The 72089-nt window shown below is 25.5% G+C and overlaps 1 non-coding gene across 1 annotated transcript; it reads right to left on the minus strand.

Moving 5' to 3' along the window:
- Positions 1 to 21761: 21761 nt before the first annotated feature.
- Trnar-acg (transfer RNA arginine (anticodon ACG)) lies at positions 21762 to 21834 on the minus strand. The gene has a single exon. It is a non-coding gene; the product is annotated as a tRNA-Arg (tRNA).
- Positions 21835 to 72089: the final 50255 nt, after the last annotated feature.

A 72089-nucleotide genomic window follows, 5' to 3' on the forward strand; every position in this document is an offset into this window, starting at 1 on the left:
TAATTTCATACTCTGATACTCTTCTATGATCAATCGATAAAATTACTTATCGGTGCATCGCTATAAAAAGCTCCAGAATTTTTCGAAGTATTAATCGATTTAATCATTGTTTTTTTGTTAATCGATGACAATTTCTGGCATCACAGGATCGCTGGCAACTTAAATATAATTTATGAACGATTGAACGGCGGTTGTACTACTTAATTACTTACTATCGTTTTTACACTCATCACACCAAAATCCACAATTATAATATTAAATTGTACGATTTATCCAATTGATTTTGTCAAACTACACTTGTTTTAACTTGTCACTAAGACATAAATCCTGTATAAATTCGCAATATAACTAGCGTTTCCACTTGTTTTTCCAATGTTTGATATTTTACATTGTTGAAGTTTCCATCATTCATCAATATTAAAAATGGGGGGGGGGGGGGGCGGTATTAGTCTCCCAGTACTCAATAACAACAGCATTTTATTGAGAACATAAAAAAATACGTGTGCGTATGTTTATCAAAAAATATTTTAAAATTTGCAAAAAAAATTTATATTGTAACCTGTAAGAACGAAAAATCGCTCAATTTTTTTCGTTTTTTTTATTTTTCTATAATGTACGCGAATTGAAAAGGAAAAAAAAAGCGTGTTTATTTTTTTTTTGTTATATTTTCGAGTTTTCGATTTCAATTCCATTTATTTTGAGGTCAATATCATTTTTTACGTGTTAATTTTTTTTAGACACACAAAATATTATTATTTTTATTGTGGTATGAAATTTATTTTACTTGGTAAACAAAACATTGTGTGACATGTTCTGATACATAAATTGTTATATATGTGCATATATTGTATATGCATTTATCACTCATTCATGTACACGCAAATATTCGCACATAATCCACCAACACACATGACGTATTTTTCTTACTTCTTTTTCTCTACTCACGTGGTTTGAATCTTGCATAACGTTTAACAGAGGAATTAAAATTCGAATAAATTCCTCCCTTGAATTGAGTAAAAATTTATTCAAGTACAATTTTAAATTATTTTTTGTGAAATAAATTAAATTTGAAATCTAATTTAGCTGAAGAATGTCATTTATAAAATTAAGATTTTATTTTCTAGTGCAACTGTCAATATACATACATATACACAGATTTGTACGTAGTCTCACTTTTTTCTCTAACCTTACAAATTTTACAATTTCAAAATCATTTCTTCTACAAAATTTTCTTTAAATTGTTAGACTTACCCGACCTTTTTGTACAGGACGTCTTATTTCTTATATATTTTTCAATTTACACAAAAACAAAATTTGATATCTTTATAAAGTCAAGATTTCAAGAAGAAAAAGAGACAAAATTTATAGAAAATTCTGAAGAACTTGATTCATTTTTTATGATTTTTAATAGATTCAAAAAATTTAAAAAAGGTCGCGGTCAAAAGTTTGATGAATTTTTTTTTTTGGAAAAACTGAAAATTTAATTTCCGCACTATCTTCTTTATAATGATAGAATCGCAACACCCACCCACTCATTCACAATATACAAAAATTAAATGTGTATGTTTTCTTTTGCCCCTCTCCGAATTGTCTGAAATGTCCTTTTTATACCCAAAGAAAAAGGTCTTATAATACACTTACCAAATTGTATAAATGGTTGCGTGTTTCATTTTTTTAAGGATTGTTAATTTTTATAGTATGATCTTTCAAGAAAAAACACGACAAAGATTTTAATTTGTTAATTGAACAAAAATGACAAAAATAAAAATAAAATAAAAATATATTTTTGGACTTTTTATTTGAAATAAATTTTTCTTTTTGTTCAAATTCCATTATGAATGTATTGTGACTCGTGCATCTTATAATTAGAATTAAGTCCGGTAAATTTTATAAGAGTGTTATTTTTGTAGAAAAGCTTTAGAAATTATTCCATTAACTTGACAGGAAATATCATTAACTACCACAAATAATAATTTACTTTAACAATCAGCTCAAGTTTCATATTTACAAAGTGTGATATTCCAGTGTAATATTCAAAAACATAAGGGTTTGAATTTAAAAATTTGATTATGAATACACAATGTATGCAGATAAATGATAAAATTGATAATAGGTTGATTGTGAATGATTATTAAAAATTTGTGTGACAATTCTCAAAACACAATTTTCACATTCGCTAAATTTATTTACATTCGTGGTAACCGTAACTCAAAATATAAAATTAAACCAACTTTTCGGTGTGTCGGAAATCACTATAGCGTTCAATCCTTATTGGCTCCTTATTGTCAAAAATCTGCACAGCGGGGAGCCCAACTTCCCCAGCCTATGCAGGTGGTACTTCACTGGGCAGTGCCCCGTGAAGAAATTCGCAATAGTGCGAACCCGGCTCCGTCTTATCCCCAGCAACTCTGCGGCGAATCCGCTGGAGCACGCCGAAAGAAACACTTTCGCATGACGGCACCCTTTCGTGTCCCACCAGTGACGGCCGCATTTCGCCGCGAGCAGGCAGGCAAGCCTGGCTCCCACGGCGGAAGAAGGCAGACCGCAGAAAGGCAGCGGCTGCACAAAGTCAGCCCCAGATCCCCTCCGCGCCAGCTCATCGGCAACTTCGTTGCCCGGATGGCCACTATGGCCCGGCATCCAAATGAGCGTCATTCTGTTCTCCGATGCCAATTCCATAAGTGCAGCAAGATAGCTCCAGACCCGCTTGGATGTAACCTGAGCTGAACAAAGCGCCAGTGCAGCCCTGCTATCTGAGAACACATAGTTGTTGCGGTTTCTATATCCCCTTTCTAAATTGATTCTCAGACAGATCTCTATTGCATGTATTTCGGCCTGGGACACTGTGCAATACGGGTCGAGGGTTGAATATACACGCGTGTCCGGGCGGACACCGTATACGCCCGAACCCACACCCGACTCCGTTTTGGACCCGTCCGCATACCACACGCTCGATCCCGACCTAAGTACCGGACCACCCCGATCCCACGTCCATCGATCGGGAAACAGAACCCTGTACCTGTGGTCGAAGTTGTACCGCGGCAGACAGGTATCCGACATGGTTATTCTTAGAATCAGATCGCTCTCAATGAAGTCTCTGTGAGTTCTGTGGGCCAATTTTATCCCTGCCCCGTCCTCGCCAGAGAGAAGTCGGTAAGTCACTAGCCGACCTTCCTTCAATATATGGAGGTGCAGTGGCGACAATCCGATCATCACCTCCAATGCAGCGGTGAGAGCCGTCCGCATTGCCCCGGTCACTCCCAGGCAGGCCAGCCTCTGTAGCTTTTCCAGCTTGGCCCGCACACCCGTCCGCTGAGCCTTGTGGCACCTTACAATCGACGCATAGGTGACGATGGGCCTAGCAAGGGCCGTATATAGCCACAATGCTATTCTGGGACTAATTCCCCAGGTCCCCCCGATGAAGCTCCTACATGTCCACAAGGCCGCCGTAGCTCTCCCGATAACTCTATCTATATGGGTATTCCAATAGAGACGATCATCCAGGGTTACCCCCAGATACTTCACCTCCCTAGAGTAACCAATACGTTCACCAAACAGAATAGGGCTCGTTAATCTATCCCTGCTTCTGCGTCTGGTGAAGGCGACTAAAGTGCTCTTGCTTGGATTTATATTTAACTCAACGCGGTCCACAGGAGGGAGGAAAGAACCCCGCCCTGCGGACATCCTTTTGCAGCGGAGATGAAGAGTATATCGTCAGGTGGACTTAATAATCCTATCCTGTAGCATCCGATTAACCCATCTGCTAGTCGTCGCGTCAATCCCTCGTTTGTGCAACGACTCACAGATGACATGATATGGGGTGTTGTCAAAAGCTCCCTCTATATCAAGGAAGCAGCCAACTGCCACCTTCCGCACCTCCAGTGAGTTTTCGAGAACCCCCACCAGACTCTGCAGAGCGAGTACAGTAGACCTTCCCGACTGATAAGCATACTGAGATTCATGCAAGGGATTACTTCCCAGTGCATCGTCCCGTATAAATCTATCAATCACTTTTTCCATTGCTTTCAATAGAAAAGAAGTAAGGCTGATTGGACGGAAAGACCTTGGGTGGTTGCTTGGTCGCTTACCCACCTTCGGAATATACGTCACTTTAGCCACCCTCCATGCCTGAGGGATGTAATCCCACGCATAGCTGGCACGAAAAATTTCCAACAGTGCTCTGGCGATATTTTGGAAACCCCTCTGCAAAAATGCAGGTCTCAAGGTCGCCATCCAGTACCACGACGTCGCAACCGTCCCAAGGCTTTATCTTCCTGCAGACACTGGTTATCCACTCCCTGGTGTTTTGATTGTTGCATGTTACGGATATCCATCCGTCCCTTTGCAACGCTGCAGTGAATTGTGGATGAGAGTCCACAACTCTATCCATTTCATCCATGATGGCTACTTTGATTTTCCCCATCTGAGCTTCGGAGAGCCTTTCCTCTGGATGCAGTCTATGAGTGATGGCCACCTTGACCTGTGCTACTGCATCCCGATAAGAAGTCATTTTCGGGTTTTGTTGAGGAATGTTCCTAGGGACCTTTTCCTCAACATTGCCCTTCATCGACCTCTTTTTTGAGGTCCCTGCATCAGGGGTGTTGCTTTCCGACCTTTCCCTCTTCTGGGGATGGTCGGCCACAACACTCGATCCGCAGGCCTTCAGCTTTTCCAGCCTTTCCTTCTCATATCTGCGAGCTTCCTCTTGGGACATACCATCCCTGATATAAGCCGCGATACGCCGCTTGGATGCACCAGAGAAATATTGTTTTTTTCCCCTGATGTCCAACCTTTTCGGGTCCTCCTCAGTTTGTTGGATAATAGGTCCAAGAGGATCCTGATTATCCGTCTCCATCGGAGGGGCCGCCTTTTCCTCTACTGGTGTGAGAAGGAGTTCCTCCTCTGCGTCAGTCGAGAGAAGCTCTGGTTCCGAAGACCCTTGAGCACTAACTGGGTTTATGTTGTCCTTAGTATTGTTGTTGACAATTACAACGTCACTGTTGTTATTGTTGTTGTTGTTGTTGTTGCTGCAGTTGTTGTGTTTGTCACAGTTGTTGTTCTTGTTGTTGCTGTTTTTTCTGTTATTGTTTATGTTTTCCACTTTTTTTGGTCCCATGAGTAGCGCGGGAAAGTAAAGTCACCCATGGCAGAGCCCGGCATACCATGGGAAGGCTCGTTTAAACTGGAGGGCGCCTGGTATCTCCCCTTTAGCCACGCAGTCATCGGCATATGCTATTTCACCTTGACTTGGGACGCCTGTCGTCAGCTGACGTATAGATATAGGGCTGAAACTCACAAAGTAAGAGGCTCGCCGCGAGACATGACCACGACACGAACGTAACTTTGATCGTTTCAATCACCCCGTTATCCTCCACCATTACCGGGGCCCACCACTAGGAGGTGACAGTGCGGTTTTGGGCCCCAAACACTGAGTGTCACTTAATATTTTTAATAGAATATTTATTCACATTTATGTATATATACATACATATGTACATACATTAATATATTCTTGTAATTTTTTTTTTTTTTGGCGATTTAATTTACATAAATAAAAAATTTTTGAATTATAATAAAAAAAAATCAAGAGAAAAATAAAAAATTGGAAATAAACAAATAACCAAAATAACTAAAATTCTACTGCGTAAAAAGTGAAGTTTAAAGCCTAAGTTCCATTTTAAAATTCTAATTTAATTTTGTATGTTTGTATGTACATATATAATTATTCTTCTTACATATTCAGGCTTAGTACATATATGAACACAAAATTGTATTACGATAATGTGTTTTATATACATACATATTTACATATATAGGCATATATTATGTACATATGTAAATTATTGTATAATTCAGTCGCATATGTACGTAAGCTTAGAATTTATACATTCAAAATAAAAAAAAAACACATTCAACTATACGCTTATTATTCATAATAAATGAAAATATATGTATAATATGATTAAATGAACAAACACATATCGACACACATACATACATATAGAAAAAAAATTTGATAGTTCTTATACATTTTGAGTATATTTAAGCTTTTTTCTTTCCCTAAAAAAAAATTTTTTTTTGTCGCTTATTGCGATAGTCAAATAGTTTAAAGACCAGGTGAAATAAAGGTCGGTGGCTTCTATCAAGGCCGGCTAGTTTTTGTTTTCTGTTTTCATTCTTATTGTTTTTTTTTTACTTATTATTTTTTTTTTTTTGTTGATGTTGACAGTGTTGGTACATTTCTAATAATAATAATAATAATAATGATGACGATAACATTAATTATTTGATAGGGATGGTGATTTTTTTTCAGTAATTTGAAAAATTTTTAAACTTTTGGTTTTTTTTTTATTGCTAGCTTGAAATCTTAATTATTTAATTTTCAAATTCATTATTATTATGGGGTACTTTATAATATTTGTTTGTATTGGAATTACGTACTTGCATATTTTTATGAATGTATGTATGGTATGTATGTATAAAGCACTTATGATAATATTTGTTTTAAATTTGTTTGTGCTTTTGTGTGTTTATTTGAAATTTTATTGATTATTTTATTCTTAATTTAATTTATTAATTTTTGGAATTTCTTAAAATATGTTTAAAATAACAACAAGTTTTTTGTTTTTATAACTTAGATCGCGGAATTTCGGAGTTTCCGGGAGAATTTATTTTTTTTTTGTTGTGTTGTGTTTTTAAGGTTTTATTTCATTTTAATTTTTTATTATTTATTTATTCATTTATGTATGTTTGTATTTATTGCTTTTCTTATTTTATTTTATGAGAATTTATATATGAGAATAAAATGATTTATTGATAATATAATCAATCAAAAGTTTTTGTTATTTTATTTTTTTTTCTGATATACATACATACTTATATACATACATATACGTATATAAATAAATTGAGAAGATTAATGTTTATTGATGATGTAGAAAGAAATGAGAGAAGAAGTGGTCATTTTATTTTTTAAGTGAAATTTTTGTAACATTGTTCTTTCAACTGAGAAACACTTAAAATAAGAATGTTGTATAAAATTCTAGGGCATTTATGCACTTATTTCATGTAAAATTTCATGTGTACAAAAGTATGGTATGCATTCTGTAATTTAATTTGTCAAATACTCAAATTTATAATGATAAATTGTACCCATTTTTGTTTCTTAATAATTTTATTTGAACGAATATTTCACACTCTGTTGTCACATAAATTTTGAAAAATATCTTACATACTCCAAATAAAATAAAAAATGAACGTTCATATGTATGTTTGCAAATATATGTATGGAAATGCATAAATTACCCACATAGTTCTTATGTGGGTAGGTGTGCAAGTTGAAAGTAAGTTAGTCTCAAATCTTTGATTAACATTAATTCCTGAAAACGTTCTTATGTTGAAGATAATAATAATAGGTGAATTTGTTTTGAAATGCAAAAACTATTCTAAACATAAACTATTCAAGTGTAGCATGTCTTATAGAAACATTTCAAAAAAAAAAGCAAAACGTGTCCGAAGAAATTTAATTCATGAAATCTAAGAATTTTATTCGAAATTTTAATTATACATGAGGATTTGATTTGAAAAATGAATTACAAAATATCTTTAATAAAATATTTATAAAAAAATCAAAATAAAATTAAATTTATTCTGATTTTATAATTAAATACTATATATAGTTTTGAAGCAAATAAGAAATTTAGGCGGTAAATAATAATTTTGGCGCGTTCATTTCTTTCCTAGCAACAGTTTCCCTTCCCAAACAAAAGAAAAAAACAGGAATTTATTAAGACCTACAAGTAAATACATAAATATGTCGGAACACACATATGAATAAAACATCCCGTCACTAATCTTATAAATTATTCACTGATTCTTACGCAATTTAGGTATGAAATTTTTGAACTTTTGCTTTTGTTAGACACTTTACATATAAATACTTAATAGTGCAAAATAAAAGAGTTTGTCATATTATTGTGATTAGCACTTCAAAATTCTAGTGACAACGAAGTAATATGAATTTCCAAAATTTTTTTTTTTTTAATTTTTATTTAAACTAAAAATGTAATTTATTTAATAATAATTGAATTTTCTTTCTTTTTAATTCCAGGTAAGTTATGCGGTTCCGCTATAAGCTGTAACAGATATTCCAGTTATTGTAAGTTAGTCTATGTAATACGAAATCGTTATAAAACTTATTCTCTAAACTTTTGTAAAATTGAAATTTAAAAATTCCAATTAGAAAATGTTAATTGTTTAAAAAATTTTATAGAAAATTTAGAAGATTAATATTAATAACGCATATGGTGCCTCTTTCTCTCAAATTTTCAATAATTTAATTGCAAAACTTATCGTTTAAATCTCACTTATCGTTTAAAGCTAAAAAACACTCTTGAAATAAAAGCGTTAGAATTTGAAGAGACTTCTCTTCAAAATATGTACACATATATACCAAATGATATTATTCATGCAGAGCTACGTATTTCAATTATTATGGGCTAATTTTCAAATTAACACATAACCAATATAAAAGTAACTGTCTGAAACTCTGAAAGTTTCCTACTATCAAGAGAATATGGTGTAGTAATACGTAAAGGACGTACAGACGACATTGATTTCTGTATTAATATACATGTGCATACATAAGAGCTCCACCTCCTGTTTTCATACTTATCTCTTTTTTTTCTAACCTCACTTTAATTCTCACCATGTAACACTAGTTTTTAATTTTGTTTTATCTTTTTATTATTTTTCGTACAAAATTTCTTTCGAGCCACGAGGTCACAATAATTTCCACTTATTTTTGTTCATCTTATAAATATTTTTTCTTACAAATAAAAATTTCCCTTTTTCTCTCTTTAATTTTCCCTTTAAATGTCATTATTATTGCATGAGAAATTGGGAATATTCTCATTATACCTTAACTTACTTAATTTTCATTTTACTGTCGTCATCCTAATAAAAATAAAAACAAAAATAAACAATAAAATCTAACAATGTAATTTCGATAAATTCATCTTGATGGCGTAAACGTAGATAAACAATTGATAAATATATACCGTTATTTTAATAAACAATCAATCAACCGTTTATGTTGCCATTTTTTTTTTCACTTTTCTTATTTTCTACTTTTTTTTTGAGTTTTATTTTCTTTTCTTTTTCGATTTCAATCCATTTATGTTAAAGTAATTTTTATACACAAGCACGATATAAAAATTTTAGAGTTAGGAGGGAAAATTGTGGTTAAAAACGGAGAAAAATAATTGTGCATAAAGTGAAATTATTTTTTTTTGCATTTTTTTTCTTGTAAATCTGAAATTGACCTAAATTTCCCGCATCACTATTCATTTATGTAGTTAAAGAAAATAAAAATGAAAATTTTTTTTATTTATGATTTGGATTTTCTTATACTAGCGGGAATAACGACCAAATATAAAAACTATTATTATCAGAGAGAGGCGCTCGAAACAAAGATGGTCTAATCCACAAATTGTTGATTTCGAAAATAATTGCTGAAAACTTTAGGAAAAAGATAAAATTTTCTATTCAAATTGTCAAAACACTTCCAATTATTTCTTTGATTTTAAAATCAGTTTAGACAATTTTTTGAAAAATTAAGTGCTCACTAACTGAAAAATGAACAAAAATACTCTCTAACTAAAAAAAATTCCCCCACACACACAAAAATTTAGGCCAAAAATCTAAAAATAAGTTTTTCACCACAATTTAAAAATTCATTTATATCAAAATATCATATTTGGTGTTGGACCATTTTATTTTTGATCGCCTTAAATATATATTGCAAAAAAAAAATACTCGTTTTCTATGATGACTAGTATAACAGTATGTTATTAACTCAATGAAATAAACTTGAACTTTAAATTTCATGTTTACTTTAATATTTCAGAAAAAAGAGTAAACGAAGAGGAGAAAAGGAATGAAAATAGGTATAATAAGAGAAAATTGTTAGCGAGAAAAATGAAGGGGAAAATTCATAATGAAAATCATCTGTTCTATTGGTGTTATTAGGTTATGTTTTTTTCCACAATATAAATTTTTCAATCAGTAACGGAACAAACTAATATACTTACATACTTTTATAATATTCACACTGATCTCTATAAAAGTAAGTATGAACTTGAAACGTCAGTATTTTCATACATACACATGTACATATATTCGCATAACTTTTTACGCTACATATGCATATTCACATTTAATAATACAAAATAGTATGACATAAAAATAGTATAATAGTTGTTGGGTATAACATAAAAATATATGTATGTATATGCATTTAGTTTAAAATCAACAATGTATTCCAAAAGTGAAGAGGCAAAGAATTTTAAGTAAGGTTACAGATCTAAATTCGAAAATTAAAAATTTAAAAATAAAGCCTTAACTGACGTTTAATTGCGTGGCGAATTCTCTGACTTTGTTTTTAATGTGTATATTTATTAATTTCTCCACTTGACATATAAAACGAGAATCGTTTTTGAGTGAAATTTAATCAAGAAATGTTAAACTTAATTTTTGGCCCCTACACTTATAGTATTAGCTTCCCAGTGAAATGTTAACGTCCTAGAATGACAGCAAATGTTGAAACGAAGTGCTCTATATAGCCTCAAGTCCTCACCTCAGTATAGTGGAAAATGTGGTGAATTAAATTAGTACAATTACGCTCAAGTACAATTTTCGCTCAAATTTTTTTTTCTTCATTATGTAAAAAAACGAATGCATATGTTTATGTCATATTATGTGTTTTTCTTTAAACTTGATTTTTCATAACTGCGCTTATAAAAAACAAGTAAATAAAAAAAATTAAATAACCATAATATGTTTGTAGTTCAGCCACTTTCTCCCATTAGACTGTATTGGAGTGAGCTATGCGAAATTCAATGTTAAACGTTTAGTTTCATATTTTTTTTTTTGCAATATCTTTGTTAATACACATATTCCTTATTACAAACAAGCTTACTATAGGTAATTTTGAGTAAATGTAGTAAAAGTGTTTTTTTTCATTCGGCATTCCTTACATGTAGATAATGAATAAGCATGCAACGATGACTAGTATTAAATGAAGCTTATGTAAATGTAAAGAAAAGTAACTGAGTGATATAGATGAGACAAGAACGGAGTGGTGAAGTTTATATTACTTACATACCTCAAATAATAAAGAAAAATTTATGTTAAATTTCTGCAAATAAACTTGTTTGTGCTAGGTAGTACTATAATTTTAATTTTCTTTAAATATGCATGCAAATTTATGTGAATACCTACATATATGTAACTAAATTTCATACATATGTATGTATATGTATTATGTGTATTTAAATAATAATGTTAGTATTACAGGAAATTTTCGTATAACATAAGATAAAGAGATCACAGAGCGACCTATGAATGATTTCTGGTTCTTTAACTTGCCTAAGGCCTGCTATTTCGATTAAAAGTTTTAAGAATTTACGCACAATTTTAATTAATTTTTCCGAAAATAGTGACTTTTTTTCTCTCGCACAATTTAATGTCAAACTTTAATATTCTGGTCAAAAAATCTCTAAAATATGGCCAAATTAATTTTGAAGTGTGGCACCTTCTCGATTACTGTCTCGGTCGGAGCGAATTCGAGTGGAAAATATTCGATAAATATTTTTCTATAATTTTTTTTTTAATTCCACACACGAATAGATTCTGATAGACATAATATCATTGATTATACGTTTTTATAATAGTATACATATATTTTAACATATATTACATATGTATGTATGTATTCATTTATGAGCATGTGTGTGCGGTAATGATAATCGTTTATAAAACGGTTTTGTTTTTTTTTCTTTCTTTTAATATTTCATACACTAAACTATACAGCTATGAGTTTATAAAATTAAAAATATAAGACAAAATTACTTTCGAGCAAATTGTTAATAACTCTGTGTTATTAAATACAATTTGCATGTATGTACATACATATGTATGCATCTGCATATTTTGGGATTAATTTATTGTATTAGCTTGTAGGTTACCAAATTATACTTGCAATATAATATGTACATAGGTAATATCAAATAGTGAGACGCTCTCATTTGATGATTGCTGATATATAGTTTTTATTCACAAACTTGTTGCAGGGAATTTTGTTTCGATTTTCTTGTTGAGGCACATCGGTTTTAGGAAAAATTCAAGTAGATTATGAGTTATGAAATAGATAAAGCTTTTCATTAATCGTCATCACATTACGGATTATGAAATAAAAATGGGCTAGCATATTGCCTGTTTTCACTAGTTTTTAATTCCGATTGCTATAATCTTTTATACGTACCATATGTGTATAAGTTTATACAAACTTTTTTACATGAATACATAGGGTATTTATTTACAATGCTTCTTGCAATATTAAAAAATTTGTACACCCCTACGTCATCAATTTAATGATTATTAAATGTGCTACAAATTTACAAAGTAAATAGAAGTGTGAATAGAATAGCAGTATTGTATAACACTTTTATTGAATGTTTAACGGAATGTTTATGAAGTTTATATACATATTTTTCATCAACATTTTCCCCCTCCCCTCCTACATATTTCACATTTTCGGGAAAAATTTTGTTGCAAATTACTTTAATCTTAAAGACTGTAAAAAAATTCTCGCTTTATGTACTTATACAATATTTTTAATACTCAATTTGTGTAACCGCATAAAAAAATTTTTAAAATTTTTATGAAGTAAAAAATTTGTTATACACTCTTTAATTTCAATAAAAATTCTCGCGTAAATGATATTTCACTTCAATATTTTCACCTGGTTCTCTTGTCAAATTATACATGATAAACATTAAACTTTTTACAAGTACATACATGCATATATATGTATGTATATCGCTTGTCTAGAGCAGAATTATTTTAATTCACAATTCGCAAATTATTCAGGAGAGCTCAATCAAATATATACATGTGTAGACATAGGATTATTGGACGCAAAATGATTCTTAAGTAGAACTATTTATAGTACGAGGCATACACTCTATTTTTCAACGAAGTCTCATACATTCTCGCTTTCGAAGTCTCAGCACTCAACTAACATAGGATATTACTTAAAATTTTTTTTTTGAGAGAAATGAACTTAAAGTGGTTCTGCTCTTAAGTATTATAAATATAAGCATATACAAAACCTTTTTACTTATTTCTATTAAAAAATTTTCAAAACTTTTTAGAAAAAAAAAAACATTTATCCGTGTTTCTTAACGGTTTGATTCTTATAATGTAGGAGACTGAAATTTACAATAATTTCTTTAAATTTAAATAAAACAGGGTGAAAGACAAGAGTATTGAAAAATTAATATTTCAGTAACACCAGACCAGAAGCTAAACTCTAAAAAAAGCAGATGATTTAGATGATTGATGACATTTTTAATGCTTTTATTTGTGTAGATACTTTTTTGATCGAGTAGAACTTAATTTAAACACAAAAAACGCATCGGAGTTCTTTGTTGATCATCTTGTTTTACATACTTGTATGTTTGCATATGTCAAATTTTGGAGAATTTTATTTTTCCAACATTAAATTCCAGTAAACTTAAGCCTATTAAGTTGGATTATTTTGTATAAGAAAAGCATGAATATCAAAAAAAAATTCGATTCACTTGTTAATGAAAAATTTGAGGTTTTCAAAATTGATAACTTTTCAAAAGACCTCTGAACTTGTTAAAAAAAAATTAATAAATTCCGCTCTTTTTTTTTCTTTTCATATGAAAAAATTTATTTTTACTTTTATTATTTTTGTTTTCTTTTAATATTTTTTATAATTTCATTTAATTGAAAAATGAAAGTTAAAAAAAATTATTTTTTACTTATTTGACGTAAGACAATAAAAATATTGTACGTACAAACATACTTATATATCATCCATACATACATGTATATGCATGCATACGTAAAATAATTCAATGGGTAGAATAATAATTGTATGTTGTATAAATTATTTTCCAAAAAAAAAAAAAGAATAAAAAAAAACACAAATTAAATGATAAAAGAAATCGAAAAGAATTGCAATAATTTTTTTGACAAATGACAATATATACGCACACAACTTGTAGTATTGGTGATAAGAAAAGCCTGTTTTCATAATCTGTCAATAAATTTTGTGCTTACTAGCATGTATGCATACATTTTTTGTTTTTAATTAAAATAGAAACATGTAGTCGAAAATTTTTGTGTGAAACTCGGTGACTTTTTTTGTGTGAAATTAGCGTATTATAAATAGTGAAAAGAATACCAGTGAAATTAAAAATTACATATGTACGTATACATATTTTAATTTTTATAGACTTTACTACGGTTATTAAATATGATTATTTTAAGAAACACGAGGGATTTTATAAGAGAATGAATTATTTGATTCCTCAATTAACTTTCGCTGAGTATATATGTATGTATGTATTTGAAAAGTCGCCATAAGGATAATTATTCTGTGATTAAATATATTTGAAATGACTATATACATATTTTGATAAATGACTATATATGTATTTGTTTAAAAAAAATAAGCATGATGTCTGGAGATCAGTTCAACCGCTGTACTGCAACTGCATTACAAACTGTAGTGGGATATCTTAAAACCCTAAGAACCTTATTTTGAATTTCCTTTCCAATTCCAATTCCAATTTCTACTACTTAGATCCTGAAAGACATAAATATTAAAAAAATAAAGTAATGATATAAAGAATAATATGTATACATATGTACTTACAAAAATATTTCAATTTTTCTATATTCTATATTCTAAATATTCAAACTATATTCTATAAGCGGACACATCCAACTAAAATTTTTTTCTACTTTTCGCACTCTAAACCGTAATTTTGTCTTACACGAAAAATTTTCATGTCATTTTAATGTCAATTGCCTTCTATTAAACGAAATTTGTAATTGAAAATTTTATTTTAACTTATTTAGTTACAAAAAAGTGATTTATGTTATGGCAGTTCTGACTGTATTACAAAAATCTTTGTTCAAAAAATTTTTTAAAATTTTAAAAAATTTATAATTAAAAAAAAAATTTGGTACAACTGATCTTCCATGTTCTCCGATTAAAAATATTAAATTTCTTACTCTGTCAATAAAAATCTTTGATAGACGTCTGGATAATATATGTAATGTACACGTCTATAACATTTTAAATTTTTGTATTAATGCCTAATTTAACTCTACTGTAACAAAATTTTAAATAAAAGTATCAAAGGCTGACTACTGCTAATTGTACCTATAAGAATTTAAATTGTAAACTTTAGAATCGATTAATCGAATCATCGTAGATTAAGGGTTACCATTCCATTTACAATCTAAAATAATATATGGGACAAGTTCATTTTGAAAAGTTCATTTTAAATGAATTCATTTCAAAATACTTTTTATAATTTCAATTTAATTTATTTTTAATTGAGTTATTAAATTATTTTTATTTTTGTTAACAATATCTAATTAGCATTCCGTATTATATCGTTTCAATGGACATCCTGCTATTCAGTTTTTGTATATTTTTTTTTTTTAAATATAATCAAAAATTACTAAATTAAAATTTCTTTCACGTTGATTAACCTCCAAAAACAAAAAAAAAACAAAAAAAACTTTATTATCATTTTATATTTCATTTAAATTTAATTTCACTACCATTATAATTGCTACTTGACATACATAATATTGCAAGTAAATAATGAACGTACATACTTAAGTCACAAAAAATTTATCTACATTACATACATACATGCGTACATGGATATTAAATGGATATTGTTAACCCAAAAATTTAAATTTTTTTTTTGTGCTCTTCCAAAAAATTCTTCACCATACACTTATTTTAAATTTAAAACATTTTGATAAATTCGCATTTTGCACAATATTAATTTTAGCACAATTTTATTATAATTTTATTATACGTTACTCACTAATCACTATATACTTATATCATTCTTATCAATTCAATTAAAGTATTTTACTACATATACACATAACGCACTACCTTTACTCATCATCGCCTTTTTTATATACTTAAGTAATTTAAATTATATACGGGCTTCTGTACAATTACGTTTTATATGTCATTATTATTCCACGCTTCTTATTCACATGAATGCCAAATAAATGATACTAAATTGTCAAAAATAAAACTATTTAAATAAGTATGTATATAATGTAGGTACATACTTTAAAATTAAAATATAATTTTGTTAATATCATAAAATTCCTACTGTCAAACCCTTTCGTTCTCTCTTCCTAAGAGTGTTTTCTCTTCTATATTATAAAAAACAAAACAAAAACTATAATCAATTGATTAAAGTTTGTCCCTCAGACACCATATTCATACATACACACATATGTACATGTAATATTATTATAATTTGACAAAACACTTACAAAATACAATATTGGTGGGAAACGCTGTGCGCACTACATAACTAGTTGTATACTTGTATATAATAGCAAGTAGCAGCCTTCACTTTCATGAAACATGACTCGAATTAAAAATTACCCAAAAAAAAAAAAAATAAAATTTACAAAGATAAAACAAAAATATTCACAACATAAACTAAAAAACAAAAAAAAAAGAAAATTCACAAATTTGCGCCGAATTTATTCAATAAAAAAAAACAATGCAATAATCAAAAAATAAAATTCAAAATAAAAATTGCGAAACTATCAAAATAAAATTGTTGTAGTCTGCTCTCCTAAAAATGCTTTGTATTCCGTACGCAGTTCTTTGCGCTTTAATCAATTTCCTGTACGATTTCTTCTGTAACTTTTATTTATGGGACTTTTAGAGCTTAAAAATGTGTTCTTTTAGATTTTTGGAATTTAAAATTATTCTTTAATACTTGCATATTAAATTGAAAAAAATTCTAATTTTTAACTCCCGCATGATTAAATCAATGATAATAAACAAATTTGTATACACGCATATGGGTACTTACAAGGCATTCTGTGTAAGGCGGTTAAATAATTGTTTCAAATTTTTTATAGTAAATACTTGTACATACAATTTTTGAAACATTCAAAATGACAGAAACAATGTGAATTTTGCATTCACATTTCGTCTTCATCCTTACGTACATCTAAAATTTTAGCAGGCCTCTGATGGTAATTTTGTAACAAAATACTTAATGCTCATTTCAAAAATTAACATATAAATAACATAAAAATTTAGTTACTCTAAAAGTATTTTACTCTAGCAATGTGCAGCCATTTTGGCCCAAATTACGTGTATTACCTACGTTGATTGAAACTGTTTGGGGAACTTATTGTACTGCATATGGAAATCTGGAAGTTAAATCTTTGAAAAGTAAGTTGGAAAAATTACTTAAAAATGAGTGGTTTTCTGAAGACCAAAATGTTATTCTGCAAGTCACTTAAAAAATCTGCTTGTGTACAAAAAAAAATCAAAATAATCGCTCGAAAAATTTCACTCAAAAATATTTCTAAAGAGTTTCCACTTCTGATGACATCACTGCAAGTCACTCCAAAACTCAATAAAAAAGAGTACAAAATTATATTATTTGTGTCATTGAAATTGGATGACATAAAAAATTGGTTTTTCGGAATTGTTTGATTTCTTTTCAAGTTTTACTCTCTCTCTCTTATAAATGCAATTAAAATTTTAGTCGAACTTTCTTTTATAATCTAATAACGATCAGTATAACCTGTAATTGTGGCCTATGATTATCGCCATATATATATTGCTAGTGAAGTCTCGAATCTAACAACCAATACCCTATCTATATTAATGTTTCTTAAACATTAAATTCAATTTGTTTAATTTAATTATAACAAAATAAAGAATTATAACAATAATATTTGTGCTTAATGTCAAACTACACTCTCTGTTAAACAAACATTCAACATAAAAGCTTTAATATGTTGATAGTTGTTGTCATACAATGTTGCCCTACAATTTTCAATTATCTTTTTTTCCTGTCTTTCTTTTCGTTGTACATCTTTTTTTTTCTATTTTATTTCTTATTGTCTGCAAGTTAGATTAAAATTAATTTTATTTTTATTAGAATTTTAGAATATTTTGGCTTTGTAAATGTTTTTTTTTTTTTCTGCCAGGTACATTTAAACTCAACTCAATTTATTTAAGTATTTCACATTGACAAACGCATAATGAATGTTCGTTTTTAATGATAATGTTGCCGTGTTCATGTTACAAGGCAACTAACTACACAATATACTTACATATATTAATGTCAATGAATTAATAATAAAAAGCTAATTTAAATATCCAGACATTGAAAGTAATTTTTAGTAGCAGGAATTGATAAATTTTTGTCAAATTTAATTTTGAACTAAATTTAAAGTAAAGACATACAAAAATTGAAATTTATTGTGAGTTTAAGTAGAAAATTAAAGAAAAAATAATAAAAAAATTCAGCTATTAAAAAAAATTTAAGGTCATTTTTTTGTTGAATTTTTATTACGCCATCTATTTTTAGTCATAACTCATCATAAGTGTTTTAAACTACAATTTAGTTTGTTCTATATGTATAAGTAGAAATATAACAGAGATTTTGACTTGCCTTAGGTTATAAATTCCGTTATATAATACAATAAGTTCAATATTTTTTCAAAGTCATAATATCAACCTCAAATGTACGATATGCCAGCCACAGAACGTGTCATTTTAATTCAATTAAATCAAATTGAAAAGTGTCGCTTATAAATTAAAATCTTGAACTTTATATAGTAAGTTAGGTACTACTTGTTCTAACATCAATTAGAAAATATTTAAAATATATTGAAATTATGGTATGTGTATATACAAGTTGAGCATGATGATCAAATTCTATCATACCATACTCTTCTGAGGCAAATATCCTAAATTATATGCAATTGAATTATATTTACTTTACTCTTCCCCTTTTCATAACAAAAAGAATCAAATTAAGGTCATGGTTAATGTATATTTAAATATTATGTGTACGTATTTTCTGAGTACACACTCAATACACACATACATTCATTCCTTAATTTTCTTGCAATAAAACATTTATTTGTCACATGAAAGAAACAATAATAAATTATGAAAAAAGTGTCAATTACTTTTTACATTTTCAGTCCGATCTCTCTCTGTCCGCTGGCATGTTCAACGCCTCATATCCTTAAGAAGAAAATGTGGAGATTTCCATACATATTTGTACGTAATCTTAATCAGATCAAAATCACCATTCAAAAGATTGCGACTATACATATCCATATATGCATGTATGACATATGTATGTACGTTGAATCAATTTTTCAGATAAATCGTTAGAAGTTACAAAAACGTTATGACTCTGACGACCATGCGAATCATTTACAAATGCAGTGTATACATATGCAATAAAAACACACATTTTTAAAAATTGCTCTAAAAAAATTGCAGTAGCCCCAAAAAAATACAAAATAATTCAAAAAATTGATAATTATTTGCTGTTGTTGCAATTAAAACTGGAATTCATGACGCTACTGTCAAATACTTTTTTGATTTATCTATGACACTTTTAAACTATTTGTAAATGACATTCGTAAAAACTGTCTTTATGCAAAATTTGTTCTCTAAATTTTGATATCAAATACGAGGTTTTTAATATCATGGAGAATTTAAATTAAAAATCAAATTCATACATACACATTTTACATAATATCCTGCCTTACCTTTAAGGTATTCTGAAATCAACTGAAGAAATCGATTCTACATTCCATTTATACTCGATTTTTTACGGAATGAACACGTGCCTACACATACGCCTATACAATTAATGTATGTATAACAAGGACTTTGACCTAATTTTTTTGAAATTATTGTGTAGTGTGTGCAATTTTGTACGTAATACTTACGAACATACATCCATGTTTGTTTTATTCAATTTATATCATATACACACATGCACACATACTTATCCACAAATAATAATAATGACATTTTAATAATTTTCATTTACAAAATTCACAATTGCCCCTTTTTTTTGTTTTCTAACAACAACAATAAAATTAATAAAAATAAAAGCATAAAAAATATTAAGTGATTATAGCAATGACGACGATGCGTTCGAAAAAAAAAAACAAAAAAAAACAGAAGAAAAAAAACGCGTAGTCAAACTCAAATAAATCGAAAATTTTCGCACTACTCGCAATCGCAAAACTTCTATGATTGTTTTTTTTCTTCCTTTTTTCTCTCAATCCCTTTCTCTTTTACACATTTTAGTGTGTGGTGTGTGCACTGATAAAATTTTATAGTTGATTCGAAATTTATGATAATTTTTCGCGAACATTTATTTTTTTTATTCTTGTTTTTATTTTTTTTTTTGTATTTAACCTTTAGTATTTCGCTGTACATAATGTTTTGTATAAAAATTATATTGTATTTGATTATGTTGTACAACATTGAACATACACACATTAAGTTTCGCGTTTGATATTATAATTTGTGTGAGTGTGCGTGTGTGCGAAAATAAATTTATTATAAATAAAAAGGTATTTAGTACGGGGTTTTGTTTACGCAATCATTGATTCATTTTTTTTTATCACACATCGTACATTCGCACATACGTTACGTTACTCGCAACCTGATAAACTGTAATACATAATATGCGTATGAATGTATGTTTATCTTTATGCGTGTATAGTTTGCCATTGCCATATTGTTTTCTACATGTTATACGATTTGTGTGTACAATTAAAGTAGGTCAGTTTCATTAGAATTTTTTTTTTGTGGGTTATTTAGTTAAATGAGGTTGCTTTGTTTTTTTTTGTTTTTTGTGTTTTTTCGCAGTATTTTCGAAAATTAGGTCTATTTCATGTCCTCATTTTTTTTTTATTTTTAATTTGATTATTATTTTCATTATTTTTTTGATTTTTTTTTTATAATAAATATTTTTGACAATTGTTCTATTGTTGTTATATTTTTGTGGTTTGTAGAATTGTGTATTTCTTTTCGTACAGGGAAGAACATATTTGTACCTACACACTATTCATGTATATAAGAAGGGTTTGTGTATTGGGTTTCATAATTTTGATTTGTGGTTATGTAAAAAAGTTTTATATTATCAGGTGTGATTCATTTTATTATGCAATATAACATTTTATGAGTGAGATTTCATTCTGGAAATTGTAACAAAGTAGTTTCAAGGTTTATGTTAAGTATGGGTGTATCTATAGTGCATTTACAGTGCAGCTCAAACTACAATGAAGCGAAATTCTTCTTAAAACTAATTGTTTTCTTGCATTGAGCGTCATAAATTTTTTTTTATTCATGCTTCATAAATAGAATATGCTCTCTAACAAGAAAAGAAGAGATCGCAAGTTTTATTCCAAAATCGTTATTCCTGTTATGAAGCTCCGAGAGCACGTTTACATACATACATTTTTGCACCAATCGTATTCTCGCTTTTAGAAATGTTTTCTTTTTACATTCCATTCTTTTATAAACCTAGAGAAGATAGCATTCTCAAGCAAATTAAAAAAAAATTAACAAAAAATTAACAAAAAACAAAAGCTTATGGCCTGGAAGACTCCTTTTTAAATAATTAGAGTTATTTTTTGACAATCTCAAAGCATAAAAAGTACATACGAACACACAAGAAAAATTTTGCAAATACGTCAAAATTAACACAAATTTTCAAAACGGTAAATACGAACACAATAATTTTTTAGTTAAGAAAAAAACTTTTGAAAATAAAAAATTTTAATTTATAAAAAATTTTTACAAAAAAAAAAGTATTTATCAATTTCGACCCTGCCAGGAGTCGAACCTGGAATCTTCTGATCCGTAGTCAGACGCGTTATCCATTGCGCCACAGGGCCACATATTTTATCATTTCTTTTTGTCTATTTTCTTGTAAACATTTTAATTTCGCTTTTTTTTTTATCCAACACGCATTATTTTACAAATATTTTAATTTTCAACATTTTTACGAATTTATTTTAAAATAAATTTAAATTTTAAAACATAAAAAAAAATATTTAAAATTTTTTAGATCAAGTTTTTTTTTGCTATTATTTTTAGATCATTAATAAAAAACACTAGAGAGATTCGATTCTTAAGTCGTTTATAAGTAATTTGTGTGTGTGTGTTTAGTAAAACTATAATTGGGAGAACATAATAAATTTAAAATCAAGTTATTTTATACATTCATGATAAGAATCTCAGTATAAAATCACAATAGAGATACATACTTATAAGTATAAAATGACGCGATATTATTCACAATAATCACAATGTGGTGGTAGCAAAAAAAAAGGTTTTACCTATTTTACTATTAATCTTATTAGGTCTAGTTTTTTTTTGTCATTTGATACTAATTTTTCAATAAAGAAATTAAATAATTAAATCAAGCCGAAATTTTATCAATAAAACAATGGAAATTAACATTTTTATGCTTAGTTAGTGTTTTATAGAATTCAATAAACTGATGTTTTCCGTTTTAAGATTTCATCAGTTATTAGGTAACACGACTGAAATATATTTGAGCTAAATACATTCGATTCAAATTTTTTTTCAAATCGTTTTTTAAAATTTTAATAGTTACTATGCGATTAAATTAATCATAACCATGTAGGCTATGATTAATTTAATGACTTCAATCAACTTTAACCATGAAATGATCAGGATTTTTTGACATTATTTAGTGAGTTTTGGGGTCTTTGATTACCACTCCAAACACTGCCGTTTGTTAAATCTCATCGGATAGCAACACAACCCGCTTATTTTCAAAAAAATGTCACGACACAAAAATTTCTCTCTTAAATGTGCTCATAATCGGATAGCGGCAACTCGTTTAATTTCATAACTTCTTTAGAAGAATCATAAATTCTTGTTTTTAGAAATACTCAATTTCATTTAAAGTACATACATATGTCATTTTCCAAAATCACATTTACCAAAAAATTTTGCTAAAATAAAAATTACATAATTTAAATATTTGCTAATAGATGGAACTTCAAAATTAATTTAATGTCATTCAATGTTAAATTAAAAAAAACCACGTCTATTTTCACAAATTCTGTGATATTGAACGAATCATGTATATTTTTGCAATTTGTGATATTTTTTAATGTGATATTAACCGGGTTCTTCTGTAGTTTAAGTACAATCAAACTGAATTTTTAAGAATTCAAAGAAACAAAATTTATATAGATAAATTTAAAAATTAACACAAAGAATCATTCAAGGGCTAAATTCTTAATTTAATAAAAATATTTTTTAATACATTTATTTTGAATGTCTACAATTTTTCGCTAAATTTAAGTACAATTTATAGGAAAATTTTCAAAATATTGCTATAACCATAAAATCCTTAAAAATTGACGTACATACACAAATTTTTCTAGTTACGTTAATGTAAATTCTAAGTACTTATACCTATAGCAAGTACTTACATCACCATATTTCTGAAATTATTATACTTTTTTTTTAATAAATATGTAACTAGGTACACAAACAAATCTTACTCTCTCTATTATGCCTACACACTTACATAAATAAATATATTATTATTTAAAAAATTTTCCTTTCTCTAATTATTATGGTAGGTTAAGTTTATGTTAAAACTCATTAAATCCGTCATTGATCTCATTAACTATAAAATGGAAATAGGTCTACTATAGTATAACAATGAGCACACAAAAACAAAAAAAAAAACACACTGTTTATATAATATAAAAATTTCTATAAAAAGGATATTAAGTGAAAAAGAAAGGATATTTTTATTTTCCAAGTTATTAAATCATATCTCAATTTGTATACAATAATAATTAAAATATTCAAAAGTATGGAAAAAAAAAACTTAATGAAAATCTAATTATATAATTGAAATTAAGTGTTTCCGCGGGAAGATAGAGGGGGAAGCGGGGGTACTTAAAAGGAGGAGGCAATTGAAAAAATGTGGAACGTAATATGAAAAATCCTTTAGTCGATTGTTTTATTTTTTCTTTCTTGTTTTCATTTTTCTTCTTAGAATTCATATACAAAATTTTTTATTACAGCCCCATACACCATAACCATCTTCCTTTTCCTATTCCTATTTCCATTTCCGTCATGCGATTTTTAGATTTTTTTTTCTGTCTTATTTTTCCTCTTTTTATATTATTCCTAATTCCTAGATATACTAATTAGATTTAATGCGCTAGAAAGAGAAAAGGGATATTCATTATTAAAATTTTATTTTTATTTTTGAAAACTTTCATTTTACATACATACATACACATAATATGTATGTTTAGTTGTGTTTGTACATTATTAATATAATTATGTATTAAAAGAAAAAAAATATAAAAGGAAAACAAAAAAAAAAAAATGAATTAATTTTTGCCCCCGTGATATTTCAGGAGGGATGAGGTCAATGAACTCTAAAAAAAATTTTTTCGTCAATCATAAAAAATAAAAAAAAATTAAAAAAAAAAGCACTAAAACAAGACAAGAATCGTTGTTTTTGTTTTTTTTTGCTTTTTCTTTCTTTCTCATACACATTTCTTTTTCGTTTGTTCCCCACCTTCTCTTCTCAATTCGATGTTTTCTCTTTCTTACATTCTGTTCTGTTATTTTTGAGCTTTTTTTTTTGTTGTTGTATTTTTTGATTTTGAGAATAACAGCACTCAAAGGTCACAAAAACAATTGATAACTTTTCGTGCTTTTTTTTTTGTTTCTTACAATTATTTTTTCTTGTTTGTTGCTGTTTCTGTTTCTGTTGTTATTGATGTTGTAGTTGTTATTTTTGTTGTTGCCTTATTTTTTCGAGGCTAGAAACACCAAATAATAATTTTTGTAATAATTTTTTTTTAAAACTTCTTTTTCATTTTATTTTATTTTTAATGATTAAAATATGTAAATAAAGTATGTACATATGTACATACATACATATGAATGTAAATATAACACAATCCTTAAGGATTAAATGCCAACTTGAACTTAACAATAGGATGAATAGCATTGCCCAGAAAAAAGCAAAATAATCGCCGCGAATTTAAAGGTTTGAATCATTGGTTTGTTACTCTAAAGCTGATCAGTACTTTGGCGCTTGTATATTTCCTTCTGTTGAATACAATATGAAGGCAGGTGGCTTTATTTCTATGACCTTCACTCCTCAACTTAAGAATTAATTAAAAATTAATAATTAATATCAACGTGACATTTTCCAAATATTTGGAATAAAATTTTTATTTGTTCTCTATTAAAGCTACTGTAGCTCATTTCAATTCTCTTTTACAATTTCATTAGCATATTTACCCCTTCTATAAACGTTTTACTTATTTACATTTACTTTAACTTTGTCTGTCTTCTATTTATTTTGAAAAATATTGAAAATTTTCCCTTTTTCTCCCATTTTTCCCTCAATTCCAATTAAAATTTTCAAATTCAATTCATTTTTCTTTACAATCAATTTGCGAATATCAAGAAACGAAAAGTAAAAGAAAAAAAAATGAGAAATGAAATCATTAAAAAAGCTTAAAACAATTAACATCCTCCCTGAAAGAAAAAAATGACATTTTGCATCCCACGAGTATTTTTTTTTTAAATTTTATTCTAATAAAAAAAAAAAAATTTAATAAAAACAACATCATAAAAGGCGAAATAGAAAAAAAAAAACATTTTCTTCATTTTTTACCATTTCCACATAGTACAGGCTTGGTTCAATTTATCCCACCTGAAATAAGATTCACAAAAGTAATTAAACGGAACTATTTTTGCTCCATAAGAGACCACGGGAGTAAGATCCTTCTGACGTCGACTCATAGGAACCTTTGTGATTTCCATCCTCATCTACATTAGCACTATATCTGGAACCCTGGCAAATTGCAATATAGCAGCCACCTTAAGCCTCAAGACTTCCACCGAGGTCACAAAACTCCTTCTGAAGCATCTCAGTAAATAGGCAAGCTGCTGCCTCAAATTTACACGACAAGTGCTCCACTGTTTCATGCTCTTCCAGACAGAGATGGCAGACGTTGCCAACCACCTTCCACATCCTTTTAAGATAAGCACAAAAACACGATAGATCAAAACAAACGCCTAGTGAGTTTGACTATAGTTTTAGCAAGTCATAACCAAATGCATTTTAGATTAGGTTAAGTTTCCTCACTTTTGATAAATCTAATGGCGATTGGAGCTTTTGTATAGGAAAAAAGTAAAAAAATTTGTTATATAAAGTCATCAACGCCCGGACGGCGCTTTTCCTTTACCCTATACAAATTTGACATTATGTCACTCGATGAACTTTATTAAATACTACTCTCTTTAAAAAATTTACATATTATGAATATACATACATACATAAAAGTACAAACCAGATGCTTAAAGCACAGAGAAATAAAAATAAAACAAAACAAAAAAACAAAAGAGAAAAGCTATACTGGCAACGAGATGAAATATTTTTTTATGCTTCTGCTGAATAATAATAGAAATATTTGGTTGATTTTCAAAAATATTGCGCATTTTCTTTAAATTTAATGGCATCATCCTTTTTGACACTACACAAACACAACACACATTTTACGCTTATTTAAAAATAGGGAAAGTATTTATTTTAAAAATTTTGTGTTACAGAAATATTATTATTACATTTTTTCACTACATTATTTATTCCAAAAAAAAATCTCGTTATGAATTGTGACGAGTGACAAAGCCAATCAAGTTTCCAAACAGTATGAGAATAACAAACCATTTACTTAGAATTTATAGAGAATTTTTTTTTTATTACAAATTTTTTTTTCTAAAATTTTCAATTTTACGCTTGCATGTTCACAATTATTTTCATATTACCTTAAATTTTAGTTCATGCATAAATTTGTGGAGTCGTTTTCGTTAGAATCTCCTACTGCCAAAATAGCATATGTACTTACTAATAAATTAATATTTATTACAAAATTTAAGCCTTTATTTGCTGTTTCTTTTAAAACAATTTTTTTTTTATTGTTAAAAACAAAAATTTTTACTGTTAATGTTTGTGTCTAAAAAAATTGCTTACATAAATTATAATTTTACCTGATAAACGGTTTGACATTAAAATTATGTTTGACAAAATTGTGACATAGTGCTTCGAACAACAAAAGCATTTCGAACTTTTGTAAGATAATTAAAATTGTTTTTGACAAATTTTCTGCTTTCTAATTGAAAATTTTATATTCGAGCAACTGTTTACTTGAAAACGATAAGTTTGTCATCAAAAAACGGTAAGTCTGGCCAGACGAATAGACCTATTAACTGGGAAAAAAAACATATTACTCTAGTCTTAACACCTCCGAAATTTTTATGGAGAATATTTACCAGACTAGACTTTAAAAATTTGATTTTCTTTAACCCGCTAAACCTACTCTAAATATTGCAGTCACCCCTCCAGCCCACCTCTTTCACTTTTAATATATTTAAATTTCAATGTCATTTAATTATTATTACATCAGCTTTCTTTAAGCAGATTATTTTATTATAAATAATAATAAGTTTTAATGTTAATTTAATAAACTTACATTAATTTTAACTCAATTAACACGTACGTATAATGTAGCGTACTTAACTTCCTACATTAGTTATAAATTTTCATTTTAACATTTTTAATAGAAAAATTATAATTATTGTAAATTTTTTTTTAAAGGCTTCAAATTGTTTCAATGTCATTTACCAAATTATCGAGTAGTAAAGTTTATAATCTATAGTTATAATTATCTAAATATAATGATTCACTTATTAAATTTTTTTGGATAAATAGTTTTCAAGTTCAAATTTTAAATTAAATAAAATTTTGGAGCAAAAAATAAAAAATAAATACTACGCTTTATATTTGCAATTATTTTAGAATAAATCGCGTAATTTTCCCGATATAATAACGATTTCGTACCGAGTTTTTCATTTGTGACTTCATTTCTGAAATTTTTATAACATCATTTACTAAGAAAAACTAGTATGTGTAAATACTGCTTACATATGTGTAAATACTGTTGTAAATACTTTAATATTTACGGTTCTATAAAAATCGGCGAAGAGAATAGTTAAGCTAATTGAATGAACATTAACACACAAAAATAGTGAAACATTTAAAAACATATTCGACGAATGGCTTCTTTGTCCGGACCAAAAATATTATTACTTCAAGCTATTCAAAATAACAGTATTGTAACCTAAATTGTTTGTTAAACTTGTAATTCAAAATTTTAATTTGACTGTTTTGACAACTCATTCGTATCAAATTTAAATTCGTCTGTCATAGTACCAAAAGTAAATATTTACCTCATAGTACCAAAATTTATATTTAAAATTGTTTTCATCTTCACCAATCATGAAAATGGCTTTGATTTCAAAAAATAGTCGAAAATGTTTTCGAAATTTTTCATTCGATCGTAATGTTATAAATAAAAATTCATCTTTTGTAGCCGGGAAATTCTAATAAGTGTTCGTACATACAAACTTACGTACATATGGATGTATAATTTATACACAAAATTAAATCGCTGAAAAGTGCTAAAACTTTTAATCACCATCACCTTAAAAATAAAAATAAATGTTAGTAAATACATAAAATTTGCACCTTTACTCTTGATATTCTTTTTGATATTTTTTTTACTAATATTTATTTTTGTTGTGTTTTTCTCTAACAAAGTTTCATTAACCTTGTTGTTTTTTTAATACATACATACATGTTTTTTTAATAACATTTCTTGCTATATTTAAATTATAACACAAGGTATGTACATACATATGTAAATATAAATACAAATTTTCATATTCTTACAGAGTCACAGATAATCAAATACATATACATATACATAAACACAACACACTATAAAATTATTGAATGTTATTTAACGCTTGCTAACTCGATTATGGAATATTTATTTAAAAAGCAATAAAACAGACAAAAAAAAGACTAAAATATTAGCAACTTTTTAAAAAATTAAGACGTCATTTAAGTAAATAAAAAAAAATTTGAAAAAAGCAAAACACAAAACACTTTAAAAGAAACATCTGAGCCTCAGCAATATTAGGCTGAACGTCAATTGAAATGAGATTTAGTGTAATAGAATCCGCTATTCTAACAAGTAGGAATATGTTAACTAGATTTTCGATTGTAGTAATAGATGTTTCCCAACTCTACTCAAATTATGACAGGTTGTAATAGAGTAAAGACTATTGAGAATCTGTAATTCAAACGAATAATAAGAGTCATTACAGAAAAATGTAAAAAATTTAAAACATTGGAAGTCTTTAATTTAATTCCTGGAACACTGGAGTTAAAAAAATCTCAGAATATTGAATAATGTTGCTATACAATATAATATTGCTACTGCATTACCTGACGAGAGAATGTACCTGACGAAAACAAATGCCAGAAAGCCCAAACGATATATAAAAAGTTCGAATTATTTCATCTTGGGGTAGAGATATGAAAATTCGACTGTTTCATGACTTAATATGAAAACAGAACAAGAGTGATTTTCTGCGGCGAAATGTCAAAATTCATATAGAATACACATGGAGGAAATCATATATGTGAAATACATGAATTTAATGGAGGACGTTAAAATAGCCAAAATTCGACGTATGTTTGACATTATATGCAAAATACTGAAAGTATAGCTGTTCCGCAGTTTTATATTAACAACACATATCGTTCGTCATTTTCGCTCTCTGCTTTAGTTCTGTTTTTACACTTAGCTAATTGACCTAAATACATATACATACATATGTATGTACTCGACTCAATGCAAGCTATCTTAACCCATAGCCACTGCAGTTTTGTATGTCCAACACAACTTCAAATGCTTTTTTAATAAACATGTTCAACTTAAAAATAGAAAGCTTTTAAAAAAATTATAAAAAATTATTTTGTTGCGATTGAAATTTTTAATTTTCCTCTTCCCTTTTTTTTCTTTTTAAAGTTTTTTGACACCTGAGTCACCGCAAACACAATAATAAAACAATAAAAAAAATTTTAAATGATTTTTTAAAAAATATTTCTAAAATTTTTTACTCACTTAAAAAAAAAACAAAATCTAAATCAAAAATGTTTTCTCCAAATTGTTTAATTTTTTAAAATGAAACACTAAAACCGCGGCTACATATAATTTCTATACGCTTTTCAAATACATACATACATTTTTCTAAATAGCCGTATGTATGAATGTATATGCACACATTAATATTATAAAAAATCACGAAAAAAAACTTCACTTTATCATCACACAACAATTGACCTTCAAAAGAATGTCCGCGTTATGCAATGTGAACCACACATAAAAACCTACAACAAAAGTACTGAAAAAAAATAAAAGCAAAAATGTGGAAATAAATCTCATTTCGGTGAGCGAGTGAGTGAACATTAACACACTCACACATCCATCTTAGGTTTTAATAAAAAAAAAACGTTCATACTTTTTTTTTATTTTCAATTGAATTGGTTTATATTTTTTAGTCAGAATGGATGAGATCTACATTCTAGAATGAAAATCACTTTAAAATAATTTTCATCATTCATCATCATAATCACTCAACTATTTTTCTCCACTAATTGAAATACAATATTTTCGATATTTCAAAGTTGAAACTCATTGAATGAAAATTTCAATTTAATATGGAAAATCTACTTATGTATGTGTGTATAAGGTACTAAGGCATAATACTAATCACCCTATTCTAACCCCCTAAACTTTCATAATGTTCCATGGAAATTATAATTAGCAGTAAGTTACTGATATACTTAAAAACACCTTAAGTATATGAATTTTTCCCAAACTTAATTAAAATAAATTTTAATAAAATATTACAAGAGCGTCCTAAACTTCAACTGCGGTGATTAGTATTGTTAGATAGATACTGACACTTGAAACTATGGGTAAGCATATTTCAGTCAATATACTCTTTCAACGTCTTTCAGGTAAAAAGGTGTGGTGTTGTTAAAGTGAGTGTAATAGTCCATTGAGTCAGTTGAGTTTGTTGCATTTGAAAAGAAATTTAATAGGAACCCAAAGCCTTTACCGCAGCCTGACTGTCGAACATTATTGCCGTATCGTATCCGCAACAAGTCATATCCAAGTTTAGTATTGTGCACCTTTCTGTAGCGCATATTTCCGTCTGAATACGGTGGCCCTGGTAACTATTTCCAAGACTGTTTCCTCGTATTTATTTCGTCGAAATCCCTTGTAAAATGTTAAACCTAAATATTGAAAATCCCTCCTTCAGCCCAATGGTTTCTCCATCTAATATCGCTGGCTTCTTTTTTTAGTGAAAGGCACCACCGTGATCTTAGCCTGGTTCAATCTTGGCCCCACTGTAGACCATCATCTCTGAAAGTTGTCAATCACCCAGTCGATCCGCTATTCTGTGCAGACATGGTGGGCTCTTTATCAATCCTCCGGACGATATTCCTGTATTCCATTTTTTTTCATACTTCCATACATATATTCGAATACACAAATCCATATGCACATCAGTTAGGAGCAGACAAATTTATAAATTTATTTCAACGACTTTTTTGATTGAAAATGTTTGGAATTAAATTGCAAAGTGTTATTTGCAACTCATTTTTTTATTCGAAAATCTTTACAAATGCTCAAAGTTCTAATTGTAATTTAATTTCAGAGAACTTTTTTTTGAATTATTTATTATTTTTTTTGAAAGAGTGAGGAGCAAAAGAAGCGAAAAGGAACAAAAAAAAATCGTTAATAAAAGAATAATTTCGATTTTATAAAATTTTTATTTGCAAATTTTTGTTGTTTTCATTATTTTTTTTTTTCTTTTATAAATGCTAACAAACAGAACAGCAGCTATAGCGATTTAATAGCAATAATAATAACACAATAAGACTTTTGACACAATAAATGGCAATGAAATGTCAATTCTTATTTTAATGTTTATATATTTTTTTGTTTGTTTGTTGGTTTATGATTGCGAATATTTTTTACTATGACTGTGTCGCTGTCGTATGGACTAATTGCCATACAACAAATTAGAATAATTAAACGAGAGAGAAAAAAAGAACTTAGCAAAAGTGAACTGCGAATTGATTGACTTGATTTGTGCCGGGTCCGGTGCAATAACCATAATTAGAGTAGACGTACTCCACTTCACTCTATATTGTATGTATTTATGTACATAGGTATGTTGTATTTAAAATTTTTATATTTTTTTTAAGTATAGGAACAAAGAAGAAAAACACAAAAACAATTTAATAGATGAACATTTTTGTTTTAATCAATTCATTAGTGTTTTTTTTTTTTTGTTTAGTACCAGAAAATGGCATTAAAATAAATAAATTCCGATTTGTTTGGATGTATGTATGCATGCATATGGTTGTAAATGAAAATAAATTAAATCAGATGATTTTTCAGATTCTTTTTTTTTAATGCATAAATAAATTTCAAGGATTTATTATTTTTTTGTATAATTATGCGAGAAATTTGAAAAAGAATTTAAAAGTTAAAAAAAAAATTTACTAAATTTCTTTTGAGTACAAAAATTCTCTTGGACTCTACCGATGGAATTCATGATAGGGCTGAATTTTAAATTACTTTGGAAATAAAATCGATCAAGAATAATATTGATATATTACGCGTTACCTTGAAATTTTACGCGCTGCTGTCATAGTAATTCAGGAGCTTAAATCTACTTATGATCGATTATTTTTATTGTAGAGTATGTAAAATAATTGTATATTCTTAGAAAATTAAAAAATCGGCTTTGACAAAAATCAATATGGCTCCATTGAAGGAAGTAGTACTAATTTGGCAGTTTTTTTTAAAACTAGATCATATCTTTGATGTTTTATATGAAGGTTATTGCACTGCGAACATTTTTATTGATGTAAATAAAGCATTACATGTGCTTACTCATAGTCGCCTTTTAGACTTTCATTAAGGTATAATAAAAAATATTATAAAAGCTATTTAGAAATGTCAAAGTAAAGAAATTAAAATTTGCAAAATGTAATCCACTCATAGAATCCTACAAATTATGAACTTAGCTACGACGTGGCCTTGCAAATAGTCCCAAATTCCACTCGTGGAGATTATGAGTTTGTGGGACTCTACCGATGGAATTCATGATAGGGCTGAATTTTAAATTATACTCCAGCAGTTTCATAAAAATTTTTCTCTTTTGCTATTTTATTGTGTTATAAATTAGAAGCTAAGTTTTTTAAAATCATTACAAATCATTCGCTGCGTGAATCTATAAGAAACAAAAACCTATTATTTTTTCACAACAACTATTAAAATATTCACATAAATTCAATAGATAGATCCCTTTAGATTTCATTAAAAAAATATTTTAAAAAAACCAAAAACTAAAAGTAAACAAATAAATTTTGTCCTTTCCTTAAATCACTCTAAGGATTAGTAACTATTTAACATAAATATTCAATAAAATATATCTAATACTACCAAATGACATTGATTAGTTTTGGTAAGATCACAAGATCTTAAAATATGACATTATTTTGGAAAAGAAGAACACAAATCTTCCATTTTTTTCTTTTCCGCTTTTTCAATTCCAAATGTTGCATATTAAATCAATTCCATTTTCTTATGTGTGCCCGTTTAGAGTCTAAGCATTACAAATCTCAAAAATTTCAAAATTAAAATAAATGAAAGACTAATTTTTTTTTCTTAGTCTACAAAAGAAAATGATCTACAACTGTGACTGATTTATTTTTATTTAACTATAACTAAGATTTTAATTTTAAAGGAAAAAAAAACGAAACATGCCGCGACGCGGTCTAGTTTTTGTATACATGCATGCATACAAGACTACATGTTCTCTTATACATATTTGCATATATACATATAAGTGTACACAAAATAAAATCTAAACGCATAAAAAAATGGAGCATGATATAAAAGAACGAAAACCCATACATAATAATTATGGAAACTTAAGACTAAAGAACTTTGGTGTGCATAGTTGGTACACATGAAGATAACTAAAGTTGGAGAAACAACAAAAATTACATTAACAATTTCATTTAAAATGCAATTTTATAGACGGAGCAACATCTGCATCCGTTCACTCGTTGTTCAGAGAACACTAAAACTAAACACGTCAACAAAATGTACCTATGCATGAACTTGTGTGTTTCAATATGAATCAACGTTTGTGTGTGTGTAAAGAAAAAGAATTGAAGAAAATCAAAGTGATTTCCATTTCTATTTTTACGAAATTGTTACACAGATTATTTTGTTAAAAAAACAAAACAAAAGAAAATCATCTTCACTTTTAATTTGTTTACATACTTACACAGCTTTACATTATGTATGTACGTGTACATACTAACATTTGATCTTATTTTTGTGTTAATTGCACACACCGTGTCAGAAATTTTTATTCTAGTTTAATCACAAAATCAATTGAAAAAAATTTACTGGATTAATTCTTGTATTTCATGAAAAATTTGTACAAGAGTACCATAGGGTCAACAATTAATGTGCAAGAGTTCTGGTAAAAAAAAAATTTTTTGGTAAACCTTGAATTAGTTGAACATTTTTTTTCTACGCTATTGCTAACGGTACAAAAATTTTAATTTATTCAATAATTTGTGTTTTTAAATAATCAGTTTTTATATGTTTCTATGTGTGTTTGAGGAATGAGAAATCGTTAAGCAATGGAATATGGCGTATCCATCAGTCACTGTTAATTTTTTGCGCCTGTCAGTCTTTATTACAAAACCTACAACGATTTTTGCATCCAATGTTTGACATCCAAACTGCATTGATGCGAAAGTCGTCGTGTAAACATGTATAACGTTGATACATAATGTTGATAAATTGAATTCTTACGTCTTTAAATACATACTGTATATAGTGTATAAATGTCATGTATATTACACATATTTATTATATATATACGAGTATGTACAAAAGAATGCTACTACCATAAAATAAAATATTAATATGTATTTTTATATTATGCATAGATGCATAGACTTAGAAATAAATCAACATTTCTTTTAGTTACAATATGTATGTATATATTCAAATGTAGATTTCTGTATATTCCAATGAATTTCATTGACTAAATGTCAACGAAATTCTTAAAACATTATTAAGTAAATTTAATGACGTTCTGTTGCCACAAATTTTACTTTTATATTTGAAGTTTTGTATTCAAAAACACTTAACTTTGACAGCCAGGAACATGAACCTTACATTACTATGCACATAATATGTCAACCACTTACAAAACGACTTATTGTGTAAACACATCTATTTTAAAAACAAATTTTATAACTGATTTATAATGTGGACGGTGAATATTAACGTATTATGACAGACATAACAATAAATTCCAATATTATTTCGAGAAATTCGCTCTTCCTTAATCTGCAAAATTTTTTTTTCATTCAAATTCTACAGACTATTGGAAAAATGAATAATACCTCAATATTGCACCATTGCCGTCAATTAAAATTATTATAATTAAATTGTAATTCTTCTACCCACATTTTCCACTCTTCTTTAAAATTATGAAATGACTAAGAGATGTCGCCGTTGTCAAATTTTTATTGTATTTTAAGAATTTTTGTAATTCGGCAATTTTAGGGTACATTACTTGAATTTTAAAGCTACCTATGTTTTGTATATAAGAATTTTGTATACATACATTATATGGCTATACGCATTCAGTATACACATTGTAACAAAAAAATTACAAAAAAAAATTTACTTAATTTTTGACGGTCAAAATCACATTTAACACAGTAAACTTCAACTTGAAAATTTTTTAAATACACTTGAAATATGAATTCAATTTTGGATTTTTGCTGTTTTTTTTTGTGTCTGCTTTTTATTTTTCCTAATTCCGCGTCTGGCTAAATCATTTTTTTGTGATTGTTAATAATGTTGCTATTTTCATTGTTGTCTCAAGCGGTTTTTTTTTTGTGTGTTGCGCTTAAAATCAAAAAAAAATTTTTGTTTATTTTACGAATTTGTTATTTTTCCGTTTTTTCTTTGTGAATTGTGATGAGGAACAGTCCAAGATGTGAATAATAAGATTTTGTTTAGATTATTTGAATTTTTTTGTTTCTGTTTTTCATTTATTACTGCGGCGAAGCATTGCACGATTACTTGTTGCACAGCATCTTTGAAGGTTATTATTTTTATATCTAACGGCAATACTGACGCTAAAATTTTTAATAGTGTGATTATTTGTTTTTCTCTTTTGTTGTTGTTTGCGGATTTTATTTTGTATTACCGTATAGATGGAGTAGACAATAAGAAATACAGTTTTAATGTATTAAAACTTTGTTTTCATGCATTTTCATGGTCGCCAAAACCTAATGTGTTTTCAGTAAAATTCGTAATAGATTAAAATTTTTAATCGTATAGTAAATATAAAATCGCGAATATCGATTTGCTTTGATTGTAAAATCGATTTGCTTTCTTAAATTTTTAATTTTTGCTTCTATGGCACGAATTTTAATTTGAAAATAAAGAATAATTATTTTGAGAATGTTTGGAGAGATAAACTGACTTTTATAATGCTGCAGACTCCTGATGTTTCAGCTTAAACCACACAAAAATCTTCTTATATAAATACGTAATCAGATTGAAAGTAAGATAGTATTGCTAGGTAAGTACCAATCGTTCCATAACACAAGGGCAAATCGCTTCAATTTATGTTAAGCAATATATTTCATAAATAACTTAATTGCTACTGGATCAACTTAACAATTTTAATTTCAATATTTCTCAATATCACTTCTGTGAATGCTAAAAGAACAAAGCGTCTTCTTTTTACGCTCAATCAATGAACAAATAGCGTATTTCTCTATCCTACTCAAAAGTGTTCCCACAATCGAAAATATACGAGTACACTCTGCATAACAAAATAACAACATCCAATTACATATTGTTGATGTTATACGTTTTAGTATATTCAGGTGGCTCCCCAAAATTTTCAAATGTTATTCGGTTATACCTTAGAAATTATGACAACTTATAGCAGCTGATATACAACTTCAATAGTTTCTTTGTCATATCTTAGAAGCTGTTGAAAGTATACATAGGTCACAGTCGTATAACAAATTCGTACGAATATAACAAAATTGACATGATCAACTCTATTTTTTCTCATTTTAATTAAAAAGATATGGAACACTCCTGGCTTTGAGTCACAAGTTACTAATAGTGCAAAATAAACATGTATATATGTATTGTATAACATACATGTACTTATCCACATTAATTATGGTTCAGATGATTTTGAAGGTGCAAAAAGAGGGAAAAAAAATTGGAGGTGTGAATTTTTTTTCTTATATTTTAATTTTTTCCATTTAAGACTAGTCTTGTATGCTTATTTAAATCAAACAACATTAAAATTTAAAGATAAATCATTTTTTACGCAATTTTGCGAAAAAGAGGAGAGAGAAGGTATAACACATTTTCGACATTATCATTTCATGTCAAACGAAAAAGCAAAACAAAAATATGGGTGCGAAATTGGGTTTTGTTTATTTACAATACATATTACAATTTCGTGTACAAAAAAAGACTCACAATTCATTTCCAATATATTTATTTAAGTATTTAACATCCATTATAACAGTTATCTGTTTTTTTGCAAAATTATTTAAAACTTGTATCTTTGGTATTCTCATACATCATATGTACATACTTGAAAACGCATAAATACCCTTGTACAATACATAAACAACGTATATTTTATGACAATTGCGATCCTGTATAATAATTATAAGCTGCGATACGATTAGTATTTGCGTTAACGAATAAATTGCGTACAATTTTTTGAGTTTCGCTAATTATTTAAGTTAATTTTAAAAAATTGATGTCTCTTAGGTGGCACTCACAAAACTTTTGGCATTTACTTTACTTTGTAATAATTAACTTTTATGGATTAAAACGGTTTTTTTTTTCAAGCTTAAAATTTGTTACGTCATATAAGTCAAAAATATAAATATAGGTTGTCGTGGGGCTTATTATAGATTTTAGAATGGAGGTGATAATTACGTATAACTGTAAAGTGAAAACTACATTATAAATGAGTAATTTCCTTAAATAAAAAAACAAGCAAATTATTTAATTTTTGCTGTTAAATATTTTTTATTTTTTCATAATTCAAAAATTTACGTGAAATTACCGATAACTTTATAAGGTATCTACTTTAATTTACTAACCTTTTTGCAATATTTACATATTTAATAAAGGTTTATTTGAATCCAATTGTTTGAGTGTGAGAGGAAACTTCTTCAAAAATCTTGGAAACACCTTCAATATTTTAAGAAGTCTTAAGCGCAACTGCTGTAAGAATGTGTATTTTTGAAAAAGCAATTCCTAACACTAGAACCCAATTCTAATATTAGAAATTTTAAGCTTTTGCAGCTCTGCATTTTTAAAAATAACCTTACAAGAGGTCATACGTCACTTTTGACACAGTAGTAGCTGTCATTTCATTAAGATGTCAAAAATTTAATTTTAAAAGTTTGAATTCCCGATAATATGAAAACAACTTTGGCTGAAGACGGAGAAAGAATAATTTATATAATAATGATATATTCACGAATTAATAAAAATTCATTGTCAGGAAGTTTTCAAAGCTCATTTGAGGATCAAGAATAATATTGTATTATAGAATAAGACGGAACGCGACAACGAGCACTTTAAATCGTACAACAAAAAAAAATATTTCTGTTTATTTAGGTTTTTAAGCTTCGCGTATATACAATTTTTAGGGGTTTAAGTCGAGAAAGATAAAATAATCCCATAAATTGTCTAACATGGCACATTCATTATATATCTAGTCGCAATATACTTGTATACATAATATATACATACACATGTTTCCGTATACATTTTAAAATTAATAAATTTTCATCCTATTAAGGAATGTAGCATGTTAATCTTCTAAAAAACAGAAAACGAAGCCTAATAATGTGAATTCATTTAAATACAAAAAAAAAATCCTTTTTTTTTGTGTTAAGTTTTTGTAGAAGAAATTTAGAAATTAATTAATCCTTTTTGAAAAAAAAAATTCATTATCATTAAAAATCATTGAAAAATTTACATCAAAATTTTATGTTATTGTAGCTGCTGAGCCTGAAATAAATTATACTTATGTATCCCAGTGTACAGTAAACCCTACATGTACGTTCAATACACCCAATGAATTTTAAATTCAAGCGAATTCAAGATTAAAAATATGGTGAGAACTCTATATTTCTCGAGGTTTGACGGAAACACTAAAAAATTTTCTAGTTATATTTCGAATTCGAGTGAACGCTTGAAATTTCGAGTTGTATGAAGATTTCAACCTGTCACTGACCAATAGTGTTGCCAAATTAATTTTTGATAGTTGAGAAGATTTTTTACTTTCATGGCAACTGAATTTAGTTTCTAGTTAAAACGAAATTCGAATTAAAGTAATTCAACTAATATATTGGTTTCGACTTAAGGATATTTTGATTTGTAGGAATTCGAATTATGATGGCTTATGATGTTTTTCAGAAAATTTAAATAAAAATGAAAATTATGCCAGGATTAAAATTAAATTTATGTTTGTAATGCCATATTTTTTCTACTAATACTGGAATTAATCATAAATATTGTAATGAGATAAGGTATTCGGAGATAAAATAATTTGAACCGTTGTTGTTCCTTTATCTACATACATACATCTTTTTCATTTTATCGAATTTTTGTGGATAGCAATTTCTTTGAAAATACAACAAAAGTATATAGAAAACTCAATGTAATATAAATATCACTTGGCCATATATATATATACCATGTATATATATAGCCATCTACAGAATCTTATTTATTCTAACTAATTGGATATTTTTAGTAAATTAAGATTTTTATTATTATTTTTATTTCGAATTAATTTTTACACGATCTTATTATCCATTCTGTGCTCAAATAATGAAAAGGTCAAAAATCTGCTAGGCAGTACTTACATATTATATACATACATAATGTGTATGTACACAAATGTGTAGGTTCACGTTACAAAAAATATTGTTGTTAAGTTTAATTTTAAATGGCAAAACCTATATTATCCTTTTCGCAATAGCTTTTGCATATATGTAAGAGTGTACATAACGTCTATCTTATACAAACTCTTATATTGTATGGAAGATATGTACACAATTTAATATGTTATGAATATCATTTTGGAGTTGATTACAGGTGTTGAAAGGTTTTATATAGCACTCACTAAACAAAAATATTATTATTTTTTTTTAGATTCTCTTGTTGTTTTTACATTTTCATTTAATGTCAACGTCATATCCAGACAACTTTGAAATTAATATCTTTATAGTATATATATACATATGTATGTATATGTATATGTAATTACAAATTCGAATGAAATTGTTGTTTGTTCTTTTGTTTGTAAAAAGATATATTTTTCAATGAAGAGTCCGAAATTTTTAATATTGAATTGAAATTTTGAGTAAATTATCAATATAATATAATTCAAGTTCATTGATATTTTTTGCTTACATATATAAATTTAATTATATGATTATTTTATGCCTATTTGAATACATTTTTGTAATTTAATTGAAAACATATTGTACAACGTAATTGATACTTTGAAAAAATTGTTTGACAACCAGCTGAGAATGTGCAACAAAAAAAACAAAATATCTTCAAAGACAATCTAAACGTGAACGGACGCGGTATGCGGCATATGATTGTCAAAAACATAAATAAATTGCTGCACTCTAACCATATCGAATTATAATTTCGAATTCCAAATATGCGGTGTTCGAACTAAAAAATTAATTTTATTATTTTTAATATTTTATACAAAAGATAAATATTATATTTTAAAAGCATTAAAAATATATTATGTCACACGATACAATTTCGATATGTCAAGCTAGCTACAGTAAGGCAACGCTTTATTAACGAATAACGCATACGGCACTTGTAGATTATATACAGCATTAACGCGTGTGTGTATAAGAATATAAATATTTACGTAAGTGTATGATGAGAGAAAAGTAAAATTTATAATTTTCACTTTTTCGTATCTTTTTCGAAGTTTTACTTTCTGTAAAAGCATCTGTAATTATTTTAAATACTTATATAAATAAATAATCTGGAAGAGAACAAATTTCAGGCCTTGAATATGTTTTGAAGTAAAGTGTTTACATAAAAAATTTTTATAAATTTGAGATTTGTATGTTAGGTATAAATACAAATTAAAATTAACAACTTAAAATGCAAAGATGCGTTTACTAAATGTTTATTTACAAAATACTTAGACATTAAATTTGATTAGTACTTTATTTAATTAATAGAATAAAAATCGAGTCAGTCAGTCTAGGAGCTTTATAATGTATGTAAATCGATTTTCGTGAATCGATTTTCTTATTTGTAGAAATGAAAAGGTAGTACTAATACGAAAGTAGTACGAATACGAAAATCGAATGTGTACATTTAAATTTTATTTTAATACAAAAATTCGTATGGTGTTTACACTTACATACTTTATATATTAAATTAATTATAAAGTTTCCACTCTATATTCCTATAATTAGTAAAAGTAAGAAGAATTTTGTGTAGAATTCCATTTTAAATATTTGAAATTTTTTAATATACTGTAATAACATGTACTCATGACGTAGATAAATAATTTGTATATCTTTAAATTCAGATGTGGGGGCTATGTTTGTGCTCATATAATCTTATTTTAAGATTTTAAATTTATTTTAAAATCTCTTGAATTTTAATGTATACATAAATCTTTCTATTTTAATTTTATTTTTTTATATACATACATATGAACATATCGTCACCTTAGATGTGTGTATGTTCGTCTGCTAATACTATTAAAGATACAATTTATACAAAAATTAAAAATATATTAAAAATAAAAATTACTGCACAACAACTTACTATTAAAATTTTCTATCACTAGATGGCTAGAATCACATTGTTTTTATAATATCTATCCCATATGCTTCCATCAATGTCATGTGTTTGGTTGTATTGTGTAAACATGCATAAATGCTTCATCCCGTAATTCGTATGGCAATCGTATATCGTATGTCAGCATGTTTATTAATTTTTCTTTCTATTTTTTTGTGCATGTATTTAATAAAATAGAGAAATATTTTATTATTAAAATTATAAAATTCTCTCTTAATTTGACTAGTAACTGGCTGGACGAGCGATGTGATTTAATTTAAAGAATATTTTTTAATTTTACTTCATCGCATAGCAATTCATACCGCAGTTTTACAATGTAGTCGTAAAGCAATTTAGTTTAGTCTACCTTGTATATATGTATGTACGTACAAACTTAAGTGCATATAAGTATACATACATATGTGCACACCTCATTTTTACTTTGAATTAAAACGGAACATTGAAAGTTTTTTGAAATGTATGAAAGCTTTTGGAAAATTTTACTTGAGAAAAAAGAAAATTCAAGTGCAAAAGAACTTATAGAAAATATTATCACAATATATTTCTAGGATAATGAAAAAAACTGAAGAGAATATTTTCTATTTCACTCACTGTAGATCTAAGAGAAAATTTGTTGCGAAAATCTGCTTTTGGCTCTATAAACAACATTATACGACATAGAACTACGAGACTCGAATATCCTTTCAACTTTATGTAAATTTATTATATAATTATTTTTTCGGGTATAAATAAAACACTCTTGGGTATAAGTACAATGTTATACATAATATGTTACATACATATGTATATGGTATATACCATTTAAAGAGTATACAATAAACCGTTATTTAACCAAAAATAGTGAATTAGAAAGTAAATATAAAAGAAATTTTTATTAAATTAAAAATTTACAAATTTTATAATGTTCTCATTATTAAACTGTATAAACTTATAAATTGTATAACAATATCAATAAATTGCATTACAATATCTAATACATATAATGATTTCAATATGAAATTTTAATATAACAAATTATTTTTTTTTACAGGTAAGTGTAAACATCTCTGTATAAATATATTTAATTACTGTGGCATCAAAATCTTCATAGTGAGTATAATACTTTTTCTTTAAATTGCAATACTGGTATAAATTTCAGTTATTAATTTTATAATTCAATAAAACTGAGTCTATTAATTAATAAACTAAATTGCCCTTTTGTTTTACTTTGATTAATCTAGCAAAATACTATACATACTATTTCCATTGAAACTGTCAAAATAATGAGAAAGCAATTTTGCTTATTAAACATAATAATGATATTGGCAGCTCTGACAAATACATATATTTGCAATAAAAACCTTGGTAATGAGTGTTTTCTTATTGCATTACTGTTATAATATTCTCTCAATTTCGAAAAATGCAGTAGCACATTATTAATCTTTAAAGTAGCAAATATTGTTGTACATACTTCAAATAAACTACTTAAGCAGTATATTCCGTATTATCAAAAGCGAAGAATTAAAACTGTCGTTGAATTGTATTTGAAACCAAAATCAAATACAATGACAATGTTTTGTCAAATGAAAAAAATGTACACAACGGGTACAAATTTTGATTTCGCCCTTAAAATTACAAGTCAATATTGTAAATTTTCTGTGGTGCAGTTCAACGTAAAAGATCAGAAGTTAACTCTTTGTAAATTTAAATATTGAATAATCTATATTACACTTGTTGTCAAAATTTTACAAACAACATACAGAATTTTTTGAATGCGTGATTTGCATTTCAAAAACGCATTTTATACATTTCGGAACAAGTAACTTTGTAAAAATTTTCTTTTATCGTTTATCGTTTCGTAAAATCGGAAGTGTGGTACGTTGTCAAAATTTGGCGTTTTTTTTTTTACAACACTGAAAAAGTGAATGTAAATATAATTCGACATAATATGTACATATGCATCAATTACAAATTCGTGTCGTATGAATTACGTTAATGAGCATAACGTAAAGTGTGATAAAATCAGATAAATTTAAAATAAAAATTCGAACTTAAAAAATTTATAAGAAGTGTATAGTTATTTCATTTTTTTTCTCTCTTATTTTAATAATGTTCTATAAATACTCTCTATATGTTTATGCACATATTGATATTGATCTACACATAAGTATCGCCTCTAAAGAAATTGTACTTATGTATGTACACATATGTATGTATGTTTTATAATACAACTTTATATTTAATATTTATAAAATATAATGTTGGCTTGGTACCGTATGGCGTTTAATAAAAAATATCCAAACAAAATATATGCACTAATATTTGAGCAAAGTATTCTCTTTTTATATACCAATAAACACAATATTTCATGCATCAAAATATACACTCACAAAATGTATATATGCATACTCAGCTTAATATAGTATATTTATACATAATGTCAAACATCCCGAAATTATATTCTAAGCATGTGTACGAAAAGAAAAACCGACCGGCTTAATGCAGTTTTAATTAATGAATAAAAAATTTCAAGAACACAACTACATAGAAAATGTCAAGCATAAAGTTTATATATGTTTGTGTACGTATTTATAAACTATGAATATTTTGAAAGTTATTAACATTTTCGCTTATAATAAAATTGTTTGAATTTTTTTTTTATTGTGTTGAAGGATAAATAAAAGCAAAAATTTTATATGAGATAATATAAGGAGAGTAAAATTTTATACACAGGTAGTCATATACTTTTGCTGAAAGAAAAGTATATAAAAAGCAGTGTTACCAATGTGTTTACAAAAAATCTTGAAATTTTATTTGAATATTATTTTTTTGATGTTTTATACTTCATATGGAATATTTTAAAGTATGAAGTTAAAATTTATAAATTTGTCAAAAAATACTGTTACATGCATATTATGCACATAAATCTTTATAACATGGACTAGAGCCCTAGTTCCCAATCTCTCAATGGGTGATAAGGAGATAGAAAGCAATCTGGCTTTAGCTACATTAGCTATTTATTAATGTTTTTAATACTTTTGCAATAAGAAAAAAAATTATTTACCACCTCTGGTAGCGTTTTAAAATCCCTTAGTATTTGGCAATAATTAATAACGTACATACATAAAATAGAGATATAGATTGCTTTGCTTAAATTCGAAATCCTGTTCACAAACACACTTAATATATAAGATATAAATAAAAATATTTACAATTCTACAGCTAAAGCTACACTCTTCAGATTATGATTGAGAAGAAAAAATTTTTAACCTTACTCACACGTATATAAGTTAGCTTTGATAGCTCTGTATTTACTAGCTTAATTTTAAAACTGACATATTGTATTTATGCACATGTTTGTCAGTTTATATTGCTATTTATAAATAAGTTGTAATATTATGTGCACATATGAAATGAAAATATATAATATGAATTTACATTATTATATAAATATTTATACAACTTGCGCTATATAATTATAAAAAAATAATTTTTTGAAAATTTTTTACAAAGAGATAAGAGGTAGTATGCAAAAAGAAACAACAAAACAAAAAATAATCAAAATAAAAAAAAAATTTCTTATTTTTATCTTATTCTTACTCTTTTTTTTTTCTTTTTGTCACACATACCTAATTTTCTCTGTTTATATTTTTGTATAAAAATATTTCTTAAACATGTGTGCATAAGTTTTCATTGAACACACAAAACACATGAAAATAAAACACAATAATGAATATATAAATTTTTTCTGAATTATAAATGTGTTTGTAATTTTTACTATTTAGAAGAGAAAGAGAGAGAGAGAGAGAGAAATAAAGAAAAATAAGAGAATTTACAAACTCTATTTAAAAATATTCCCATGTTTTAAATATTTTTTTTGTCAGAAACTGTTTCTGTTACACTGTCATTACCCCAAAATAAAATTAAATACTAACACATACTACTCGTATCTATTCAATTTACATATGTATTTTCTGCTTTTATAACATCAACATACATTTCTACTTGTTTCTACCCTAGAGTAGCCTGAGAATAAAGAGATAATTTAAAAAAAAAAATAGTATCTTTTGAGTGAGAATATTGTATATTATGTTGTATATTTTTTAGATATGCATGAAATATATACAAACAATTGAATATACCATTATAAGATATAAAAGATATACAGTGAATGGTAGTTTTTAGAGAAAGGGAGCAAAATATATAGAAGAGGAAAGGTGTTACCAACTTACATACATATTTATATTCTTTTTTTAAGTTTTATATACAAAAAAAAAATATTGAAAGAATAATATAATAATTTATATACATATAAAGCTATATTTTGAGACACGACGACAACACAATCCGAATTCCGAATTTGCTTGGGAAGCTTACTTTGCTTTAAGAAAATATTCTATGTATATTTATATAAATTACATATTTGGTAAATACTTTTGTATATAAGTAACATACATATGGATTATGTATAATTTTATTATATATGTATATATATTATAGAAAATATATAAAATATAAGTATATCTTTTTTTGTTGTACTGCAAATTCCCTCATCAATAGACGTGTTTTTTTTTTTGTTTTTGATTTAGTATTTGTTTGTCCATCGTATGCGGTGGTTGTTATATCTCTGTCTCATTTTCTTTTTTAGTCGATTTTTATATAAATTTTTTTCAAATTAATTATATTTTTCTCTTGTGTTTTCGGGACAAAAATATTAAAAAAAAAAAAAACAAAGGAAAAAATAAATAAATTTTTTAAATTATTAGAAAAGAATTTTTTAAAATTTTTTTCGGTCTTTGAAAGAAAGAAAACTACAATTTTTTTTTTTTTATTAAAAAAAAAAATAAAGAAGAAATTCAATGAAATTATAAATATTTTAACATAAATATTATTGATATATAAATAAATAAATATTTTTTACTTAAATTAATTAAAAATATGTGTGCAAGTTTAAATTCTTACAATAACATTGATTTCTGAAAACGGAAACACTCTTTTGGAAAATTTTTTTTGGATTAATCTTGGGCAAATTTTATAATATTTAATTAAATTATTAAAATTAAAAATTATCTACAAAATCAAAAGCAAAAAAAATCAATTTAATATTTACATTTTAGTTAATTTTTAAAATTAAAAATAATTTTTATTAAAATTATTGAAAGAAGGCAATACTGAAAAGAAATCTATCATTTTAAAATTTTATTTGAATTTTGAAAGTGGATGAGCTTGATTTATTAGAATTAATTTGGAAAATTAAAAAAAAAATATATTCCGCCAAGTTCTTGTGCATATTTTTCTTGGTTTTTCAATTATCTCGCAATTGAAATTTGAATTTGAAAAAATCTATGGGATTACTTACTACTTATCTACTTACTTACCAACACATTACATTTTTTTTTTGTTATTATTAGTGAAATTTCAAAAATTTTGAAAAATGTTTATTTTTTCTATTAACAAAAGTTTGATAAGTAAAAAAAGGCAAAAAATTTTATAAGTAAAAAAAAAGTTTTGTGTGGAGTGTGAAAAAAAATTTTTTTATATAATAAAATTAAAAATGGTTTAAATAATAAAAGTAAAAAAAAAATGTATGGTTTCTAAATAAGAAAAAAATATAAAAGAAATAAGAAAAATTTATTAATAAAAAAAATAAAATAAAAAGAGTATATTCTTTATATTTAGTAGTATAACAAAATAAATACTTACTTATTCTTATAAATTATAACAAAAACATAAGGTCTATTAAAAAAATAAAACAAAAAAAAAAGGTTTTATTATCTCTTATATTAATTACAATTTTATATACTAGCTATACAAACATATACATAAATACCTTATTTATGTATAAATATAAAATTTATTATTATTATTAACAATTAAACTAAAAGATTTTAAATATAAATATTGTGAATTGAAAAAAATTCTTCAATTATTTTGAAAAAACAACCCATTTAATATAAGCATTTATATTTGTGTTATATAAGTATAACAAAAGTGAAGTGTGCAAAATATTAAATTTATTAAGTTTATTAAATTGCTGGTATACTAATAAAATTACCAAAAAAAAAAATAAATAAAATAATTAAAAATTTATTATAGTTGTTTATTAGTTTATTAAATAATAAAATATTAAAAATTAAATTAATTATTTAAAAATTGTGAACAAAAAAACAAACAATAATTTTTTTTACATACTAAGTATATAAGTATATTATAATGTAAGTTGTTTACTATAAATACTACTTTTAGTATTTGAAATACTACATTTTTTTATGTTTTATTAAAACGAAAATGAATAGTTGATACTTTTAAGGTATCTAACGTACTTCAAGTGATAATCAAAATGAACCCCTCGGGACGGTCATAGGGCGCACAATTAAAAATACTCAAAACCAAAGAAATAAATATGTTGAGTCAAAAATGAACGTGTCGCAGAAGAGTAATTGAGTGAATAAGTTGGTTAAGTTTTGAATTGTCATTTTACATAATATTTACATATAGGAAGAGTCAAGACTCAAGACACGTCAATACGATTGTATTAAGAGTAAGAATTACTTAGTTTCTTTACAGTAATAAATATACATATACATATGTATATTGAAACATTTATGTATTTTATCAGCTGATCAAAAATTTTAATGTAAAATTGGCGTACGTCTATTTTGATCAATCAGTATGACAAAATTATATAAAATATGTCAATTATGTATTTATGTAAGTTTTCGATAAGTTTCAACATAATGTTGACATGTTCATTTTGGTTAACACTTTAATATTTTACCTACACCATATCAAATCCTTAATAATCAGTTATAAATTTACTTACTAACTAAAATGATATTTCTTTTTCGTTTGTTTTGTTCTTTAATTTTTTTTTTTGGGTTTATGTATATTAAAAGCAATGTTAAGACATTTGGTCGAGTAAATTGTGCTAGATTAGACGTGCAAAAAAAAATGTTATGTTATAGAAATATAAGTTATAACAAATAAATTTGTATAGGTACGTATGTATGTATATGATTAGTCTGTCGAAGGTATATATGTAGGTACGAGTACGTAACTAAAAATATAATTTTGAAAATAGAAGAAATATTTTTTTAAGATAAGTAAAATAGGTACTAAAAAATATAAAAATAGTTAAAATGCTAAAAATAGATATGCATAAATAATATATAACACATTGTTACATACTATATATACAGAGCTAGAGTATGAGAAATAAAGAAAACTTTGCGAAAATATGCACATACAATACGTAGGTATACATAAATAAGTAAAATATTGAATATACAAAGTAAACAAAATAAAATGCAAAGAAAAACAATAAGGGCGTTTTAGAAATTAACAATAAAAAAATTCAAAATATTATCTAGGTAAACTTACCTACCTAGCTCTCTTGGTATTTGAATGTATTGTAATTAAATATAGTATACTAACATATTTTTAAAATATCTTACATGTAGAAAAGTCCAATACATATATGAATTATGGCTTATAAGATTTATTTTAAAAATAAATAAGTAAATTGACAATGAAATTATCAATACCTAGGTACCTACTTATTTTTAAAAGTATTTATTTTAAAATACTTATTTATTTTTAGTACCTAGCTTACCTATTCTAATAATAGATTGGTATTTATGTTAAAAATAATGTTATATTTCATTCATAATTTTTCATTGCAATCATTTTAAAAATGCAACAAACTATTCATATAAAATAGACGGACCGACTTTTAACATACTTAATAGGAGCTTAATTTATTTATGCTTATATCAGCAAGTATTTACTTATATATACCAAAAACAGGTCTTATATCATCCCTATAAATTCTCGAATTGTAACAATTTTACTATATTGTTATACAAATGTAATCGACTTAGAAATTTCGAAAATATTGTTCTATTATTCTAATATTAGTTTTATAGTTCTACAGAATAAGTACAAAATACAGAATAGTTATAAAATGAAAAATTAAGAATATTTCGATGACACTCACAGTGATTGCAAAAAATTCTATGTTGTCAAATTTGATTGTCGAAAATCTTGTTTTTTACACAAAATTAAATAAAAATGTTAATTAATTTTGAGATTCAAAAAAAAATTGTGTAATTTACTTTGTAAACCATTCAGGTCTTTTGTGATTTATTTTTCTAAAAGCTTCAATTATATTAGTCATTAATAAATAATTTCATTTAAAATGGCAATCAAACATAATTTTTAATGGGTAGGTAGGTGAGCCAACCAACTTGTAAGTTTTTAGTATGACTTTTTCATTCATCATAAACAAATTAATGAGAAATCACTTTTTTTTTTGTAGAATCTATTTTAATTATTGCTATTTAGTAATTACAATATCAAATGACATAGATTTTTTACTCTCATAGTTACTAGAATTAATTTTGAATTCTAGATTGAAATCAAAATATTCTAGCATATTTTACACTTAATATTTATGTACATAAGAATGTATTGGTCGCTTTTGTCTGGCTTTAAAGGTACAGGTACCCTATATCTATTTATGTAGAAGTACATATGTAGAACAGTATAATATGCAAAATATTTGAAAGTGTAGGTGTTAGTTATGGATTAATGAATGAAAAAAAGAACAACTATTTTTTTTCATAATTCATTTATGTATGTAGGCATATTTTTTTTTGTTTATGGTCATTGATCTGACTCATACTCGTTTAAAAATTAAATTTTATATTCTTCTATATATACATACATACATATGTATTGTATATAAAAGTATAAAAAGCTACCTGGATTTTAAATATTTTTTTTTCTAAGTAGGTAATCAATTAACGCTTTTCAAATATTATGAAATTTCAAAATTTACTATTAACGAGCTTAAAGTAGTAAATGATGTTGTATAGTAGCTAAAAAAAAATCTTGAAATTTCTTAAAAAAAATTTCAAGGCAAAAACATAAATTATTTAAGATATTTTTTATTTCATGCTTTCTTTTCATTTTTTTTTATTAAAAATTAAAACAAAAAATAAAAGGAAAAACTTAAAAATATTTTTAATTTTGAAAATTGTGGGCAATTATGAAATTACTTAAATAGAATAATTACCCTCTTTATTTTTTTGCTATTCTATGTAAGAAGCAATAATATTTATACATAAATAATAAGAATATATATACAGGTATACCTCGTTTAACGCTCATAATACGTTCCTTGAAATTGAGTGAAAAACAGAAATAGCATTAGAGTTGTAAGCATAAATCGTCTATCTCACTATTTTACGCGAAAAGTGTGAAGAATGTGAGTAACTATCCTACATTTGTATAATGTTATTTTCGAGTAAGAAAAATTATTTGGTATTGTGTATCTCGTTTTTTTCTAAAATGTATACAAACTTTATGCACTTTGTTTTTGAAAGTGGGACGTTCATCCGATAATTTGAGAAAAACATGCAGAAATCCAATTACAGAATCTTATTGGAAAAGTGAAATATCCATTAAATAAACGATATTCACATCTCGTTTTATAGCTTAAGATCTTTCAAAATTAGAATTCAAGGCATTTTGCTTTGATCAAGCATCAAGATTCTGTAAATATTTTCTATTTCTGGCGTAGGCTCCTCAATATTTAGTTGTTTTAACAACATGTTTCTGGGGTATAATCATTTTTTCTTCAGCCATATTTTCCGAATAAACAATTTAATACAAATTTTCACATTTTGAAGTCTTCCGCGAATTTATAATAATTTTTGAGTTTCTCTTTTGTTCTTTTCGAAAGGGTGTTATAACGAAACAGCGTTACAAGAGGTAGTGTATATCGAGGTATGCCTGTATATAAATTTATATAAATGTACATGACGATTGCATTACTTAAATAACATTGATATGACAGGGGAAAAATCTTAATGTACACCGGATTTTTTTGAGCATAAAACTGTAAGTATAGAAAAAGGGATTCTGAATGAGTTCAACAATATAAATTATAATAATAATAATAATAATAATAATAATAGAGAAAAAAACCCTTTTTCGGAATAAATTAAAATTTAAAAAATAAAAGAAAGAGTGAAAATTTTGTAATTACATTAAAAATCCTTTTTTAATTTTAATAATTTTTTTTTTTATAAATTCAAAATATTTTGATGTTTTTTTTTTTTTTTTTTCAAATTTTAAAATGCAATTTAAATTCTTTACGAATGCATAATTTGAATACTTTTACTCAGGTAAATTAAACTTGTACCCATGTACCTTTATGATTACATACTTATAATAAAATGCTTCTTGGTTTTTTAATAGCCTTAAATTGTACGTACATAGGTACCTAGTTATTTAAGGGGGTTTGTGATTTCTCATTTTAAAAAATTTCATTAAATACTTAATTTTTATAATGAATACAATTTAATACCTATAAATATTTTTATTTACAACAACAGCTCATAGAGCTTATTATAATCGAATTAATAATAGGACACATAGGTAGTATGAATAAATACTATTGTTTTTTTTTTCTCTTTTATATAAGGTTACAATAGTAGTGCATAATATACTCACCATAATAATACCGTCTTATGGTGAGTAAAAACTATTTAATTAGATAATAAGTACTTAATAGCAAATATAAGTAATTGAAATAAGTGTATACTTTGTATTTTACAATTTACTTGAATTAAATGATTATAAATAGCTATAAGTACTTAAGTAGTATTTAGTAGCTCAATTTTAATAATAGATTAAAGGAAGTTACTTAAAATCTTGAATTCAAAATGTACTTTAAAAAGTTTTTTTCTATTTTCAAGAACTAAAATCCGAACTATATTGGTAGATAATTCATGTTCGTGTTGTAACAATGAAATAATCACATTTAAGTGTAAAGAAAGTCCCTACTAAGCGTACTTAAATAGTAATGTTTTAAAAATTATTTATTTTGAATCTCTGTGTTCCCTATTTCTAAGAAGATTTTCAAAAAATTTAATGAATATTGTATCTGGCAGCCAAAATAAATTATACTGTACTTGATCTAAGTAAGTACCTGAAAATTTAAGTAAAGATGAATAAGTATACAAATTTGTTGTCAAACAAAAATTAATTAAATACCCTTATGTTTTCAACCGTGTTTGTTACCTTATGCGTTTGTTTTAATTCGTTGAAGATGAAAAATTTTCTTTCTTTACTTCGAATACCGTTGAGAAGAAGCTTCCAGGAGTTGAAGATTTTTTAATTATGAAAAATTTTTGAATTTTCGAATTCATTACCATTGACGCATTCCTCTGTTTTCATATTTTTTAATGTACATTGCTTTATTTTCAAATATTTGAGGCACTGAAACGTGTACTAAAAAAAAATATTAGAAATCCTAAATTTCAAGATTCATTTTTTTGCTGTTCGTGTTGTAAGGGTAACAAAATTTTATATAATTTATAAGGAATATTGTTTACACATACTTACATACATGGAAAATAAATTTCAAATATTCTTTTTAAAAAATCATCAAAAGCAGATGAAGGAATTTAATTTTCCTTTTTTTTTTTTGCTTCTTCTTCTATATTTTCTAGATTTTGTTTAATAAATTATTGAAAACCATATTTTTTTATTTGATTCAAAATTTCGTATTGAAGAAAAATTAAAGAAAAAAAAATCTAGAAGAAATAAAAAACACATGACTTGATTGAGTCCTTAAATAGAAGAATGAATAGATTGAGACTCCTCTTTTGAATCCTAAAATTATTTGATGATTGCTTGTTTTTACTCCAGTTGCCATATTAATTTTTATTGGTAACCTACGACAAAAATACAAAAATTCCTGTTAAAATTAAACTCAAAATAAAAAATTTCCCGTCCGTTCAATTTCGAAAGGACCAGGAGGACACAAAAAACAAATGTTTTAAATCGGAAAAACATGTGTTTAAAGTGGAAAGAACGAACAAATGAGCGTTTTTGTGTTTGCGATTATTTTTTTTTGTATTGAAAGAAAAAAAATTATTAAATGAAATGGAAAATAATTGGAATTTCTTTTATTTTTCTTAAAATATTTTTTCTCTCTTCCTTTCTCTCCTTCTGCTTTTCTCTGTCACTCTCTCTGCTTTTTAATTTTTATTTGACGTTCTGGTTTTCGTTTTTTTTCCGATTTTTTTTTTGTTTTATTTGCTTTGATATTATGATCTAGAGCATTTTTTCCTGTCTTAGAATACTAGTAGAGCTAGCTGCTGAGCCAATAACTAGCATAATGGCAAGCAATCTATAAAACAAAAAAAAAATAAAATTTGATTGCTTATTTTTGTGATTAAAGAGAGAAGGGGGTAAAAAATCATAAGCAATCACAAAAGATAAACTGGAAAATTAGTAAAAGTAAAAAAAATGAAAACAAGAAAAATAGAATTTCTTGGGAAAATTTTTGATATTTCACAGGAGTTTCACTTAATTGTTACGGTTCAATTGGTTTTTTTTTATCGAAAAATGAAAAAAAAAAGTGTAATAAGTAGTAAAGAAAAAAATTTTTTTCTCTTTGAAAAACGACGATGATTGCAAATTGTATAAAAAAAAAAATGGTGGCAATGAAAATATTTTCGATATTTTTTGTTTTATCTATGAAAAATAAAAGGTTTTCTTTTGAATTTAATTGAATTGAATTTAAAAATATGTACATACTTTGAAATCAAAGGCTTCCATTGAGATCACCATTGAATTTAAAATTTTATCAAACTCTTTATATAATGTGAACATTATTCATAAATTTCTCAGAATTTATTATTGTTACTTACAACATTCTCTAATTAAAGAGTTAAAAAGAATTTTAACAAGCATGAGATTGAGGTATTGCCATTTGGGCATAACTCATAACGTAATTAACGGAATGAAAAAAAAATTTAACACATTAATCTTAACACATTAAAAAAACAGCAAAAAATAGCAAAAGAACCTTCCTAACTAATCGTCGTTTAAAAGAAAATTAAAAATTAAATAAAAAAACATAATGATTATATTTTTTTTTGACAGCTGATCAAAATGTCAATCAATATTTCATTTAATTTTTTGAATGTCTTCTTAAGAAAGAACGCATAATAATTGAAAATAAATCATAATCAACAGTGTACATACGTAAATATTTTAAAATATCTACGAAATGGTCACAGAAATTGGGATTGTGCATACACTTAGTACCCAATGGTCAAATTCACATCCGATAGATTAGAATGATTGTATATATGTATGTATGTATGTTTGTACTAATGTATACCTTAAAAACTAAATTTTGCAAAAATTCTAAATGGGTAAATGTACCGTTACGTTTTTGTTGTCATTATGTTGCCAAAAAATTTAAGAATTACGCAAGTTTTTTCAATTTTATGTTTTTTATTTTTATTATTTTGGGATTTTTTTTTTAAATCTTTTGATTTTTTCCTAATTTTTTTTTTCACTTTTTTTATTGTTTTTGAAAAGTCATCGACATTTTAAAATTCATTAGTTTATTCAATATAATATTAATAAAAATGTTGCCAACTGTATTTAAATATTTTTTTTTTAATTTTATTGACTTATGTACGATGTTGGTTCAATTGCGATTTATTTATTTGTGTGTGTATGTACATATGTGCATATATGGAACTGGTTTACGATTTTAAATAGTGGCTTATTAATAGTAGCTTTATAATAGTGGATAGTTAATTACATCAAGTCTTCGAAGTACGACATTTTTGGCACAAAAAATTTAAGTCGTAAAATCGAATTGTCGTAAGAGGATGCAATTTTTAATCTATACAAACAAAGAGATAAAATTATATAACCTTCAAACAAAAAAATAAATTAATTGAAAACTAAATCATACACACATTTACTGCCTTATTATCCTTATGTGAAGGTAGCTATAGGAGCTTATTCACTAAAAATTTTTTCAGATATTAAATGATTTCCTCGATAGGTTCGATAGTCTTATGAAAAGTCATTCTTTTAACAGATTTATGTTTTAAATCAATAAAAACATTGGAAAATTTTTCAATGTCGTATTACAAGATTTATGTCGCAAGTCAAAAAAAAAACGCTTAATGAAATTATATCGTGTCGTAAACTCGAAATGTCTTATTTAAAAAACGTCGTATCTCTCGGAACTAGTGTAATGTAGCATAAATTTCTATTTTAACTTGTTTCTTTTTATTTGTTGTGTTTTTTATTATAAATGTGTCCGTGTCCCTTGCTGAAACCGCGTTTACGACATTTACGACAGCTTTATGTATGTAATAACTACTCTCTTCAATACTTATTTGCATCATTAATAATGGCTGTCTATTAAAAAATAAAAAGAACTCTTAAGAAACCTTTAAGAGATGGTAATGCTAGAAAATTTTAAGCCTCAATTATAATGCCTCATGCATTATAGTTACACACATATGTATAAGACATAAGATTATTGTAGAACCAAGAAAAAAAAGTGGTATAACAATTAAATTTACTAATTAAGTAGCATTAAATTTTTTAATTCTTTATTTTTAAAACATAATTACTTGTACTTAGACATACTAAAATGTATCTGGATGGTACGTACATATGAATATACATCAATATAACATTTAATTCCCAATTTGATGATAATTCGGATTTTCGATTTTATTTAAGTACAAACATGCTGTATATTAATTATAGTCTGATGTTAAAATTCAATTAATTCAATTACGTGTTTAACAATACAAATTGTACTTTTAAATAAAATTTATTTTTAAAACAAAAATAGTTAAAATTTTCAGACTAGCTAGGGCGGGCTGCGCTATCAATAATTTTTGAGATTTTAAATTTAAAATGTGTTTTTTTTTTAGTACACATTTTTTTTTTAGTTCTTTTAAAATGTTTATGATGAATTTTTACTATTAGTTAAGCATTAAAAATACAAAAGAAAAAAAAAAACAAAAATGGCGTCATTAGAAAAAATTCTATTTTTTTATGTACGTACATATATATATACGTATGTTATGTGAATATATGTTCATGTATATTTTATTCTTGTCGTATTTTATGTTTCTTTTTTCTTCTGTGTGTTCGAAAAAAAAATTCACTTTGAAACAATTTGAGCGCAACAAAATAATTTTTTCTAAAAATAATTTTTTCTTTTGCATTTTATTTTTATTTTTTTCTGATTTTCGATTCTTATAATATTTTCGATTTTTTTGTAGTTTTCGAATATTATTCGTAATCGAATATAAAACAGTTTTTAAATTATTGTACTTTTATTAGCAAAATTTTTATTAACAAAACTTTTATTTTAATTTTGCTACGACACATGGAGAATCGTACGAGGAGTGGAAGAAGTGCTCTTGTCACAATTCAACTTTAACTTAACAAATCTTATATTTAATATTTCTGTTTCAATTCTACTCAATTGTTGTATAAATTTATTTTTTTGTGTGCCTACTGTAAATTTAATTTCAAAATTTAAAATGACATCAGCTGTCATTTATTCAATATGTTATATAGTGACAAATATTCAATTTACTGCAATTCCGAGAATTGTCAGTGTCAGTGTTGACTTCGTAATATAAAAGTAAAAGATTTAAATTAAGTAGTGCATTCTATAATATTTTGATACTTTGTGCATTACTATAACGCTGTCACAGTGTCACCGAATAATTAATAATAATTTATTTTACTTACATAAAACTATGTACATATAGGTTAATTACATGTACTTCAGTAAATTTTATTTCAATATTTTACAATTATAAAAAAAATTACTTAAAAATTTTCATTCATTTCAAAATTCTTACAACTTTTACTATTTTCCTTGTAAGCAATTATCTATAATCATGACAAATTATTACTTCGCATACATAATGTCATAAATATTTACATAATTAATAAATAAGTCATTCAATTATAGAATACTTTAATTATGTGAAGTATGTATACCTATATGTATGTATGTATAATAATTATTAAATTTATTACAATGTACTTAATCATAAAATATTTAATAAATTCATTTTATAATTTGATAAAATAATTAATACTGAAACAATGCAACTTAAATGTATAATAATAAAAATATAACAATTTATTAATTATATTTTGTTAATATATGTTATACAAATAACTAATAAATGTTATTTGTAGAACATTATGTCATATGCAAGCAACCCATATGGTTCTTTTGTACAATTCTTATTACAATCTATGCATACATTATAATTATACTGAATTTTGTCAAGGCGGACAACAAAGTTAGGAATTTTTATTTTACTTGGTATTAAAACTGAATATTTGATTGCCGAAAAATTTGAGTTTTAGGACTCTGTTACTTTGATTGCAAATTAATTGCGTTCACATTGAAGCAGTTAAATTATTTGAAATTACTAAATTGCAATGAGTTTGTAAAAAATTATAAATTATTTGATTGATTAATTGCATGCGTTCATACAGTTGTGTATGAACGCATACTGTAATACAAACAGTATTACATACACTGTAATACAAACAGTTGCAACACAAAAAAATTGCTTGTCTGTCAGAACCCATAAAATTATTGCCTCATTGTTATTAGATCCAAATAATAAGTTAAATATTTGAAATCATCTGCAATTAAGGTTCCCTGCCCTCTCTTTATCCAAGTCAAGCTTGCGTTCAATGTGTGCTAACAAAATTCAGTTACTTACCTAGTAAAATATGTAAAATAAACGTACAAACAATTCACTAATATTTTTTTTTTTTATTAATTGAAATTGGAAATGAATGAGTTATTGAAATAAATAAAATAAAGTAGGTAAATATTTTCTAGTAAAATACACACAGTTGATATAAATACAAAAATTTTGTATAGTTAATTATTTTTTTACTCATAATGTCATTTACTGCCTTAATGCACATATTCGAACATACTACAGTGATATCAGCATAGTATGCTATCTGAATCATACCACGACACAATTAAACTAAATTCGAATTTTTTTTAATTGTTTTACATATTTTACATGTATGCAAGCGCATACTTGTATGCGCATATCTACTTATGTATATTTACGTTAAATTGTATAAGAAATTTTGGTTTTTGTTTAATAATATTTTAAGGTTTACCTACCTATCTTACCTGTGTATATTTTATATGTACATAACTGAACCTACATAATATTATTACTTACATATATTGAATAAGTAAATTACGTTTACTATTTTAACAAGTGTTTCTTTTTTCAAAACATTATTGAAATTAATGAAATTATTAAATTAAATAAAAAGTATATGTATAAGTAGCTCTTTTCCTTTGTTGCAATCTTAAGAAAACAACAGAAACAAAAAAAAAAATTAAGTAAATATTAATTTAATATGCTACTTACTTGCTTTATTTATTTATGAATAAACTTGTGTGTGTATATAGTAACAAACGGACTTTAAAAAAATTTTTTTTAACAAATAAGACGTCAAATTTTTAATTGGAATTTTTTTTATTGGAAAAAAAATAAATTTCTGTTGTAAATGTCAAAATTTAGTCTGTTAAAAATCATTAGAACTTCGATTTTATTTCTTCCCAACCTACCCATTAGCAAACATAATAAATATGTACATTTCAAAGCCCCTAATAGATAAATTGCAATACTGCAGCTACACTGATTCGCAAAGGGATTACGAAAGCCTTTTCGGAAATATCTCAGTCATAAGAAACTTAGACACTGAATGTAACACAAAATATTTTATTGTTGCGGTTCGTTTGCACACAAAATATTTCATACATAAATTACATATATGTATAAGGGAAAAATATTACCATCCAAAACTTGCGTTATAAGTATAAAACTATAAAATGTTAAAATTGTTCCAAAAATTATATTTGATTTGTATACCTACTTAAATCTAGGTAAAAAGAAATAAATTAATGCAATAAAAAAACCCAATAAAATTTCTTTAAAAGTCAAAACAAATATGATAAATGAAATGCTTCAATTCTTATCATTAAATCAATATTTGAAATTATTTAATTTTGAAAGTGTTATACTTATATACATCGTTATTGTGTGTATTTGCTTAGAAAATAAATCAAAAATTATGATTTTTTTCTTATAAACCTACATATTATTCAAAAAAATAGTAATGGTTATAAAACTTTTTCTTTATTGATGTTTTAAATTGTAAACTACTGGCTTCCTGTAAGTTTAATTATTTAATGTCTGTCTTCAAAGACAGACCATAAGATGATCTAGTATATAACACTTTCGAATAAAACACAATATATTTCCATATCCAATTAAATTTACATGCATATAACTGTTCCATTAAATATTAATCTGTCACTGTTACGGCAACTGTCACTGTCACTGTTGCTTAAATTAATATCTGTATGCGTCAATATAATTTTCCGTTTTGCATTTCATATTGGAACGGGAATTTGTTTTTTTATTTAAAAATTTTTAGTAAATTCAAAACTATCTCATTTAAACTTAATAATAGAGTAAAATTGAATTGAGAGAAAAATTAAATGTTTGCTTAGTGTTAAAGAACCTTTTTAAACCCTTAAAGTATTTTGTTAATTTATTTTTATATAATAGATTTTAAGCCTTATAATAGATTTTAAGCCTTTTATCCCACTATACGTACTTTAAATTTTTAAATTCTTCCGACATTTTTCGTTTTTTGTATTAATAAACATTTAGAAAATCAAATATGTCAATAATTTATTCATTTTTTATTCATTTATCAATTTCATTTAACTAATAGATTTTAGACTTATTATTCTTCATATATACTTACTCTTCTACGATATTTACATTTATATTCTAATAAAATGTGTTATATAGTCCCACAAAATCCACATAACACATACCTAATAACTTTTAAGAACTCATATTTATATTTATAATTTATTAAATACGCCATAAAAAATATTTGATGTTTTTCATTTTAATTTTGTTGTTTTCATACTTTCAATAATTTCTGGCAACATCTGATGACAAAATTAAATAATGACGTTTTTAACCGTACTTTATGTTGCTTCATATATGTAAACCCATGGATTGTTTATATATACATATATACATTCATATGTGTTCATAGACATTTTCTTTTTAATTTCCTTAAAAAGAATTTTTTTTTTGTTATTTTAAAGCACCCCTGAGAGTACACGTTTTCCATTTTATTGATATTTTTAAATACAATTCGACAGAACCAAGAAAAACCTACTTTATTTATCCCATTTATTCCATATACTCGAATACACGAACATACGTACATACGCATACTTATGGATTGAAAAAGTCATTTTAGTCGAACTGAGCCATTGAATTCAATGAAATTAAATAAAATGTTATTAGGAAAAGTGAACATCGCTCCACATAAACTAACAAATAACAGCATTTCATATATGTTATACGCATACATATATATACATTATGTACATTTTGAAATAATTACACTTGTATTAGTGAATATTAATTATGTATTACAAATAATGCAATGCACACCTTAGTAAACATTATTCGGTTTGTACATTGTTGCATCTTCACTTCTAGTTTCTAATAGACAATTATTTATATTGTACATAGTCACATATCTATGTATATATGTATGTATATAGTGAAATGTAGAATTAAAATTTGTAACTACACTTTAAAGAAAATGAAAATATTTAATAATTTTTGAGAGATAAAAAAAAATGTTGGCCGCATCCATTCTTTCTTATTCTCGAATTCTTTGATTCTCAAATTTTTATTCTTAATTATTATTCCTAATGATGTAAACTTGACAGTTGAAAAATGAGAAAAATTTGTTATTTCAAATATGGTGTAAATTTTTTTTTTATAATAACTTTTTTTTTTTATTTTCCTCATCATTTCATTTATGTTGTTTGTGTAAATATGCATACATATAAGTATATGTGTTCATATATATGTACATATTTGTAAATTATGAAAAAGCGGGTAAAAAGAAAAAAAAATTACACACATTTTTCAAGCATTAAAACATCATAAAAATGACAGAAAAGAAGATCCCCTGCAGTATATTTCTTATCACTTTGGATTAACTGCAACATAGCATGACAACATAGACGAGACTGTATACTATGTACGTTTATATACATATACTTAAATTTTATTATTAAAATTTTTATCAAAAAAAAAAAAAAAACAAAGTGAATCAAAATTAGAATTATAGAATTCGTGATGTTACCAGAAGTAAAAAAAAAAGATGTCAATATGTGTCTTATGCTAATGACATTTTATTGTATACAGAAATAATAAATGTCAAAGATTTACATTATATGTTAATAATTTGTGACAATCAAAGCACAAAATATTTAAGAAAAAACCTTAATCAATTGTGATCAGAAAATTTTAATTAAACCTTCTAATCGAACATGAAGTTTTCAAGAAGCATCTAATTGTTTGCTTCACATTCGCGTGTTATACATTTATGATATACATTTCAAAATATAGTGTCATACATTTGCGGTATATATGTTTACATATAGTGTGTACTACACAACTTTGCCTGCACTTTATGCTACAAGTAATTTTATTTTCAATTATAAATATTTGACTTAACAATAATTAACTACATGGCAATACTATTATAAATGTATAAAGTCAAAATCAATCAGTTTATTCATGTGTGTTGTATAACAATACAACAAGTATACATAAGTATAATATACTTGCATACATATATTATGTACGTGTTTGCCTACGTATGTATTACATTTAATTTTAGATTTACCTTAAAAAAAAAAATGTTCATCACACAATCATTCACAATCATTTACTTTTTATGTCCACCTTATCTTTTTTGTTTTCGTTTCCCTTCTTTATCCCAATTTTTCCCTTTTGTTTATTTTTTTCGTAAATTAGTAAAATATATATATATTTTTTTTTTGTGTTTCCGTTTTTGATATTTTTGTTTATTTTCATTTATCTTACTTTAACAGACACTACTTTAATATATGTGAGTATGCATCTAGATGTATATGCATGCAAGTAGTATTGAAAAAGTAAAATATAAATCCCAAAAATACAAATGTTCCAATTTTGTAACTAAAAAATAATATTTTTTTCTTGGATAAGGGAAAAAACTATTTTTCATGGATAAAGTAGCACTAAAAATTTGATATTAATAATTTTGTGTGCATGCACAAGCTTATACACGTACATATTGTAAATGTGCAAGCCGAGGGTGATTGTTGAAATTTTCCTGATTCAAATTATTCCTAATATCTACTGTCAAATCTCAACAAATATGTTAGATGCGTTCGTCATGTCATCAAAATAACTGGAATGCAAGTAAGAAACATTTTTGATTTCATTAATGAAACGGAGTACCTTGATTATTCAAATTCAACTTCAACGAAATTGAAGAAAATAATTGAATAAAAATTAAAAAAAAAGATTTGTCGACAGAAATATTACTAAAATTAAGAGAATGATGAAAAAAAATATTGTGCATTGAAACAATTCTGTCAGTGTCAAATAACATTTTCAATTTCATTTACAATTGCCTTCTATTGTAGATTATTGATGTACACAAATGTATTGACGTATTATAATATGTACTATTGAAGAACAATTTAATGTAGTGCTGCCGTTATTTCAATCGAATTTTTTGACAGAAATAGAATTTGATAATAATGAAATAAAATTTTATTTAATTAAATTACTTATAAAAATGTAGTAGATTTTTTTTAGGTGTTTGCCTTGAAAAACTTATATTAAAGTACTATTTTAAGAAATTTCAATTTATGGTCTTAAATTTTATTGAACATAATAAAGTAACACTAATTAGCTTATTAAATTTTGATTATCAAATTAATTTTTATATTATTCTGAATAATTTGGTATAATTCATGATATATGATTCCCAATATTAATAATTTGAGTGAAAATTTTTAAGTAAAATCTAGAAATATTGTACATGACACTTGACAGCTGTCAAAATTTTTTTTATATTTTTACATTTCTGTAAAGTAATTTCCATTGTAGCTACATACATACTTATCTATATTTAAATATACTTATATTTTTATTACTTTTCCATATATTTATTATTTTCATATGTTTGTATAACATAAGCGAGTATATCTGTCAATAACTTTAAAAGTGAATAAAGACTAATATGTTAAAAACGATTACACTTTACAAATTATTGATGCACTTCTATAGTTACTAGGTATAAATAAATTATGTTTCAAAGTGTTTTTCCCTCATTCAAAATTAAATGGACAACTACTTAAGTTATTTTACAGAGAGAGAAAACTAAAAATAGACAAAAATCTTCATATTCATTTTCATTTAAAAGAAATTATAATATTAAGAAACATAATACATTACGTATGTACATACATAAATAATTAAAACAAACTGTTTGATTTTTAATTAAAAAATTTAGAAACAAAAAATTACAAAAACGAAAAAGAACGAAACAAACAAAAAAGAAATACAAAATATATGCCTGCACTCTGCATACATACGTGTATGCGTATTTTATAACTGTATAAGAAAAAAAAAGAGAATTTATATTGTGAATTAAAAAAAACGTGAACATTTTTGTTTTTTCATTTTTCTTAATACTTAATCAAAAAAAAAAAAAATTTTTTTTTTGATGTGTGTGTAGGTTGAATTTTTGAATTCATTTAAAAATATTTTTTTTTTCGGTTTTTTTTTTTCATTTATATTGTGTTTTTAGGTTATATGCTTCTAGAAAATGAATTTCAAGGGCAAAAACAATAGACACTAAAATCAACACAAGAAGAATAAATTGCTATTAGAAAGAGAGAGTAACAAAATAATAAGAAAAAAGAACAAAAAGAAAAATTTAAATAAATAAAAATTATAAAGAGAAAAATACATATGCATATAAAATGCATGCATACATGTGTGTTGTGTGTATCCAAATATGATGATAAGAAGTGAAAATTATTATAAGTGAATCTTAAAACAATTCACAATGGTGTGAAAAATAAATATAAATGAAGGAGAAGGAGAAAAAAATTTAAGAGTGAAATTAAAAAAAATAATTAAATTATTTATGCATGAAATAATAATTTAAAATTAAAACTAGTTTTTTTAATATAAAATAATTAAAAAATAATTTACGAAAAGAAAATTATTTTGGTTTAGAAAACATGAAAATAATTTAGAAATTATTATGTACTCTTCATACATACAAGGTGTATAAAAGTGCAAGTGCAGTCAGTGATTCCAAATATTTTAAAATTAAAAAAAAATATTTACCAAAATTTATTAAAAATATTTAAATATTATTAAAAAAGAGAAAATAAAAAAAAAATTCTTCATTAAATTTATCAAAATTATTATACTAATTTTTTTTTAAATATATATTTATGTACTTAAAATTACATGCATACAATATATTATTTTTATAACAATAATATTAATGTTTGAAAAATATAATTAAAATTATTCTACATACATATATACATACATAATACAATTATTAAAATCTAGTTAAAATAATATACAAGTGTATATCTATTTTGTATACATGCATAAATTATATTGTTATACAACGCACAATTCATTTGTATGGATATATACAAATTTACAAACAACATAAGTACATTTAATATTTCTTTTATACTATTTTCAATAATATAATTTATTAAGGAATATAATTATATTTTGCAAAAAAATCTACTTAAATGTTCTATATGGATTTCAATATACATACTTATTATAAATAATAATATTATATCTGTTAAAAACAAATAATTTCTTATATATATGATATTGTATAACACTTGTATATAATTTAAATTAAATATTGATATACATACAAATTTTTCAATTCACAATTAATTGTGTGTATAACTATTTCTATTGTGTATTTAAAAAGAAAAAAAAAAAACAAAATTTAAATTTAAAAAAAAATATATGCGTACACTTATGTATTTAATTACTTATTATAATTAATTATATTATTATTAAATATTAAAAATTAACAAAAAAAAAAAGAAATAAATAAATAATTAGATGAAAATATTTGGTATACACAATAATTTTGTAAAATATAATTTTATAGTTTTATACAATATAACATTATTGTTAAGAAAAAAATTTATTTATTATACTGTATAATAAATATATATATATGCAATATTCTATTATATCTACATATGAGCATATATTGAATTATTAATTATTATTTAACATTTGCAATAAAATTAAATTAAATAAATGGAATATTATTATGAATATTATAATAATGTTAAAAATAATATTATTAACACAACGATTACAACAAAAATAATTAAGGTAAATATTATATTTTATGAGTACATTCAATAAATTTCAATATTATTTATTAAAAAAAAAATCACTTAAGTCATGAAAAAAAAATTTTTTGTTTGTTTTGAAAAGTTATATGAAGTTAGAGTAAGTATAACAGATTATTTATTATCAATTTGACAAGCGTCTCTAGTTTTTAACAAACAACTTTGTTTGTTTTTGATTTTGACAATTTCAAATTTTTGACATATGAAATTTATAGTGTTATAATTTATAATTTTGGTATAATTGCTTGTATGACAAACAAAATTTAGTTGAAAACTGTAATATTTCGATTTCATTAATTTAAAATTAGATTATATATTTTTTTAATTAAATATGGTTGTTTCCCAGAAATGAAAATGACTTTTTTATAGTTCAGTTTTCAATAATTTTTATTTTTATTAAAATTTTCTTGATTTTCTAAATGTCATATTTGACTTAAGTGATTTTAATTTTTTATTATTTCAAATTTCATTTTATATTATAATATTATGTAGCATTCCAAAAATTGACTTCCGCGATTATTATAAAATTTTAGCGTATATAGCGTATGACAATATTGTTTTAATATAGTATAAGAAAAATTTTATGCAAATTTTTTATTAGGTTTATTATTATTTTTTTTTTGTTGTATATTGTAGACCTATTATATAAATTGAATAATAAATGACCATATTTCTATTTTCCATATTCTCATATATTATCAATGAACAGTTAAAATAAGCAAATATAACTATTTCCGCATTATATTCATCATCTAAATATAGTTAAAATACAATAAACATAATAAACTTTTTTTTTTTAAAATTATGTTTAAACATTTGTCAACATTTTTTTGTTTGTTTGTTTTGAAAATAAATTAAAATTAAACTTTGGATATTTGTTATACATATATAGTCAAAGCTGTTATAATCAATATTTAACAAGGTATTTCAAACAAATAAAAAATAATAATGAAATATTATGAGAGGCGCTGTTTACGCATATGACAAAATATAAGATTTAATCTTAACCTGATGAAAATCATATAAGGTAAGTGTCCCTATTACTGACATACTTCGCAACAAATTCAACTTTAGCGTGAGATATTTTATATGTGGGACACAATAAATGATCGTGTTTCCGATTTTTTGAATAATTTGGATAATTGAGAATAATGTTTTTTATAAAATTATTTAATCAAAATATTTTTTAATTCATAATTTTTCGATTAAAAATGAAAAGCAAAAATGTTCCTAATATTGACATAACCGCAAATGTTTGTGTCTATTACTGACAGTTTGTGTTCCTAATACTGACAATGTAATTTCATATGCAGTAATCTATATTCTATATATGAATAATGGTTAAAATGGTTAAAATGATAATATTCAATAAAAATGGAATAATAATTTGGATTTCTACGGATATTTCATTTTATTTAAAAAAAAAATTAAAAATTTATCATATTATAATTCAAACAAAAAAAAAAAACATATTTTTTATTGAATTAAAGGTAGAAATATGTGAAATTCAGCTGATTTGAATTTATTATTACTGTAGAATGTACTTTTACTAGTAGTCTAATATACGACAATGAATAAATCAAAATTTGTAAAAGATATTTATGAAAATCTAATTCGAAATTACATAATGTTTTATAAAGTATTATAAGTAATATTTGCTACAAATGTATTCTTATAAATAATACCTAAAATATGATGTACCATATCACACGAAATTATAAGAAATCAGATCAATATATTCTAAAGCTGCTTTTTGCTTTAACAAAGACTATTTATGTATTAAGTACGTAACGAAAGCAACCCATTCTCAATTTTTAGAACAACATTTTGGGTTATTAAAAAGGACTACTTTTCTTATTTAAAGAGAACCATTTCCGTTGTGATATTTGTTATGACGTTAACGTTTACAGTAATTTTAAAGCATTTTTTTAGAAACCGAATTGTACTGTTTTATTGACAGTATTGAATACAATATTGATACACAATTTATTAGACGAATATCACTATTAAAAAGGTAAAAAGGTCGTAGTCAGATATAGGTTTTCACAAATGTAATCGATTTTCATTTGACTGAAATAGTTTAAACAATTTTAAAGTATAAAGAAATTATTTTAATTAATTAAAATGAATATCAAAATTAAAACTTTATACTGACATAATTTTGTACATAATATTGACCCTCTTTAGATCGTATTACTGACACCACTTTTTAAAGGTAAAATACTCCGAACCTGTAGTAAATTCTTAGTGTCAGAATTCGGACATTAGAAAGAAAATTCAAATTCGATTTTAATTAAATAAATACGAAAATAAAAATTTAAATATTTTAAAAATGACGTAATTTATAAAAATACGGATTTTTGATGTATTACTGACACATATGTCAGTAATAGAAGCATGGTCGAATTTTAGATGTTTCTAATACTGACAGAAATTATTTGTTAAAATTCTTATTTATTTAATGTTTTTACTCCGAATTACTTATAAAATAAGATAAAAAATAATCAAAATATTTAATTTAATATAAATACATATATTTTTAACCCTCAAATAAGTCAAAAAGCAATAAAAACAAAATCGGAAAAATTAAGCAAAAAGTATAAGAAATTCTCCAATTCAACCCACCATTGCTATGTCTATGGAAACAAAACTGATTTATGTTCAATATTTTGGAGTTATTTCAAAACTAAATAAAAGGAAGTATTGCGATAATTTGAATTAATCTAGAAATAAATATATATATATATGTTGTATAGAGAAAATCTCTTAATAATTATAAAAAACCTCATTTATGTCAGTATTACCGCCACTGTCAGTATTAGCTACACTTACCTTAACATGTAAACACTGTTTGACATCAGATTTTATTTGACAGTAGTTAATAAAAATTATTCTATTGTATTGCGATCAGCTGATTTTTGTTTTGTTTATAATAGCAAATTAGAGAATTATAATCTCTATATGATTACAAAAACAAATTTTTATTTAAATTCTTGACATAAAATCTGAGCTACGTCATACAATTTCTAATGTGTAAACACTTTGATGTCTGGTAAACACTCATCGGATTTTGGCGTATATTTAATCTTAGATTTTGTCATATGCATTTATATATTTTTCTACGCAACAGTAAATCGTGTATAATTCACGAAATTGGTCAACCCCTTACAACTATGGCCCACAGTCCCATCTTCTATTTTACAAATAATAATTAAGTTCTTTTATTGTTACTTTGAATATGTTTGTGTAGGGTTCCTATTGATTTCTTTTAGTGTAATTAAGATTGAGGATAATATCGAATTTTGTTATTTTTATTTATAAAACAAAATAATTTATTCTTTGGTATAACAGTTTTTTAACATAACATTAACATAATTATGACTGAGTAAATAAATCTAGGTTCATATTCTTATTATATCAATTTTGAATTTAATACATATTTTTTAATTCTCTTTTTTTTTGTTTTTATTATAATTTTATTCACAATAATAATAAAGTACTGCCCTGTTTACTCTAACCAGGGCAGTAATGAAAATTAAAACCCATTACTCTTACTCCTTATATTTTTCAATGTTGAAATTTATTCTTTTCTTGTAAAGGTACTTAATTTTGAATAATAATCAATTATGTAAAACAGAAAATAAAATTATTGTGTAAAAAAAATACAAGGCGAAAGTATAACAAAAAAAATGTATTCACTTACTCATGCTTAACCTACAAAAATTTGATACTTTTAACAGAATTACTGGTAATGTTTTCCAATTGGTTCTTTTTTTTAATTTAATTCCGAAATAAATAATTCTCTTGTTCTCTTTTATTTTTTTGAGTAGTTTTCGTTTTTTTTTTACATTCTTAATGTGGTTCCTCATTTCATTTATTTTAAGTATTATGTTAATTTGTAGTAATGACAACCCAAAAATTCACCTAATTTAAAATAGAATTACAAAATATTACGTTACCTACCTACTTCTTATAAATATTCTCAATTACTTATAGCATTCTTAAATGACATTATCAGTAATATGTCAAACAACACTGTAATTCTTTTTATTCTTTTACCTATATTAAAATGTAATTTCATTTTTGTTATATAAATCATTATTATCGTCATTATAATCATCATTAGAGGTCGAAGAAGTTTAAATAAAATTTTTATATTTTTGTTGCTGAATGCTCTGGCTGCTTATTTCTTCATGTTTTTCATTTATGAATTATGAAAGAGGAAAATTAGAGAGAAAAAGAGAGTGAGAAAGCCTTAATTTTTAATTTCATATACATACATACATATATACATACGTCTATCGTAATAACGGTATTGTTCACTCTTATTTTTAAAACGAAAATATGGAAATGTTCTGGTTAACCGTAGGGCCAGGGGATAGCTTCATTCATGAAAAATAGTCTTGAACAATTTCAAATATTTCCATTTTTTTTGGGACAGAATTTTAATTGTGATTAAAATATCATTTAATAAAATTGCTTACTGAAAACTAAATTGGGGTTGCTTAATAATAGCTCAATAACTTGTGACCTATATAATTTCATGATTATTTGCTTTACAATTAGATTTACCGTAGCCAAAGATATTTATTTTAGTATATAGAATTCGAAATTTGAAATTTTTTGTGTCCTACTAAAATAATAAATACAAAAACATTTCAATACTCTTCGTTTTCATCCGCCGAAGCTTATTTGCATAAAAAGTATTTCCAATTTTCTCATATTTTTTACTCTCTTTGCTCTTTTTTTTGCTTTCTTAATAGCATTTCTGTAATATGCAAAGTTCCTCATAATTTTTGCCTTCTTTTTTGTTTTTGCCTTCTAATGGTGTTTTATTTCAGTTCAGTAAAGGGCATGAGAAGAAAATGCTTTTTTAAGGGATATGAAAAATTTATACACGAATGTAAATTTAATCTTATTATGCTAATAAAGAGAATTTGAAAACAATAAAAAAAACAGCAATGAACACATACACATCCCCATGTATAAACATATTTGTTTACCTTAACAAAATTTCAACTCAACACCTTAGATTTTTGCAGGTAAAAAAAAAATTAAAATGAAAAAGAGCAAAAAAAAAAAGAACGGTTTTGCGGTATATTTGGGAGAATGTTCATTTTTTTGTCTTTTACTGTTTTCTCTTTCATTCTTATTGTTATTATTGAATTTTTATGCTGATTTATTGTTATTATGATTGTTTTATTTATAAAATATTTCTTAATAAAGCGAGTGACCTGATAAAAATGAACAAAATTATAATGAAAATGAAATTAATTTTGTTTGAACCTCTATAGGATATTTGCTTCTAATTTTGTAGTTTTTGTAAAGATTAGTTAAGGTAGGAAAGTTTCTTAAAATGGAAATTGAATGAAAATTTTACTTATACTAATTGCACATTATAAACTTACAATTAAATTCATTTTATGGCAATTAAAATTATAATTAAAAAATTTGTTATATGTAGGTAGAAACTTTCCATCGAATTTCAATTGGAAAACTGATGACCGAGTAATTTTTTTTAAATATTAAAAATTAATAATAATTTTTCCACATACTTGGAAAGACTCACTTGTTGGTCAGGTTATTTTATACAAAAAACTTACATGTGGGGAAAAATTCTCAATTTTTGCAATTATAAAAAATTTCAGTCAGCGAATTTTCGTTTTTTTTTTGTTAAGTTATGCAACAATTCGAATTAATTTTTATTATTCTAGGAAAAATTCTAACAATTGGGACTTGGAAGTTATAAATTGTTGCTTTGCTTACTATTTCGTTTAAAATATTAATGTTCGTGTAAATGTATATACACAATTCGACAATTCACATTTATATAAGCTGAATTATTATCACTCATCGCATTTTGGAATCCATTTTTGTTAATGTTATGTATGTATGTGGTAGAGAATTCATCGGGCTTGGCATATAAAATTGTTGCTAAAATTCATCGGGCGCTATGGGTTTTTTTTTTGTACAATTTGTAAAA

This window comes from Condylostylus longicornis, unplaced genomic scaffold, assembly GCF_029603195.1.
Source record: "Condylostylus longicornis isolate FDR11 unplaced genomic scaffold, ASM2960319v2 ptg000011l, whole genome shotgun sequence".
Taxonomy (NCBI): domain Eukaryota; kingdom Metazoa; phylum Arthropoda; class Insecta; order Diptera; family Dolichopodidae; genus Condylostylus; species Condylostylus longicornis.